The sequence below is a fragment of the Rhinopithecus roxellana genome, chromosome 1 (assembly GCF_007565055.1).
Source record: "Rhinopithecus roxellana isolate Shanxi Qingling chromosome 1, ASM756505v1, whole genome shotgun sequence".
NCBI classification, from domain to species: Eukaryota; Metazoa; Chordata; class Mammalia; order Primates; family Cercopithecidae; genus Rhinopithecus; species Rhinopithecus roxellana.
In genome coordinates, this window is record NC_044549.1 from 191,744,435 (window position 1) to 191,816,523 (window position 72,089).

At 46.4% G+C, this 72,089-nt stretch overlaps 1 long non-coding RNA gene across 1 annotated transcript; it reads right to left on the bottom strand.

Moving 5' to 3' along the window:
- Positions 1-7,696: 7,696 nt before the first annotated feature.
- Positions 7,697-57,528, bottom strand: LOC115898992. The gene is made up of 3 exons (XR_004058609.1): positions 57,417-57,528; positions 8,559-8,670; positions 7,697-7,841 (listed from the first exon to the last, which is right to left on the bottom strand). It is a non-coding gene; the product is annotated as an uncharacterized LOC115898992 (long non-coding RNA).
- Between the last annotated feature and the right edge of the window lie 14,561 nt (positions 57,529-72,089).

Genomic DNA, 72,089 nt, shown 5'->3' on the forward strand with positions numbered 1-72,089 from the left:
ACATGTATTTTCACTCAAGTAAGGGCATTCTACTTGAGGAGCCAGATTAAGACCAAAAGGTTGCTTTTCGAGCCTAAAGTCAGATCACCCATCTGGGTGGCCCAGAGATGAAAAGTCACCTTCCACTGTGAAGACTGTCCCTGACAAGTGGACCTGAGCACTTGTATCACTTGGTCAGGACACCTTCTGCCTTGAACTGTGGTGGTGATAAACCCCACGAGGCTGTATGTTCAAAGCCTTCCGTTCTGTGCTTGACATGCCATTATATATTTACTACTGGGCAAGGCGGATGTCAGCTTCTTCACGGTAACATGGTGGGTTTTTCTGAGAAGCAGAGGGAAGCAGAGACATCTGCTGAGAAGGGGGAGGAGACAACACCATAGAATCAGAATGTGCGGAGAGACAGGAGGCGAGGGGCAAATGTCAGCATCGAGATGCAGCCGAGGACAGGAGATACACTACCATGCTGTTTAAATGAATGATACAGGAAGTTTACGAACTTGAAACATCAAGCTACCCGCCCAGCTCTGCCTTGTCACCTGGCCGCCGCCATGACTACGGAGATCGGGCTACTTCAGGCACGCTCTGGAGACAGCTGGAACTGCATAGTCTATGAACATCCCTTCCTAATCTGGATTCAGTGACTTCGACTGGTGGCTTTAGTCACATGGAGAGTCTTTACACCATGGAAATGGGTAAATGCTACAGATCAGGACCTTTTCTTCCTCCCAACGCCTCCCCAAGAGCCCACTGTTAAACACTTACCAGCACACCACTGGGCTGTTTCTCTACCGCTTGATTGAAATGATCCTTATGGAAGCACAAATGACTTCACTGTCACTAAATCCAAGGGACATTTTTTATTTTTCTTAAACTCTCCAGGAGGTTTGAGAGCTGATCCTTCTCTCCCTCTTGAACCTCCTCTCCTGCCTGGCTTTTAGGGCTTTCTGCTGACTTTTCTTCATTTCTAAGCACAGGTTCTCAGGAGTCCTCAGCCTGCGGGCCATGCACTAGTAACCACTCTGTGGCCTGTTTGAAACCAGGTTGCACAGCAGGATGGAAGCGGCAAGTGAGCAACGCTTCATCTGTATTTACAGCCGCTCCCCATCACTCGCATCGCCGCCTGAGCTCCACCTTCCATCAGATCAGTGGTGGCATTAGAGTCTCATAGGAGCGTGAACAGTATTGAAAACTGCACATGCCAGGGATCCGGGTTCCATGCTCCTTATGAGAATCTCATGCCTGATGATCTGTCACTGTCTCCCATCACCCCCAGATGGGACTGTCTAGTTGCAGGGAAACAAGCTCAGGGCTCGCACTGGCTCTACACTATAAGTGGTAGAATTATTTTATTATGTATACCAATGTAATTATAATAGAAATAAAATGCACAATAAATATAATGCGCTAGAATCATCTTGAAACCATTTCCCCACACCCCATCTATGGAAAAATTGTCATCCATGAATCTGGTCCTGGTGCCCAAAAGATTGGGGAGCACTGCTCTACACAGTCCCCTTACCCCAACAGGCCCTGAAATGTTCGTGCTCCCCAGAGCTCTCTTTAGTCACTGAATGTGTCCTTTGAGACAAGGCTGGGTCATCACTTCCTCCAGGAAGCCCTCCCTGACCACGTGGTCTGGGTAGTGCCCGTTTTTACAGGACCCTTTATACCCATCACATGTGTATCTATGCACATGCATGGCCCCTTGGCAGGAAGACCAGAACCTGGAAGGCAAGAACTTGGAATTACAGCAACAATAAGCAAAACAATAGTGAGAAACAGCTGCTACCAGCACGCACCATCTGTCCGGCACCATTCCAAGAGCTTTACATAGATTATTCTATTTACTCCTACACCACCCCTGTGATTTCTCCCACGAGACTCCTGACACTGGCAGGGCTGAAATAACCCACCCATGTTTACACAGACCAACATGCATGCCAAAGTGCCAACGTACTTAACCATTTCCTACAATGCCCTTTCTAGTTTGTGTATCTCCAGAACTCAATCTAACATGTCTGAAGCAAAAAGCAAAGAGAGGAGAGACGGGGGATTTTATAAAACCTGATATCCTTCAGATTCAATACAAGTCCTTGTTGATTATATTCAGTGAAGAAATAAGATAGTTCCTAATTCCAGCTCACGTTAAACATCTTGCTCACCTGTAGCGGCGGTTCTCTGCAGAGGCCATTTTTCAGGACCATGGGGCTAGATTTTGTATTATAGAACACAGCCTCTGGTTCCCTCCTGCTACTGTTTGAGGGACAAATATTAATGCATCATGGAAGAAGAAAAGCTGCTACTTAAAACTTGACAGTCTGAAATCTCTCCACACACAGCTGAACACTTCAAACCACGTAAATATGGTTGGTTTTTTTTGTTGTTGTTTTTTGTTTTTTGTTTTTTTTGAGACAGAGTTTCACTCTTTTTGCCTAGACTGGAGTACAATGGCACAGTCTCGGCTCACTGTAACCTCCACCTCCCAGGTTCAAGTGATTCTCTTGCCTCAGCCTCCCGAGTAGCAGAGATTACAGGTGTGCACTACCATGCCTGCTAATTTTTGTATTTTTAATAGAGATGGGGTTCCGCCATGTTGGCCAGGCTGGTCTCAAACTCATGACCTCAAGTGATCCACTCGCCTCGGCCTCCCAAACTGCTAGGATTACGGGTGTGAGCCACCACGCCTGGCCTAAACCATGTAAACAGGTTAATAGTTCCCTTCATGTCTGTACATTTTCTTTGATGAATCTATTTTTATTAAATCTCACTTTTGGCCGGGCACAGTGGCTCATGCCTGTAATCCCAGCACTCTGGGAGGCCAAGGTGGGCAGATCACAAGGTCAGGAAATGGAGACCATCCTGGCTAATGCGGTGGAACCCCATCTCTACTAAAATACAAAAAAATTAGCTGGGCATTGTGGTGGGCACCTATAGTCCCAGCTACTCGGGAGGCTGAGGCAGGAGAATGGCGTGAACTCAGGAGATGGAGCTTGCAGTGAGCCAAGTTCGCACCACTGCACTCCAGCCTGGGCAACAGAGCGAGACTCCGTCTCAAAATAAATAAATAAATCTCACTTTCCCAAAAATATAAAAACAGTAAGTACCCTCTGGATTTGGGCTTCTGTTTTCTTTTCTTTCTTTTATTTTATTTACTTACTTATTATTTGAGAGACAGGGTCTCTCTCTGTCACCTAGGGTGGAGTGCAGTAGCATGATCATGGCTCACTGTGGCCTCCACCTCCCAGGCTCAAGTGATCCTCTAGCCTCAGCCTCTCAAGTAGCTGGGACTACAGGCACTTGCCATCACAGTTGGCTAATTTTTGTATGTTTTGTAGAGATAAGGTTTCACCATGTTGCTCAGGCTGGTCTGGAACTCCTAAACTCAAGTGATCCTCCCACGGGAGCCTCCCAGAGTGCTGGGATTACAAGTGTGATCCACTGCACCAAGTGCCTTATTAGTTTTAAAGGCAAAAGCATCTTGGCGTCTGGGTAGGAAAGTTCCAGGATACATTTGAACCATCTTCGAAGTTGTTACTTGTTTTAGATCCTCCAGGCAATTAAAGGTTGCAGGAACTCCCAGAAGGTTTATGCTTCTGCCTCTTCAGCAGACAGACACGGAACCCGCTCAGGGATGTGAACACTGCAGGGGAGATGTTACTGGAAAATTAACAGCTCACTAAATGGCCTAGGTGGTTTTCTGATTATCTCTCCCTAGAACCCACAATACCCTTCATGACCAATTTATCCTTTACAGCGATGCTGTCAGATACTTTACTAGGAGGTTCTCATACAGTAAACCCTGGATTAGCCTCCCTAATGCACAGAATGAGACAGGCAGATGACAGATTTCTACTTGGCTTTAAAGCCCAGTTGGAAAGGAAGGAAAGAAGAAAGGGAGGAAGGCAGGAAGGGAAAGAAGCATAAATGCGCATTTTCTCCACTGGCAAGGCGCTGCACATGTGGACGAGAGAGATGGAACTGGGCTTAAATTATCTGTCACTTCTGGGCCAGGCGCAGCGGCTCGTGCCTGTAATCCCAGCACTATGGGAGGCCAAGGCAGGTGGACCACGAGGTCAAGAGCTCAAGACCATCCTGGCCAACATGGTAAAACCCCATCTCTACTAAAAATACAAAAATTAGCTGAGTATGGTAGCGGACGCCTGTAGTCCCAGCTACTCAGGAGACTGAGGCAGGAGAATCACTTGAACCCAGGAGGCGGAGGTTTTGGTGGGCCAACACTATGCCACTGCACTCCAGCCTGGTGACACAGCGAGACTCCATCTCCAAAAAACAAAAAAATTATCTGTCACTTCCTTGCTGGAGAACACAGGCAAGACAAGCCTCAGGTTTCTCATCTACACCTTGTGAATGATAATATCCAATCCCCAGCATCCTCCGAGTGATTACAGGGCACATACAGACTTCAGAGTTGGGCGTGGTGCCTGAGACGCCACAGGGATCAACGCATGGGAGCCCTGATTAGACATACGGCAGGAGGGAAATGTGCACCCCCTGGTTCTAGGGGTGGGGCAAAGGGAGACTCCACAGAGGAGGATGTTTCACCGTCCTTCCCAAACCATCAGGAAACCACGAGTTAAAATCCCGGCCGTCCATTCTGAGCCCTGCCCTGGGAGGGCCGTCTGTGGTTCCCACAAATATTAGGCAGATCTCAGAGCCCAAGCCCCACTGACTGATTTTTGCTGTCTTAAGAACATCAGTACCAGCTCAGCCAAATGGGTTAGGAGGAAGTGGGCAGGTCAGGACAGTGGAGGAAACGTGCGTGACCGACTCCGTGCTGGGGTCGCCTGGCATCCCCGTCTCTGACTCCTGAACCATCTGTCCCTAGGTGCTGTGTGTGAAGGGCCCATGGGGCAGAGCAGAAAGTGATGCCTGATCCCCGCGGTCCCTCCCCTGTGGTCCCCTGAGCAGCCGCGGCTCACAGGAGGATGACGGCACCTGCGTTAACTCAAAGGAAGTGGCCACTCTGGCTGCTTTCAACTCCAAGCTGCATGGCTGTGAAGCAAGCATGAGGAAGGGGCTTGCAGTTTTGCCTTTTCCCCGACCTCGATCTGACGATGTGCCCCTAGAAGTCAGGCCTACGATGACCTTTGCAGTGCTTCTCTCACTGCCAAATTCTGCCCCGTGGCTCCCAGCCCCCGCTACCCCAGAATGTGCCCGACAGATCATCTGAGCAGCTGCTGGCACCAACCCCTTCCATCCGGGGCAACAGGCTCCACAGGCCTTGGGGAGAGGCTGGGCTGTTTACTTTTGGTTTCCTAATAACTCCTGTTTCCGAGGGCTCTTTGCCAAAGAGAAAGAGAGGCAACTGGCATCCAATGGCCCTCTGGAAGGGCAGCCCAGGGCCGAGGCAGAGCTGCGCAATGCAGGCAGTGTTATCTGGGGCTGCCAGTGGCACCACAACCCCCAGGGCTCCCATCCTTCCTCCCCAACTGTCACCTGCTCACTCCTGAGAACTGTTTTGTGTCGTCTCTCTGAAGTGACTGGGCAGACACTGTACTGCAGAACTTCTGCTTGGATCACAGAGAAGAGGGTGGGAAGAGCCACCGAGGGTCAGAGTGGGCCCCTGAGTGGCCTGGAATCACCAGGTGCTGGGCAGGGGTGGGCAGCCGGGGCCGAATGCTTCTGGAAGATGGCACGGATGCAAATACTACCTGCCACAGCAGTGAAGTTCTGGCCAAGGGGTGTATATATGAGTGTCTGTCTCTCTCTTTGACACACACACACACTTGAATGGTTTCTATCCACCATCACATGATACATTAGAAGCCATATGGTTCACAAGGAGGTGCCCTGACCTAGGAGCCAGACCTTCCTAGCCTCGTGGCCTTCACTGGGCTAGGCCTGTTATTCTCTCCGTAAAATTAAAGTATTGCACTGGTACCCGGCACAGTGGCTCACACCTGTAATCCCAGCACTTTGGGAGGCCGAGGTGGGCAGATTGCGAGGTCAGGAGATCGAGACCGTCCTATATAACGTGGTGAAACCCTGTCTCTATTAAAAATACAAAAAATTAGCCAGGAGTGGTGGCAGGTGCCTGTAGTCCCAGCTACTTGGGAGGCTGAGGCAGGAGAATCACTTGAACCCAGGAGGCAAAGGTTGCAGTGAGCAGAGATTGCGACACTGCATTCCAGCCTCAGCGACAGAGTGAGACTCCGTCTCAAAAAAAAAAAAAAAAAAAAAAAAAAAGATTGCACTGGATCTGCATTTCCCAAAGTGAGGTTCCATGGCACACTAGTCTCCAGGAAAAGGGTGCTTTGGTCAACTAAGTTTAAAGATGCCTCATACTACGCAGGTAGTCACTCCTTCCTCCTATTTTGGGAGATCCCAGAAACTACAGGGATTTGTATGCCCTAGACACACAACATGATGGATATACGTTCCAAAGTCAACTGCAACCTGGAACATTTGAAGCAGCTCCCTACAAATGCTCAAAATATCACTTGCAGGTGGTAGATTACTACTGTTCTCGGGAATGAGTCCATTGGAGATCATTAAAAGTAGCCCTCAAGTTTCTGAAACTCTGAATAGCATCAAATAAGTACTTCTGGAAAGTTCTCCAGAGAAGCCACGCACCCTGATGGCACCTCCGGTGCCGCAAAAGTTCTGCTTCCCGCGGGCCAACATGGCCAAACACTTTTGCTAAGAAGTCAGATTCACTGCATTTTTTTCTCTGTTTATCTGATTCCTTATTAACACCTGTCAGCTTCAAAGACGCTGGCACTTGTACCACTCCCTGTGCCCAACTTCCACCATCCTTGGAATTTGTACCTGAATTGTTTGTGCACCCCCCATCTCCCTGCCTTGCTGTGTTCTATGACATTCATTCACAATAAGCGATGATTCTGTACCAAGCACAGGCTTGGCTGGGTGCTAAGAATTCTAGAGATACGTAAGAACGGATCCCAGGCCTCCAGAGGCTCACTTCTGTCTGAGGCACAGACGGATAAATAAGTATCTATGACGGGAGGTGACAGAAGCGATCACAGTGTGACAGGGGCACTTAACTACTATTGGAGTCCAGAGAAGGAGCAGGCCAGCCCTGCCTAGGGATATGGCGACTGGCACAGTGGCTGGCTGCGAAGCAGGCATGGATTTTTCAGGTGGACAAGAGCCTCCTCAGCTCAGGCAGGTGCTGCAAAGTCCCAGAGACCTCCGGGCGCACTGCGTTTCTAAGGAATGGTAAGTTGTAGTAAGTCACAGCTGGAGTGTGACAGGTGTGTTTCAGGGCTGGAGATGGGGAACGATGAAACGGCAAAGACCGCCTCAGGCCCCTTGGCGACTGCTTTGAGGTGTAACGTTAAGGAGCTCGTTCCTTATCCTGAGAGAAAGCAAGGGAAGAAAGAGTCGCACCAAGGGAGGCGCGTGCTTGGAGGAACGGGCCAAGCGGGGAGAGGGGAGAACGATCCCCAGCGGGTGCTGATCCAGCCGCGGGCTGACCGCCTCTGCACCCTTCTCATGGCTGTCCTGGAGCCGTGTTCTCACCCCGAGGTTCCATTCCGTCCAACAGCGCAGGATGGACTGGACAAAGGCAGGTGAGGCCAGGTAAGGACCTACTACAATAGCAGAAGTAAAAGGTGACAGTGCTCATAGGTTCTGGAGAGGTAATGACACACAAGTCACATTTCAGAGGCTGGAGTCATATGATATAATGATCAAGGGCAGGCGTGCACGGGTCAGGGTGGGGGGCGGGGGGGGTGACCTGGAAGGAGGCCCAGGTTCCTGGCTTTAGGCACTGCGCAACTGGTGTCTCAGCAGGACGCAGCAGGCAGAGCCAGTCTGGTCGGGGAGGAGGAATCCAGAACGCGGACTTGAGGTCACTGCAGGAAACGTATCAGGAAACATTAACAAGCAGCGAGAGGCCAGGCACGGGGGCTCACGCCTGTAATCCCAGCACTGTGGGAGGTGGATCAACTGAGCTCATAAGTTCGAGACCAGCCTGGCCAACATGGCGAAACCCCCATCTCTACTAAAAATATAAAAATTAGCCAGGCACAGTGACATGTGCCTGTAATCCCAGCTACTCAGGAGGCTGAGGCAGAAGAATCACTTGAACTCGGGAGGCAGAGGTTGCCGTGAGCCAAGATCGCACCACTGCACTCCAGCTGGGGGGCAACAGAGCGAGACTGTCTAAAAAAATAAAATCATAATCATAATCATAAGCAGTTAGAAAGACATGTGATGCTTATGGGAGTCACTGTGGGTCCAGATCCACCACTAGTCTTTGCTCAGACGTCCTCATCTGCCACTTCCCACACAGAGGCGGAGTGTGCAGGCAGAGGAGCCTCCACGCGTCTCTGCAGGCCCAGTCCCATTACAGACCCGAAACGACGCAGGTCCTCCCCAGGCAAACATTTCCTAAGTGCTCAAAGAATAGCCATCGCCTTTTATGCTGACTTCTATCTAGAGGTACTTCTGGTGTGTCAGGAATTGACAGCAGATAAAATGGACCTGCTCCCCAGGAGGGGTGAAGCTGCCCACTCTTCTCTAATTCACAATGTTCCCACGCCCTGTGCTCCGTCCCAAATGGCACCCACTCCTACAAATAGAGCTCCTGTCGCTCAGGAATCTTTCTTTCTTCAGGTCGTTCGCATCTTCTCAGGGTTGGAAAAGTCATCGGTGAGGGACTTCCTGCTATCTGTAGACCACCTATGAATGTGAAATGAGAGGCTGTGAGTGGAGATCGGGCGCTGTGGCTCATCCTTGTCATCCCAGCACTTTGGGAGGCCAAAGTGGGAGGATCACTTGAGGCCAGGAGTTTGAGACCAGCCTGGGCAACATAGTGAGACCCTGTCTCTACAAAAATGAATACACAGATAAAATACAATAAAAGATTGTGAGTGGAGATATAAAATGGGTTTATACAGGGCTTTCCTGAATTACTTTCTGGTAATCAAACTTGGCCTCAGATAGGCTCAGTAGTGGTCTTATAAGACCATAGTTCTTCAGGGAGTATAAGGAAGGCAGACAGAACCATCGGGGGAGATGTTTCAAATCATAAGACAGGCATTCCCCTTGTTCTGGAAGATTCTGAAGTCCCACCTCCTCACCTCCTATGAGTGGTTCCAGAATGGGCCCCCTGCCTGCCACAGGATCCCTTTCCCTGGGCAGGACACACAGGTAGAGGGGGCTTCTTCCTGTTTCCTCCTAAGAGCTCGGCTGCCTTGTCCACAGGTACCTAATGCACACCAGCTGAGCTGAAATGAGCTACTGAGGCTAAGATGATTCTGTGGGCGAGAAGAAAGCCCTGCTGAGGACTTGCCACTGTGTTCAGAATTTGTCTCTTTGAGAAATGAACTGAGGCTGGGCACGATGGCTCATGTCTGTAATCCCAGAACTTTGGAAGGCTGAGGCGGGTGGATCATGAAGTCAGGAGTTCAAGACCAGCTTGGCCAACAAGACCCTCCTGACAACAAGATGAAGTCAGGAGTTCAAGACCCCATCTCTACTAAAAAATACAAAAATCAGCTGGGCGTGGTGGCAGGTGCCTATAATCCCAGCTACTCAGGAGACTGAGATGGGAGAATCACTTGAACCTGGGAGGTGGAGGTTGCAGTGAGCCGAAATCGTGCCATTGCACTCCAGCCTAGACAATAGAGCAAGACTCCATCTCAAAAAAGAAAAATAAGAAATGAGTTGAGACTCTCATATAAGTCTATGACAGACTTATACCAGGTGCTGTGGCAGGCCACACACCTGCCAGGTCACGGGAACTAGAGAGCTCAGGTCACATGTTTTCATGTCATGCTTGTCCATCCTCACATAAGATACAGGCAAGACTGAGTGAAACCAAATTTACTGTGCAATGAAAACTTGCTCACATTATTTACAGGACATGGAATGCTTGTAAATAGAAGCTCACACCAAAAAGACTTAATCTCTGAGAGAAAAAAAACAAAACAAAACACTATAATTGTATCCAGCAATCTGACTACTGGGTGTCTACTCAAAGGAAAGAAATGATTATATCAAAAAGATACCTGCACTCATGTCTACCACAGCACCATCCACAACTGCAAAGACAGGGAGTCAACCTAAACATCCACCAAAAGAAGATTGGACAAAGAAAATGTGGTACATGCAGACCAAGGAATACTATTCAGCCATAAAAAAGAATGAAGTCATGTCGTTTGCAGCAACATGGGTGGAAGTGGAGGCCATTATGTTAAGTGAAATAACTCAGAAAGCTAAATACCACATGTTCTCACTCACAAGTGGGAGCTAAATAATGTGTACAGGTTAACATACAGAATGAAGTAACAGACATTAGAGGCTTAGAAAGGTAGAAGAATGGGAGGGGATGAGGGAGGAGAAATTACTTAATGGGTACAATGTACACTATTCGGGTGATGGTTACACTAAGAGCCCAGAATTCACCATCCGGCAATATATCCATGTAACAAAACTGTCCTTGTACTCCTTAAATTGATACAAAACAAACACACAAAAAATCTGAGCAAACATTTCGCAGGGTTAGGTAAATTAAAGAGAAAATTCTTTCATTATCAGACTTTTTGGTTGCTAAAAAGGAAAAGTGACATGTCACCAAATCAACATTTGCTAAACCAAGGCGCTTGGAATTTCCTTGGAATCAAAACACGCGTTCACTGACCCCTCTATATTTTGTGAAAACAAACCAAGTGTGAGTGGGTTACAGTGTAGGAACCCTTTCTAGGTTTTGCCTGGCAACAGAAAGCATGAGCTCTGAGTGAAAATGTAGGGTCCATTGTTTCGTTCCATTGTTTCTGAAGTCCCCCTTGAGTTGAGGAGGTCTCAAAGGGAATGTTGAACTAGAAATAGGGGGACCCACCCAGCTTCCCATGTAAGAAGCAGGGAACTGGAGTCAAACATCCTTGAGTATCTCTCCTGTTTTTTTCTTTCTTCTAGTTTGGGTATTTTTACAAACTTCTATTGTTCTACTACTTCTGTCTTCCCACCCTCCTTCCCTCTCTCTCTTTACTTTGAGCCAAGGTCCCACTCTGCTGCCCAGGCTGGAGTGCAGTGGCACAATCATAGCTCACTGCAGCCTCCAACTCCTGAGCTCAAGTGATCCTCCTGCCTCAGCCTCCTGAGTAGCCGGGAATACAGGAACACGCCACCACATCTTGCTTATTCTGCTGTATTTTCTTAAACAATAAAGCCAGTTGTTGATAACAGGCTTTTTTTGCCTTAATGTGTGCATTTAACAATCCTCTAGTTGATGATAAGGGATTTATATAATTCTGCAGTTCTTCTCATCCCCAGAAGCTGGCACTGGGGAGGTTGCAAGCCCTCCTCTGGGGCTCATGTGGGAAAGTCGTGAATACGGATGCGCAGGGGTACTATGACCCAAATGCCAGGAGCTCACGAATGCTCATAAAACACCAGCAGCTCTTCACGGAGGACACAAAGGCCAAAGTGGTAGGACTGCTCCTCCCCTTCTCCCGATCGTGTTCACGTTGCTGTCTTTCTACTGTGAATAGGTTTGTCTAAAAGGAGACAATCAGAAACCAACAAGAACGCATTGCTGAACCAAAGACTGGCTCTTTTCTTCTTACTTCATGTCTGTCTCAGCCCAGAGGGTTTCTCCTGTGAGGCACTGCACTGCCTACTCTGTGATGCCAGGTGGGCACGATGGGGTCACAAAACCTTCCAGGATCCAGTGAACCAGATGCTTCCTTCGTCCACCCCATCCCACCCCTCCAGCTCCAGGAGACACCTTATTCTACCAGAACCTACATGCAGCCGCACCCCACCTCAATGAATGGGCCAAATTTCTCCCCTCGACTCTCAAAATAAGACGCAGCAGGGAATCACTTCCATTACAACTCTTTGACCCAAAACCTTCACCGTAAGTTTACAACTCAAGAAAACAGAGTGACTGCTCCAAGTAACCCCAAAAAAGATACTAAGTCAGCATAACTGTTCAATAAATAATGATGATCATTATATGCTAGTTACTGGCTGTAGGAACACATGAACATACAATTCCCAGAAACACCTAAGGCCTTTCCTAAATCCTGGGCAGATCACACGCCCTCTCTGAATTCTATGAATACCTGAGCATTCTTGTGCATCATTACCCAGAAATTGTGTACATTCGTGCTAATTCCAAAGTAGTTTCCCTACTCACCTCCCACCCCAAATGCAGAGATTACATCACATCACACACATCGAGGTATTTTGGTCTTTGTAGGCCTCATAAAAATAGATTTGTTACATCCAGGCATTGCACATAGAGCCAGCAGCATGTTATTTGCAAGACACGCGTTAAAAGGTTGACCCGTGTTCATTTAATTTTGCTTCTACCCCTCCAGGTTAAACAAGCTCAATGGACAACCTCAAAGTAAAGGCTTTTCCAGGAACCCACCAGCACAGAGCCCTTTTCCTCCCTTCAGACCTTCGGTCCTTTCTGCATCCCTGTAGCCCAGACAGCGGTGCTCTATGACAAGCATCTTGTCAGACTGGCAAATTCGAAAAGAGCACCCAGCGTTTTTAAATATCTGTGTGGTGTCCTGAATCTGCAGGAACTGGTGTGACCTGAAACAGATTCCATTTTCCTTTGAAAATGAGACTGCTTCCTGAGATACAGAAAATGTTGCCCAGTACATAGTAAGTACTCAAGAAACAGTAGTTTAAACTACTCTAGATGGCACAAACTGATGTATCTTGAGAGCCCCTTAAGGGAAAATTATCGACATCGTCCGAATTTTACCCTGCTGGAGAACAGCTGTAGGAAATGAAACAATCCCAGGCTGAAGTGGGAACCCACACGTAATCACCCGCTCTGAGCAGCTGCTCTGTCATGATGTCCTACCACGGATGTACATGAATAACAGAAAAGCAATTGAACATCCTTAAGTATTTTCATTTTCACAGCAGGGACCCAGGTTCCGTATTGCTTTCCTGTGGCAACACTGAAAATCAAGGCATGAATGAGTTCTTTCTGAAGCGAATAAGTGATTATTCTTTACCAAACAACCGTGACTAGAGTGCTTGCATAGGAGGATGTCTGTAACTTACAAATGTGTGTGTTTCATGGCATCGTCCATTTTAATGTCAGCTCTTCAAAGACAGGACTGTGCATGTGTTTTTTCCTTATCTCATCTAGCACAGGGATAGATGCACTTGGTGCTGATGTGTTTTCTGTTATTATTTGATAACAATGCCAGCACCAACACGTTATGTCCAGATAACTGTCTCCGAGTGTTCTGATGGTAGAGTACACCTCCCAGAGATCCGGTGAGAGCATAAATAAAGGAAGCAGCTCACATCAGCAAATACAGGGCTGCTTCATCTTTGGATAGAGTGAACTGCTGATAGTAGGAAGTGAAGACAGCCCTATGGGTGGCCCAGGAGACCAGTACAGAAGACCTGGCCAAGGATCTGAATAAAGCAAGGAGTTTAAAAGTCTGGAAGGCTACACTCCACAGGAAGGAACCAGCTTCCCCCATCGCCCTCAATGAGGGAACAACTGGGCCATGGATGTGCCCCTTCTACGAAAAGGCATGTGCCTCTGCATAGGGTCTAATCCCAACCATTCCCTTCCATGGTAGGGGCCTCAGAGCCCCAACATGAGGGACCTCCTAGGAAGAAAGATCCTTTAGCCTCCAGATGGTCAGTGTGTCTGTGGGAGTCAGTGAGGAGACGGTCAGCCCAGAAGGCCAATGACTCCGGGCAGGCAGAACTGAACCACAAGACAGTGCCTCAAGAATGTCCTGGCCTCAGTTCCTGGAAGTTCAATGTCAAGTTTCCGTTCCCAAGGGGGTGATGGATGCTTCCCCAACCATGGAGGGCATCGTGTGTTCGGCTCAACACCTTGCATTCAGGAAATCAAAGAGCAGCCACCGTACAGACCAAGTGCACTTTTCAAAAGCGTTTTTCTTCTTTCCAAATAGATGCTGCTCCTCCAACTGCTTAAACCTAGTGAGGCAGAAGTGCTAAGCTTCCCCACAAGGCCACAAGCTCCTACAGGGCAGGGGCTGTGTATTTTTCATTTTCCATCCCCAATGATGGGTGCTTTGAAGGGGCTCAATAAACGTTGGATGAATTAGACCCTGAGCTCCAGAGATAACTGAACGGCCTCATCTTAGCATTTACCTTGAGTATCCTAGGTTTCACTAGAGTGTTCAAAGCAAAGAGAAGAACTCTGCTTTCAATCTCTAAACCAGTGGGAATGTTGATAAAGACACCTGAAACAACCACAAGAAAAATGCAGAAAAGGGGAAAAAAAATGACCAGGTCTAAAAAAAAAATGTGGGTGGCAAAGGGGGACTGGAGGCCAGGAGGAGTAACACTAGTGATCAGAAGCACAGTGAACACAGTGTCTCCAGAGGAACCTATCCATTTAAATTCTAGACCCCACCATGGGATTTCAGCATCCAGATCTTTAAGGGTAGGGATCCAGAAACCTTGATTTTAGATGAGCTCCTCCAGTGCTCCCTAAGTTTGAGCACCTCTCATCTACAGGTTTCAGATGGACTCTCTACCTAGAAAACAGTACCTAGGAGTAGCTCAAACTAACAGATTTGGGGTGTTAAAAATATTTAACTGGGAAGCCACTAGGCTGAGATGACTCCAGCACCTTGGGTTCCTAGGTAAGCCAACTGAAGCCCAATGTAAACTGTAAAGTGAAATGTAAGCCTAACCAATCAGAAACTGCCAATTAACCTCTAACTGGTGACCTCCCACCAGATCATACCCAAATAAGGTAAACCATTAGCTGGAGCCAATCAAGTAAATGCTTTACTTTGCTTCCAAGTTCAGCCTATAGAAGCCCACTGCTCATGCTGTTAAAGCCTAGATCTCTGAACCTCTTCTGGTCGTGAGTGCTGCCCAACTCATGAATCCTTTAATGCTCAAATAAATTCTATTACATTTATTTTGTCTACAGTTTTTCTTTTAAAGGCAGATCAACTCAACCCCTCCTCCAAACACCCACACTCTCCTCACTTCCTGCTTCCCCTTCTTGGGTCTTCCTGGGCTGTGTCCCTTTGTAGGACTGATGAGCTCTCTCATCTCCACCCCTTTTAGTGTGTCTTACTGCTTGCCAGGAGACAAAACCCAAACAATTCCATTCCCAGACTCCCCTGTAGCTGGGTTCCACGTGTGGCCGGACTCTCCCTTAAGCAAAGACTTAGCCATGGAAAGGAGGGAAGGCAGAAGCTGCTACCCACAGTAGGAAGCCATGAGATGCGTTCAGAGTTGGCTACACAGCTTACACAGCCCAGTGCAAAACAAAAATGCCAGGCACCTTGTTCAAAAACCAGGAGGAAATACTGTCCCCTTTCTTCTGTGGTCTCTTTATTTGCCTGTCATGGTATTTTTAAAATTTGCTATCTAATGTCACGCTTCCTCAGGTGGCAGTGGTCTCTGGATGGGACCAGAAAGTGGGCAGCTGAACACTCACCCTGGAAACATGGTCAAGGGGTAGGGGACGGAACCACCTATGGACAGAAGAGCCATGGACCAGAGCACGTGCATTGGACTTGACTTACAAAATGCAAATACAAAGGTACAATCAACACATTCAAGATGGGCCTGGACCAATCACCCCATCTCAGATGCAAAGGTCCCAGGGACCAGACCCGAGTTCGTGAGTCTAGAATCGGGGGAAGGTGTATTCCACAAGCCAGCAGCATCTTAGTGACTGCCCACATTCTGATAATTCCTCAAGTTCCTAGCTTTAGCAAAAGGAACATCTCTCCTAAAACCATCTTTTTTTTTAGATGGAGTTTCACTCTTGTCACCCAGGCTGGAGTGCAACGGTGTGATCTTGGCTCACCACAACCTCCACCTCCCAGGTGCAAGCAATTCTCCTCCCTCAATCTCCAGAGTAGCTGGGATTGAAGGCACGTGCCACCATGCCTGGCTAATTTTTGTATTTTTAGTAGAGACGGAGTTTCACCATGTCGGCCAGGATGGTCTTGAACTCCTGACCCCAGATGATCTGCCCTCTTCGGCTTCCCAGAGTGTTGGGATTACAGGCGTGAGGCACCACACCCGGTCTCCCCCAGAATCACCTTGAAGATCATTCCTGGAACTTCAGCATGGAGTGAGTCTCCTTCCCAGGCTTTCATTGTCTGTGTCAGCACTTGAAATTCTCATCACCCTGTGCTTAAACAAGCTGGAATCATTTCTGCTTTCCTCAAGCAGATGCTGACCTATATACTCCATTCCTTCCTGCAGCCTGGGCCTGGCTGCAACGTGGCTGCCCCGCCTAAGTCAACCACTTCCTGGGACTTGAACACCGGAGGAGGCCAAGCGGATGAGAACCACACGTTCAATCTCCCGGAAACAGGTTCTTGATTTTGTTTTTGTTTATTACCACATAAGGAAGTGTATGAAAACTACGCATTTTCCAGCAGACAAACTGCCTGTAACCTAAACTAGCCTTTAACTTTCCAACCATAGGAAATGTTTCTATATCTGACAGAAACGCTTGAGTTCACTGACTCCCTGAAAGTTTACAGCAGGAAATGAGAAGGGACAGAAACACAGAGCCCATTGTCATTGGCCCACTTGGTGGGTGGTTCCACATTCTGTCTGACTCTTGGCTCTGGTGGAGGCCAAGCGCTGACAGCCTCAACTGCAAGGCATTCAAAAAGCAAGAAAAATACAAGTGAAATTAACCCGTCCCAAAATGTCACTTCAAAATTAGCTGCCTATAAAAACAAGGATCACACCTATAGGCTTAAACGTGATTGAACAAAACAAACTTGTTTTGTACAAGAGAAATTACCACATCTTGAGATACGGTAGGGTTGCTAGGTGGTGGCTGTTATTTTTTCTTTCCCCAAATCACAGCAATGAGAATTTGACATGTCCAGTGTTCCTCCCTGTAATGTGAATGTCATTATGCTCTTAAGCTGAGCTCACCTCTTATAATGACAGAATTTCACTCCCATGATTGTGTCTTTAAGATGGAGTCTCGCCTTGTTGTCCAGGCTAGAGTGCAACGGCACGATCTTGGCTCACTGCAACCTCAGTCTCCAAGGCTCAAGTGATTCTCCTGCCTCGGCCGCCCAAGTAGCTGGGATTACAGGCAGGTGCCACCACACCAGGCTAATTTTTTATATTTAGTAGAGACGGGGTTTCACCACTTTGGTCAGGCTGGTCTCAAACTCCTGACCTCAAGTGATCCACCACCTCGGCCTCCCAAAGTGCTGAGATTACAGGCGTGAGCCACCGCACCTGGCCACGTTTTAATTAGAGAAGAAGGCAACACAACTTCCAATCCAGCACAAAAACTGCCTGACCAAGGGCAGATGTTACAAGTTGAGTGGCCCACGCTTGGGAGGACAGGTAAGTCCAGAAAGAGCTAGATTTAGGAGAGAGGAGAGGAAAAATAAAGGCCACAGGTCACAGGGGATGGTATTTTGTTTATTCATAATTTATTAATTTAAAAAAATTCCAATCGATTTTGGGGTACAAGTGGTTTTTGGTTAAACAGGATGAAGTTTATAGTGGTGAATTCTGATTTTTGTTTGTTTGTTTGTTTTTTGAGATGGAGTTTCGCTCTTGTTGCCCAGGCCCGAGTGCAATGGCGCGATCTCGGCTCATCCGTAACCTCCGCCTCCCAGGTTCAACAGATTCTCGTGCCTCAGCCTCCCGAGTAGCTGGGATTACAGGCACCCACCACCATGCCTGGCTAATTTTTGTATTTTCAGTAGAGACAGGGTTTCACCATGTTGACCAGACTGGTCTTGAACTCCTGACCTCAAGTGGCCTCCCAAAGTGCTGGGATTACAGGCGTGAGCCAGTGCACACGGCCTTGGGTCTTATCTTTAAGAAGCTTCAGTCCAGAGGGAGATTGATCATCACGTAATCACATAATCACACTGTGCAGAAAAAGTAAAGAGTGCTCTAAAACAGGTTCGTTAAATTACAACTGGTATAAAATTTTATTGGAACTCAGCCCACACATTCATTTACATATCATCTCTGGCTGCTTTTAGATTACATCAGAGTTGAGTAGTCGCGTATATGGCCTGCAAAGTCTAAAACATTTACTATTGGATTCCTTATAGAAAACATTCACTGGCCCCTGGTCTGCAAGAGGAAAATAGGAACCCTAATTCCGACTAGAGTTTAGGAAGACTTCCCCGAGAAAGTGACATTTAAGAGGTATCTGAAAGATGAAGAGGAGGGAGCCAGCAAAAGGAGAGAACAAGAGAGATTTTAAGCAGAGGACTCTTAGAAAGGAAACTGGCATATTAAAGGATTCTAAGGACTAAGGCAAACACGACTGAGAGAAAGCAGCCGCTACAGGATTTCTGCCTAATGATGAGTAGTGTTAGTATTAGTAGCCACGGGAGAAACAGTAGCAGTGGGCCGGCATTGAACAATTACTATGGACCAGGCTGTGTTCGGAGCACTTCACATACATTAATTATTTTATACCAAAGGGACTTGTGATTTCAGTATGTTTGGAAATAAGGGGCATGAGACTGCATCTGCAGCGCCTTCACCTAAAATTGAGAAAACATCAGTTGGGGACATCAGAGAATGGGGGGTTGGGTGGGCCGACAGACACTTGGGGAGGCCTAAATCCCTGTCCCCTACCCCTCTAAATATCATGCTGGCCATGTCATTTCTTACTGACACATAAAACAGTCTCTAAAACAAGACAATGTCATCACTTTAATTAAAGTTCATTATTGACATTTAAAAGAAAAACACCCTTGGCTGGCAAATCATGAAACTTAGTTGTGATTTCAGACTTTCTACCTATATTGAGAAATACTGGAAAATAAGAAAAATCCTCATCTTCAAAATAAGAAAAAAGAATGGATTCCAGAAAGGAGAAAGATAGAAGGTGCCTGACTTCCTCCTTCTTGGGAGATTGCAGGGAGATAATGAAATGAAAGTTTTACGAGCATTTAGAAAACGCTCAGGCGCGGACTCCAAGCCGGCCCAACCTCCTTTCCTGTCTCGGGTGACCAGGTCTGGAGAACGCCACCAACAGAGCGCAGGTCAATTTCAGCCAAGCAATCGACGGGGGCATTTTCATATTTCCTTTTAAAATTAAGAAAAGACAAATTGGCACACACCAAAAAAAATGGCCAGGTGCGGTGGCTCGCACCTGTAATCCTAATACTTTGGGAGGCCAAGGAGGGGTGGATCACGAGGTCAGGAGTTCAAGATGATCCTGGCCAACATGGTGAAACCCCGTCTCCACTAAAAATATAAAAAATTAGCCGGGCAGGGTGGCACGCACCTGTATTCCTCGCTACTAGGGAGGCTGAGGCAGGAGAATCACTTGAACCTGGGAGGCAGAGGTTGCAGTGAGCCGAGATCCCGCCACTAAACTCCAGCCTGGGTGACAGGGTGAGACTCCATCTCAAAACAAACAAACAAACAAACAAAAATCCAGTATTTAGATGTAGAGCTGTCTACATGAACATAAACAGAGAGAACAGTAAAGTGAGCAGGGCTGGCCTTCTTCCTGGGTCTTTCCCTACATGGAAATAAGTGAAGCCCACCAAAATGAGAGAAGCCAAAGCTATTTATTCAGAGCTCAGTCACCTGCGTTCGGTAGAGACTCAGAGGCAGGCAGAGAAGTGTGATACTTTGTAGTAGAAAGAAGGGAAGGCTCTGGGTGGTGGTGGCTGTTGGCGGGTGCCGTAGGGGGACAGCGAAAGCAGCCCATCCGGGTGATCAGTTAGGGGAGAGTATTTGGCCTTCTCTGTTTGGTCCTAAGTTGGAAGTCACGACAAAAATTAGGGCAGCTGCCAGTAATTGATCAGATCCTGGGCATGCCGGGCCAATTGCTACAGGGGTTACTGGTTGGTTTCCTGGACTGGCGGCTGCAGATGGGAAGTCAGAACTCCACTTTTATGTAAGATCTGGCCATTGCCCACTAGAACCATCGATCTCTGTCCCCGACCCCCCTGTGTCTAACACAGGGAGAACAGACTGTTCCAGTCAGCTTTCTTGAAAGTGGCATAAAGAAATTTTAGAAAGCAGACAGAGGAAAAACAAAGAAACGAATGAGCCACAAAATCAGAGAAGATAAAATTAAAAATCAGTTACCTATATTCCCCAAGAAAATCGGAAGCATAAAGACTGACGAAATTGAAATGTGCCACAGTAGGTAGCTACAACAACTGTCAGCAATGTCAGCTCTCACGGAAGCAGTCATTGTCTAAGTAAGTGGACGGCTGGTCCATGTGTCACCAGCTCTTCGACCTTGGGCAAGTCACTTGATCTCCGTGAACTCTAATTGTTCATCTCCAAAACAAATAGACTGAATTAAAATCTCAAGTCCTTTGTAGTTCTAAAATTTTCTGCTTCTATGATTCTAATCATGGATGGTTCCTTTATTCTACAGGCGGCAGCTTTATGTCTGCCCAGTTAGACACATAGAATTCATTATAAGCTGATCTGGAAAACGAAACAAATCACATCGTGTTTTGTTCAAGTGCATTCATTCAATAGTAATTATGGAACAGTAACTACGAATAAAGTACTCTCCTAGGTGCTAAGGGGAAAAGCAGAAAAACTGAGACCCAGGGCCAGGCACAGTGGCTCACGCCTGTAATACCAATGTTTTGTGAGGCTGAGGCGGGAGGATCACTTGAGGCCAGGAGTTCAAGATCAGCCTGGGCAACATAGCTAGATTGTTGTAGACTCATCTCTGCAAACACTTAAAAAGTAGCCAGGCATGGTGACATGCACCTGCTGTCCGAGCTACTGGGAAGGCTGAGGTAGGAGGATCGCTTGAGCCCAGGAGGTCGAGGCTGCAGTGAGCTGTGATGGTACAACTGCACTCCAGCCTGGGAGACAGAGTGAGATGCTGCCTCTAAAAATGAAAAATAAAAGTCTGAGACCCAGCCCTAAAGAACTCCAGTTGAGAAGTAAAGATATGTACATAATTAACTCCGCAGCAAGAAATAAAGTATTCAGTGACCTAAAATGAGACAGAAAGTGCTGGAGAAAATGGCAAATGGTCTGTACAGGCTGCACGGCCTCCCTACAGGCTCTAGAGAACGATCAGCTTGCGGTTCTGCTTTTTAGCATATTATAATTGGCAAAGAACTTGAGCTTGCTTTCAGTGTCATTTGCTCCTGTTCCTTCCCCCTGGCTCTGAGGTTTGGCACACCAGAGTTACCCTAGCAGGTCTCTACTGCAAAGGGCATTTAAAAGGAGGGTTTATGTCAGAATACCAGCAACTCTGTATTTTATAAGATGTTCTGTTCAGAAAAATCCCAGACTCAGAAATTACTAAAGAACTGCAATGAAGGAGGACAAATGTTCCAAGGAAGCTGATTTTCTTTAAAGTCTCTGTTCCTAGGAAGTGGTAAATGCTGAAAATTACTACTTCCTGCTGCCCCCTGCCCACCCCTATCTGAAGCTACTCCCAGTGCTGGAGGAGCTGATTTTTAAGAGAAGCAGTCTCTGAAGATGAGACATTTTCACTGGCAAGCAAAGGGCCAGGGAAGACTTGTTACTTGCTCATTCCTGGCTGGGGAGCTGCTCTTTCATTTCTGCAGCTCTGCTGGTATCATCCAAAAATGCTTACATTTGCTCTCATTTAAGAGAAATGTATGCAAATCACAAAAGGCAAAGCACTCATGGTCAGTGAAGCTCAACCATGGCCCGCGGGCTTGGTTTTGAGACCACCTCCAGCCACATCGAGGTGGCCAGCCTCTTTTAGACACCAAACCATTCTGGGTCACATGTTGTATGTTTGCACAATCTGTTCCCTATTTTAAAAATTATATAGGCTGCGCACGGTGGCTCACGCCTGTAATCCCAGCACTTCGGGAGGCCAAAGTGGGAAGGTCGTTTGGGCCCAGCCTGGGCAACATGGTGAAACCTCGTCTCTACAAAAAAAAAAAAAAAAAAAAAAAATTATCCAGGCATTGTGCTGTGCACCTGTGGTCCCAGCTACTCGGATGGATTGAGCCTGGGAGACAGGAAGATGGCTTGAGCCTGGGAGATGGAGGTTGCAGTGAGCTGAGAGAGCACCACTGCACTCCAGCCTGGGAGACCGGGCAAGACCCTGCCTCAAATATATATACACACACACACATACACATGTGTGTATTCCCGTTTATATATATGTATGTATATATGTATGTAACGTGTGTATTTTTATATAATATATATGTTTGTGTATACATGTATACATAGGGGCACGTTTTATATATATATACATACATATATACATATATGTGTATATATACAAGCACATATATATGTGCTTATACGTGTGTGCGCGTATGTGTGTGTGTGCATATACACTTTAAATTGACACAACTCTCTCGAGTTTGATGCAGTCACTTCTTGAAAAGAAGCTGAGAAGAGCAACATGGGTTGTGGTTTTCTTGGATGTCGGGTACAACACAGGCTTCCGCCCTCTACTCCTTCCTCTGCAGGATGGGGGAGAGCGCTGAGCACGTGCAGGTGCTGGGGCAGGAGATCTGCCTGCCAGAAACACAAAGTTCCTGGAGACCAAGGCTCCAGGTCAGTTCGCAAAAACAAAAAAGAAAGAAAAGAAATCACCCGAGTACCGACTCAATATTTGCTTCCTATTTGTCACAAATCCCCAAACAATGAGCAAGCACTTACTGAGAGCAGGGTTTCTCTTTGTTTTCAGCAAACTCTCATGGGTGTGTCTCTTATTTAAATTCTGTGACTAAAAGCCCTTAGGGATGAAGCTAGTTTGCAAATTTGCTAAGCATGCAGTCAGCGAATATGCAGGGTGTCCGATCATTATTCTTAACCAGCTCGTCATCTTCCTGTGGCCAAGCCAGCTACGAAATTCTCTCCACCCAACCACTATCGCAAACATCTGGCAGAGCTCCGTGCCTTGCAAACTGTCACCCATTTATGGGACAAAGGGACAAAGAGCAGCTGGGGTCCCCAAATGCCCTGCCAATTTCCATAATTACTGAGCCATCCAAATTTTTCCAGTCCCTTGGAAATATTCACTTATATTATCTACGACGTACCAACTCATTTCAATACAACTTAGCTAGGCCCTACTTCACTTAATATTCATGTGCTCCCACAAAGCTGCATGTAAATATATCCTTAAATTTTTAAATCCAAATCACCGAGAGAAAGGCACCATTTAAAAGAGCTTGAAGGCAGAATCCTTAATATATCAGTAAGTGCTTTCCATAGCACAACCATTCCCTAATTTATCTCTCTGGGTTTACTGGTGACAGGTCATACATTTAAAAAAACAAATCTACAGAGATGCTAAGGCAAACTCAATTATTCTCTCTTGAGCATCAAATAAGAGAAGGGGGAAAATATTTTTCTAAAATGATATGTAAATAGGAGTTGTTTTATTACAAGAAGAAAAGGAATTCCACTGCAGCCTAAACGAGCCACTCCATCTGCACATCCTAAGGAGTCCTCTCTGCCCTCTTCGTCCAGCTGTGTTTGTTAGTCTGGTCCAATAAATCTCAGCTCCGGCTGCATGGGAAGCCACCTGGGGAGACTTTTTTTTTTAATGATGTCCGCACCCCAGTCCCAGAGCGTCTGATTTAATCCAGTCTCCAGAAGCCCCGGCTGTCATCAAAGTTGCTAAGTCACTGTGGATCCATCACGTAACCCAGAACAAATGGAGACAAGTAAGAAGTCAATGAGTCTTGAGCTCCAAGTCTCCCCGAATTTTGTATGCAGGATATGATGAGAGGGGCTCCACACCGTTGTTTGTGCCTGCTTAGTTTGGGAGTCAGAGCATATTTTAGGGAAGCGATCGTGGGCTGGCTACTCCTCAGTCACTGCTTATTAATTTTCGGCTATTTACCATCACAACCTCTCTTAACATTGCAGAGAAGTTTGTTTTCCTTTAAAAAGAAAGGAACCCGTGGAACCCATAAAACCAGAGCCTGGGACTCAGAGATCATTTCCAATCATCCAACTTACCAAGGAGGAGCCTCAAGCCCAGAGTGAATCAAGTCAAAACCGCTAATGGGAAGACGCCCCAAGTGAGAGGTAACCAAGAAAACAAAACCATGGTCCCCATTCTCCTGTAAGGGGTTTCAGAGCAGCCTTCCCTTGAGTCATGGTCCTTATCAGCAGGAGAAGCAACCTAGAAAAGCACTTCTCCAAAGCCACTCCCAGGCCAGACAAGTTCTCACCTGTCAGTGATGAAATAAAAAAAAATAAGTATGGGAACATGAGGGATCTGGAGGTTTGTTTTCATTTATTTACTTAAAAGATTGCTCTTTTTTATGAGATTATTACATCCATCCAGCATTTTTTATGATGTTAATTTTTTTTTTTCTTTCATGAAATGATTTTAACAACAGACAAAAGAGTTGAGCAACAGCCTGGGTCTGGTGAGGGGGCAGCAGGAGGGTAGTGATTGTCTGCAGCACAGGACATAGCAACTTACTCTCAGGGCTGCAGGTGGGCTGTGGGTCAGGCTAAGCCTGGGTCTTCTCTCGGTACTAGTTTTGGAGAATGGGTATTGTTTTAACAAGGGAGTAGATTTCCTAATCAGATGAAGCAAACCTTTCATGTATGCATCCATCTCCCTTCTTCAATTTTTTTTTTTGAGATGAAGTCTCGCTCTGTCGCCCAGGCTGGAGTGCAGTGGTGTGATCTTGGCTCACTGCAACCTCTGCCTCCCAGGTTCCAGTGATTCTCCTGCCTCAGCCTCCCAAGTATCTGGGATTACAGCTGAGGAGGCCAGATGTGTTCAGCTTCAGTGGACTGGAATCGACTTTCTTTAGCAATGACAGAAATGCTATAGTTTTGTATTAGACTGCTATTACTAAGAAACAGAATAGGAACAATTTTAAAAATATTTAAAATAGTTTCCAAAAATATCTGGAAGACTTTCTCCAGGTTTGGTGGGAGAAAGCCATCATGCTATTGATTCACAGTGGGGCTTCCATAAATGTTTGGATCTATAAATACCCGCGCTCGGAAGGGCTCCATCCAAGCAACCCTTTGTCATAGCAGTGACCTTGGCCAATTTCACTCTTGTTCCAAAAGGCTGAAAGAAGCTGATGATGTTGGTGGCTTACTTGCCACTGCTGACCTTCAATTAAAACTTGTGACAGATGCCACAGAGCACATCAGCCAATGAGAAGAGGAACGGCCCTGAGCAGCACAGATGCTGCGTCCAGAAGCCTCCATGGAGCGTCCGAAGGATGGAGATGGCAGGTCACTTAAGACTGGCTTCAGTGATTGATATGGTTTGCCTGTGTCCCCACCCAATCTCATCTTGAATTGTAGCTCCCATAATTCCCGTGTGTTGTGGGAGGGACCCGGTGGGACATAACTGAATCATGGGAGCGGTTTCCTCCATACTGTTCTCATGGTAGTGAGTAAGTCTCACGAGATCTAATGGTTTTATAGGGGAAATCCCCTTTTGCTTGGTTCTCATTCTCTCTCGTCTACCGCCATGTAAGATGTGCCATTCGCCTTCTGCCATGATTGTGAGGCCTCTCCAGCCACGTGGAACTGTAAGTCCATTAAACCTCTTTTTCTTTATAAATTATCCAGTCTCAGGTGTATTTTTATCAGCAGTATGAAAATGGACAAATACACAGGTCCATGAGCCCTCATAGAAACTGTACTTGGTCATTGCATTTGAGAAACAGCTGCAGGGTCAGAATGGAGACCCCAGGTGGAGGCAGCTTAAATCCGTATTTTTCAATGTGTGGCCTCCAGACCAGTAGCCTGGCATCACTGAGTGCCAGAAATGCAGAGTCTCAGGCCCCAGCATCTGGGGACGGGGCACAGCACTCTGCATTTTCACAAGCCCTCTGGGTGGTTCTGATGACCTTAAATTTCAGGAACCACCAACTTAAATCTCCAGTTAGTTCCAAGAAGCCTGGCTGAGTTGTGAAGAATTTATCAGTGGGGGCTTATACTCAACGGACCTCTTTGTAGGGGAGGGAACACATTGGATCTGAATATCAGCTCCCAGCCTAATGACTGATGTGAACAGGACAAAACCTAGCTGCCCAGCAGTCTAAATGTTCCTGGTAGTCTTTTAAATGTATGTGTGATTTAAATCTATGCTGGTTAGCTTTTTTAAATGCAGGAATTGTAAAGCATGTTTGTATTAGGAAGCAATGTGATATTCCAAAACAAGGTTTCAATTCAAGAAACCTCGATTTTAATTTCAGTTTTGGCAAGCTACTGGGCCTTTCTTTTTCTTTCTTTCTTTTTTTTCTTTTCTCTTTGAGACAAGGTCTTGCTCTGTCACCCAGGCTGGAGTGCAGTAGCATGATCACTGCTCACTGCAGCTTTGACCTCCCGGGCTCAAGCTATCCTCCCACCTCAGCCTCCCTAATAGTTGGGACCACAAACGCATGCCACCACGCCTGGCTAATTTTTGTATTTTTTGTAGAGCTGTGGTTTTGCCATGTTGCCCAGGCTGGTCTCAAACTTCAGGACCCAAGTCATCTGCCTGCCTTGGCCTCCCAAAGTGCTGGGATTACAGGCGAGAGCCACCACACCCGGCCTACTGGCCCTTTCTGAGTCTCAGATCCCTCTTCAGTAAACTGGAGACTCGATACCCACCTCTTTGAGTTATTATAAAGTCTGGGAATAAATATGCACAGCAACAGAAACATGTGTAGTCAACAAGCAGAACATGCTATGACCATTATCACCATCATCACCAGCATGGTCATTCTCTCTCCTCCTCTGAGTCATCACACATTTATGGCCTACTTCTTAGACAATGGCCTCAATGGCTTTAGTGAGGAAATCCAATTGTCTCTTTCTGGAGAATCACATTTTACTTATCCTTAATTATCACTTAAAATGTATTGCTACTTTTCCAAATAGAATTAATATACCCTTGTTAGCTTGTCAGTTACGCACTTACATAAGTCTTAGGGTTCAGGCATCACTTCAAGAATCTGCACTCACAAGACACTAACCAGAACCTGGGATAATCAACTTCAACTTCCTGCTCTCTAAGCATGCAACGACGAAAAGAAATATAGGTGCTCCCAGGGTAAAGAAACTGCTTATACTGAAGACACATAAAAACCATCCTAGAGAGCTGACAGACAACGTGGCTATAATCATGTCCTGATTATCCTAAATCCGGCTAGTACAATTACACTCACACAGGCCTCAGAAAGATTAAAACAGCCGGGCACAGTGGCTCACACCTATAATCCCAGCACTTTGGGAGGCCGAGGCAGGGGGATCACGAGGCCAGGAGATTGAGACCATCCTGGCCAACAGGGTGAAGCTCTGTCTCTACTAAAAATACAAAATTAGCCAGACAAGGTGGTGTACACCTGTAATCCCAACTACTCGGGAGGCTGAGGCAGGAGAATGGCTTGAACCCAGGAGGTGGAGGTTGCAGTGAGCTGAGATTGTGCCACATGCTCTCCAGCCTGGCAACAGAGTGAGACTCCATCTCAAAGAAACAAAAAAAAAAACAAAACAACAATAACAACAACAACAACAAAACACACACAAAACCGAAGAAACCTCAAAGGGGAAATGCTACCTGCATGCGCAAGGCCAAAGCACAATGTGGCAGAAACACACGGGGACACTCAACCCTATTCACTCATTGACAACGTCTGATCAAATTTAAGGGATTTTCCTATCAGGAAAAAAGCATCATCTTTGCTGTTTATCCTAAAACATAGTTGACTAAAAATGGGGTATGCTATTTTAACAATGACGAGTATCAAACCATATGTTTGCCAGGACAATTTCTTTTACATCACACACTAAGGAAAAACCCAACTCATATCACTGGAACCATCCCAGCAGAAGAGCTTGAGAAATCAGCCCATCCATTGCCTTCTCTAGAGAGAGCTACAACTGTCCCTGTACAGACGTATTTTCCAAGTTCTCCAGACAAGACACTATAGCTCCTCATTCCAATACTAGATAATTTTCCCCTGATAACAAATTGTTGGGTTTTTTCGTTTTTGTTTTGTTTTGTTTTGTTTTTGAGACAAGGTCTCGCTCTTTCACAGATGGGAGTTTTGCCATGTTGCCTAGGCTGGTCTTGAACTCCTGGGCTCAAGTGATCCTCCAGCCTTGGCCTCTCAAAGTGCTGGGATTACAGGTGTGAGCCACTGTGCCCAGCAAAAAAATTGTTTCTATCCAACTTAAATTTTCATCTAGGACTTCTGTGTCCTGGAGTACCATGTGCTGATCCCAGCTCAGCCAATGACTTTGTGGTCAATAGTGGGTGTTTAATTTCCCTGGGACTCACTGTCTTCACTATAAAATAAAAGAGATGGATTATGGTTCGAATTCTTCCAGGACTTAAAATTAAAAAGCATACTTCTGATAAATGAATTCAGCAAAGTTTCAGGATACGAAATTAATGTACACAAATCAGTAGCTCTGCTATACACCAACAGCGACCAAGCTGAGAATCAAATCAAGAATTCAACCCCTTTTACAATAGCTGCAAAAAGTAAAATAGTTGGGAATATACCTAACCAAGGAGGTAAAAGACCTCTACAAGAAAAACTACAAAACACTGCTGAAAGAAATCGTAGATGACACAAACAAATGGAAACATCCCCATGCTCATGGATAGGTAGAATCAATATTATGAAAACGATCATACTGCCAAAAGCATGCAATTCCCATCAAAATACCACCACCATTATTCACAGAACTAGAAAAACAATCCTAAAATTCATATGGCACCAAAAAAGAGTCCACATAGCCAAAGCAAGACTAAGAAAAAGGAATAAATCTGGAAGTAACATTTTACCTGACTTCAAACTATACTATAAGGCCAGAGTCACCAAAACAGCATGGTACTGGTATAAAAATAGGCACACAGACCAATGAAACAGAATAGAGAACCCAGAAATAAAGCCAAATACTTATAGCCACTGATATTCGACAAAGCAAACAAAAACATAAAGTAGGGAAAGGACAGCCTATTCAACAAATGAACAAATGTGCTAGGATAACTGGTTAGCCACATGGAGAAGAGTGAAACTAGATCCTCATCATTCGCTTTATACAAAAAGCAACTCAAGATGGATCAAGAACTTACATCTAAGACCTGAAACCATAAAAATTCTAGAAAATAACATCAAAAAAACCATTCTAGACATTGGTTTATGCAAAGACTTCATGACCAAGAACCCAAAAGCAAATGCGAACAAAAACAAAGACAAATAGATGGGACTTAATTAAACTAAAAAGCTTCTGCTTAGTAAAAGAAATAATCAGCAGAGTAAACAGACAACCCTCAGAGGGGGAGAAAATCTTCACCATCCATACATCTGACAAAGGACTAACATCCAGAATCTACGAGGAACTCAAACAAATCAGCAAGAAAAACAAACAAACAAAAAATCCCATCAAAAAGTGGGCTAAGGACGTGAACAGACAATTCTCAAAAGAAGGTATACAAATGGCCAAAAAACATAGGAAAAAGATGCTCAACATCATTAATGATCAAGGAAATGTAAATCAAAACCACAGTGTGACACCACTTCACTGCTGCAAGAATAGCCATCATCTCGGGAGGCTGAGGCAGGAGAATGGCGTAAACCCGGGAGGCGGAGCTTGCAGTGAGCTGAGATCCGGCCACTGCACTCCAGTCTGGGCGACAGAGCGAGACTCTGTCTCAAAAAAAAAAAAAAAAAAAAAATAGCCATAATCAAAAAATCGAAAAACAATAGATGTTGGTGGGGATGTGGTGAAAAGGGAGCACTTCTACACCACTGGTGGAAATGTAAACCTAGTACAACCACTATGGAAAACAGTGTGGAGATTCCTTGAAGAACTAAAAGTAGATTTACTGTTTGATCCAGCAATCCCACTACTGGATATCTACCCAGAGGAAAAGAAGTTATTATAAAAAAAAAAAAAAAGACACTTGCACATGCATATTTATAGCAGCACAATTCACAATTGGAAAAATAGGGAACCAGCCCAAATGCCCATCAATCAACAAGTGGATAAAGAAATTGTGGTATATATATACCATGGAATACTACTCAACCACAAAAAGGAATGAAATAATGGCATTTGCAGCAACCTGGATGGAACTGGAGACCATCACACTAAGTGAAGTAACTCAGGAATGGAAAACCAAACATCATATGTTCTCACTCATAAGTGGGAGCTAAGCTATGAGGATGCAAAGGCATAAGAATGACACAATGGACTTTGGGGACTTGGGGGAAAGGGTGGGGATGGGTAAGGGATAAAAGACTGCACAGTGAGTACAGTGTACACTGCTCAGATGATGAGTGCACCAAAAAAGATGTCAGAAATCACCACTAAAGAACTTATTCATGTAGCCAAATACCACCTGTTCCCCCAAACCTATGAAAATAAAAAATAAAGAAAAAAAAGCACAATGCCCCCACGAATGCTGGCCATGCAATACAATAATAAATATATGTTAGCTAATGTCAGTTGTTCAATTTCTCCAGATAAAATAATACTTTTCAAAACAATACACAAATTTCCCAGAACCTAATTTCCCACCATTGGCCATTACTGGGGTTCCCCATAGGACTCTCTCCACACACTCCCACATTCCTCTTAGGCTGGTGTTCATATGAATAGGATGTGGCTCTCCATGACTTTTGTTTTTCTCTTTCTAGTGGGGCTTAAATGGTACAATCTTTTATGATTTACATTGCATTTTTCAAGTACAAAGTGAAGCTTGTTCTAGTTAATAAGTCCTGTTTGAATAGTAAGACTTCTGCATACAAAGTACATGTTCTACTCTCATCTGAAACCAAGTTCTCAGAGGAGTTAATCTGTAGCTAATTCAACAATTGCAGAGTCACTAGCTTTGTACACCAAATACTGTCACCTGGGAGACCAGGGGCCAGAAACAGCAGGCTCCAGTCTCCCCTTAAAGCTACATTTTTAAAAAAAGGAAGGAAGGAAAGGAGGGAGGGAGGGAGGGAAAGGAAGGAAGGGAGGGAGGGAGGGAGGGGGGAGGGAAAGGGAGGGAGGGAGGGAGGGGGGAGGGAAAGGAAGGGAGGGAGGGAGGGAGGGAGGGAGGGGAAGGAAGGAAAGAAGGAAAGAAGGAAGGAAGGAAGGAAGGAAGGAAGGAAGGAAGGAAGGAAGGAAGGAGGAAGGGAGGGAGGGAGGGAGGGAGGGAGGGAGGGAGGGGAAGGAAGGAAAGCAGGGAGGAAGGAAGGGAGAAAGGGGAAGGAAGGAAGGAAGGAAGGAGGGAGGGAGGGAGGGAGGGAAGGAAGGAAGGAAGGAAGGGAGGGAGGGAGGGAGGGAGGGAGGGAGGGAGGGAGGGGAATGAGGGAGGGAGGTAAGGCAGGGAAGGAGGGAGGGAGGGGAAGGGAGGGGAAGGGAGGGAGGGAGGGAGGAAAAGGGAGGGAGGGGAAGGAAGGAAGGAAGGAAGGAAGGAAGGAAGGAAGGAAGGAAGGGAGGGAGGGAGGGGAATGAGGGAGGGAGGTAAGGTAGGGGGAGGGGAATGAGGGAGGGACGTAAGGTAGGGAAGGAGGGAGGGAAGGAGGGAGGTAAGGTAGGGAAGGAGGGAGGGAAGGAGGGAGGGAGGGGAAGGGAGGGAAAGAGGGAGGGGAAGGAAGGAAAGAAGGAAGGAAGGAAGGAAGGAAGGAAGGAAGAGATGGAGGGAAGGGAAGGAAGGAAGGCAGGGAGGGAGGGAGACAGGGGAAGGAAGGAAGGAAGGAAGGAAGGAAGGAAGGAAGGAAGGAAGGAAGGAAGGAAGGAAGGAAGGAAGGAAGGAAGGAAGGAAGGGGAATGAGGGAGGGAGGTAAGGCAGGGAAGGAGGGAGGGAAGGAGGGAGGGAGGGAGGGAGGAGCATATTTTAGTCCAAATACATTGGCACAGCCTAGATGCCCAATTCCTAAACATCTGTTAGTAAAACTAGTTACAGATGATGTTGACAAGCAAATCATAGCCTTAAGAATTATCTCGAGACAGGAAAGATCTGGCCCACACAGCCAGGTCTGAATGACTAAACCTTTAGGAAACCCCTCACCAGGGAATTCTGGCTGTGCCCAAAGACCCTGAGAGGTTCCACAAAGCAATATTTTCCTCCCCAGAGGAGATGGCATCACTGGGTTTTCTGCTGAAGGGAAAACGCCCAAGGGGAGGCCAAGGAAAAAAGCTTAGAGCAGACATTTTTCTAAAGGATTCCACCCTGGCTCAGAGGGGACACTTTTCTAAAGGATTTCACCCTGGCTCAGAGGGGACACTTTTCTAAAGGATTCCACCCTGGCTCAGAGGGGACACTTTTCTAAAGGATTCCACCTGAGCCAGGGCAACCAGGAGGTTTACAGGCCCTTCTGAAACTCAGAGCCACTCCGTGAATCTCCAACCCATCTTGGTGGGAACTCATGGAGACGGATCGAGAGAAGAGACCCGACTTCTCGCTTTAAGGAGTGTGAACCATGACAAGGGTGGTGCAGCCCTCGGTCCCCCATGACAGTGAAGGCATCTAAGAGCACGAAGAGACAACTGTGACTGGTCTGGTCCGGAAGGCTTCATGTTTGGGTAACACTGGGGTGAGCCTGAGAGATGGGTCAAGATTTTTGACACGTAGGGAAAGAAAAGGGTGCAGGGAAAAAAGGTAGTAGATGGAGAGAGGATAAAGTTCTTTTTGTTTGTTCCAGTGGGAAGAGACAGACATGTCATGAAAGATCCAGCAGGAAACACAGACTGACCCCCAAATACAGAAGGCCTGGAGCGCCGGACTCAATGGTCTGACCACATTCCATAGGCAATGGAGAGCCACTCTTTCATGGAGAGAACAAGATGATCAAAGAAAGTTACACAATTAAATTGGCTTGAGTAATACATGATGGATGAGAAGAAGTGGAGAGAAAAGGCTGCTGTAATTGTCCAGAGATAAGGCCAGGGGGCCCGACACAGGACTCAGAAGAAGGAAAGGAAAGGAAGGGAAAGGCATGAGGTGTGCTATGCAGGACTCTGTAACTGCAGGCCCGGGAAGGGGAACCAGAAGCGGAGTGCTCCCCGCCTCCTGCATCAGCCACAGGCTGCTCCCTGCTCACCACGCCGTTCCACCCCCACAGCCTCACTCAGGCTCCTGCCGAGGACACCTCACTCTCCCACACCCACCCAGCCAATTGTTTCTTGTCTTTGAGGATCCGTTTAAAAGAGTGTCTCGGTGAAAGCCCCTTCCCTGGGGCGGGCACACTTCTGTGTCCCGCCCACCCGGCGGGGACGCTCGCTCACCCAGGACCAGGCGGCCCGACCCGCGCCACGCAAACGCCAGCACCGCTCGCGGGAGCCTCCCAGCCGCTGGGACGCCGGCCCGGCCCGCGGGACCCTCCCCCAACTCGGAAGGGGGAGGCGCGGGCCGCAGGAGGCCACGAGCCGCGCGCTCGGCCCCCACCGCGGGGCCCTTGAACCCTATGGCGCTTCTCAAAGGGCTGCTGTCTTCTGCTCGTGCCTCTGGGCACCCCCCCCAGACTGCACATTCCCCAGCGCAGGGCTCATGTGCTATTCGTCTCTACCCACCGTGTTCACACAGCACCTGAAAACAGTCAACAAAGAGTAGAGCTTCAGCTTGTAGTCTCTAAAGTCAAACTGAACTGGTGCAAATCATCACAGAGGTAAGGTAACTTCCACTAGGTCACTTACTCCCTGGGTGGCCCTGTGGAAGTTACTTCACCTCTGCAATGGTCAGGCTTCTCATCTGTTAAAAGTGGGTCATCAGTCTCGGTGCAGTGGCTCATACTCGTAATCCCAGCACTTTGGGAAAGGGAGACAGGAGTATGGCTGGAGCCCAGAAGTTCAAGACCAGACTGGGCAACATAGGGAGACTACGACTCATCTCTACAAAACATGTTTTTTTTTTTTTTTTTTTTGAGATGGAGTTTCACTCTTGTTGCCCAGGCTGGAGTGCCATGGCATGATCTTGGCTCACAGCAACCTCTACCTCCCGGGTTCAAGCAATTCTCCTGCCTCAGCCTCCCGAGTAGCTGGGATTACAGGCATGCACCATCACATCCAGCTAATGTTGTATTTTTAGTAGAGACAGGGTTTCTCCATGTTGGTTAGGCTGGTCTCGAACTCCTGACCTCAGGTGATCGCCTGCTTAAGCCTCCCAAAGTGCTGGGATTACAGGCATGAGCCACTGCGCCTGGTCCTACAAAGCATTTTTTTAAAAATTCGCCACGCAAGTTGGAGCATGCCTGTAGTCTCAGCTACTTGGAAGGCTGAGGTGGGAGGATCGCTTGGGCCCAGGAGGTCGAGGTTGCAGTGAGACATGATGGTGCCACTACACTCCAGCCTGGGCAACAGTGCAAGACCCTGTCTAAAAATAAATAAATAAAAAGTAGACTATCACGATACCTTCCTTGCAGAGTTGCTGTGAGGATGTAAGATAATGCAAATATAAAAGCTGGCAGCTGTGCTTGCCTAGTAAATGTTAGCCAATATTACTGTTAGCATTGAATACCAATTTGTTGACTGGATGGATGATTGGATGAATAGGTGAAGATTCCATCTGATTTTTTTATGTAGATAACTGGGATCCTGGTAATGATATTTGCAAAGGTAACAAGGAGGATACCACGTGGGTGGGGAAGGAGGAAAATGGGCATAATCTTTGAGGCGCTGAGTTAATGATGTCAGCCAAGCATCATTCCCTGTTATAGGGCATTGGCCAGGATAGGAGTTAGGTCTCCAGAAGTCTCATGAATAGAACCCCTAAGATAAGCTGTAGCAGGAAGAGGGAATGGACCAATCGAGAACTGGTGGCTTAGCAGCAAAATAGGGACAACAAAAGAGAGAGACTTTTTGGGAAAAAAAAAAAAAAATCTCCTATTTGATCATTCTGAAATAGCCATGATATAGTAATAATGGCAGAAACAGAACTTTGTTGGATCTCTTTACACTTATTATGTGGTTTAAAATGTTTAATTTAGTTCTTTAAATAAAGAAGAAAGGCAATGTGCTCTGCAATGTTTCAGTGCTTTGTGCCTCTTAACGATCTGAATCCAGAACTGGGTAGATCCAGGCTGGAAGCCTAGAGGGAGAGGTCAGATTCAGAACTGGAGGTGGCAGATGTTGATCCACCAAAGGGCTGGAGGTGTGGTTCCTAGTGAAAGACCTGCAAGCCTAGAGCTGGAACTGGGCTGGGAACCCAGCACGGGCATATACAGAACCAGCCAGGAATTCTGGCAGTGTGTCCAGGGACCTCCCCTGGGCTTGTCCTGGCTTATGTTATGGGCCGGGGGACCACAGCATACACGGGTGAGTGACAGGAGGGCTTCAGCATGCAGAGTCAAGGTGGCCGTCACCTCCTGCAAGTGCCCCAGCCTGGCACATATTAACAAAGGCATCCCCAGTCTGTGTAAGAAACCAAGATGCATGTAAAAGTGTTCTGGAGCTGGTTGCATGGCCTCTCTCGGCCCCTTTCCCCAGACTGGGTTTTGGGGCTCTGTGTCACTCACAGAGATGTGGTTCCTTTTCTGCCAGACACCCCAGCTCTCCATTCTGAGATAGACGGCATGTAGGTGTGCTCACTGGCTGACATGCACAGGACCAAGCCAGACGCTAGCATGGATTTGTCTACAAAGCTCTAGAAATACAGAGCCGAGTCTCTAGAACAGGGGTACCAGGCCGTGGAACTGGGCCACACACCAGGAAGGTGAGTGGTAGGCAAGTGAGCATTCCTGCCTCAGCTCCACCTCTTGTCAGATCATTGGTGGCAACAGATTCTCATAGGAGCGTGAACCCTATTGTGAACTGTGTATGCAAGGAACCTAGGTTGTGTGCTCCTTAAGAAAATCTAATGCCTGATGATCTGTCACCATCTCCCATCACCCCCAAGTAGGACTATCTAGTTACAGGAAAACAAGCTCAGGGCTCCCACTGATGCTACATTATGGTGAGTAGTAGTAGAATTATTTCATTATATATTATAACGTAATAATAATAAAAATAAAGTACACAATAAATGTAATGCACATGAATCATCCTGATATTATCATCCTCCCCCCTCCCAGTCAGTGGAAAAACTGTCATTGATGTAGCCAATCCCTGGTGCCAGGAGGGTTGGGGACCACTGCTCTAGAATAAGAGTCTCCAAACTGTGTTAATTATGTGCCCCCTTCAGTACAAAACACTCAGGTACAAAACCCCCAACATGGATACATTGACTTATAAATTATCACAGAGATACCACTGCACTCATATCTTATGTAAATGTAAAACTTACACAGCCTTAAAACTTTAAATAACTCGATCAAAGAAACAACATAAATAAACTGTATTTTACTTAGGAACAATGCAATTCACATTTTTGCTTTCACTAGAAAAATGTTATGAATAAGAGAGTACTTTAAGTGAGATCAATGAAATTGAATATTTCACTTGTATTTGTATTGTTACTAAATTGTTTTATCCTTGTAACATGACTGACAAAGAACTCCCAGGAGTAGAAATCTGAGCTCTTTCATTATCCTGTTGTGTGCTTGCGCTTGCATTTTCAATATTATCTTCAAGCCATGGTTTCCTTCCAGGAATCTTCTTAAATTCCTGCTCTATTTTGTGAAGGTGGGTTTAGGTAACACCAGGGCATATAACCCACAAATCCACTTAACCAGCCACATGCAAACCACCACTGTCTTCTTAAGCTCAAGGCAGAGGAGCAAGAATTCTGGGGGAGTTCATGGGCCCCTGGGAATGACTCACAGGCTTGTGACTGTCTGCCTGACAAACTGTCAATCCAAAACAATACTCATGATTCTTAACTTCATCCTCATTCTAAAAGATCAAATTATAAGTGGAAGTGTTAACATTTTTTTTCTGCATCCCAATGGACCATCTTGTCTACCCACTTTGGAGATCACTGCTTTAGAGAGACATGAAGGCTGGAGATTTTGCCCTGGACATCCTCCAAATTAAAGTGAGAGACAAATCAAGGTGGATTCCACAGATGGACATTTGGAAAGCAAAGGAGACAGGGTATCAAATTGTTTTAAATGTCCCCAGCTAAGAAACAGGAGTGATGGCTGGGTGCGGTGGCTCACGCCTGTAATCCCAGCACTTCAGGAGGCCGAGACAGGTGGATCACAAGGTCAGGAGCTCAAGACCAACCTGGCCAAGATAGTGAAACCCCATCTCTACCAAAAATACAAAATTTAGCCAGGCACCGTGGCAGGCACCTGTAATCCCAGCTACTCGGGAGACTGAGGCAGGAGAATCGCTTGAACCTGGGCAGCAGAGGTTGCAGTGAGCCAAGATTGTGCCACTACACTCTAGCCTGGGCAACAGAGTGAGACACCATCTCAAAAAAAGAAAAGAAAAGAGAAAGAGAAAAGAGAAGGAAAGAAGAAAGAAATAGGAGTGATATGGTTTGGCTCTGTGTCCCCACCAAATCTCATGTTGGACTGTGGTCCCCAGTGCTGGAGGTGGGGGCTGGCGGGAGGTGACTGGCTCATGGGGGGCAGTTTCTCAAGAATGGTTTCGCACCCTGCCACTGGTGCTGGTCTCCTGATAGTGAGTTCTCGTGAGATCTGGTTGTTAGAAGTGTGCAGCACCCCCGTCACTCGCCCTCTTGCTCTTGAGGGGCAGGTGAGACGCTTTGCTCCCCCTTCCACCATGACTGGAAGCATCCTGAGGCGGCCCCAGAAGCAGAAGCCGCTATGCTTCCAGTACAGCCTGCAGAACCATGAGCCAATTAAACCTCTTTTCTTATAAGTTACCCAGTCTCAGGTAGTTCTTCATAGCAGTGTGAGAACAGACTAATACAAGGAGGAAGACGTCAGCAAAGGAGGTAAGAAAGAATCCCAGGCCAGGTGCAGTGGCTCACACCTGTAATCCCAGCACTTTAGGAGGCCAAGGCAGGTGGATCACTTGAGGCCAGGAGTTCGAGACCAGCCTGGGCAACACAGCGAAACCCCATCTCTACTAAAAAATACAAAAATTAGCCAGGCATGGTGGTCTGCGCCTGTAATCTCAGCTACGTGGGAGGCTGAGGCATGGGCATCGCTTGAACCTAGGAAGCAGAGGTTGCAGTAAGCTGAGATTACACCACTGCACTCCAGCCCAGGCGACAGAACAAGACTCTGTTTCAAAAAAAAACAAACAAAAAAAAGATTAAATGAGACTTTAAACACTTGCCTCCCTCCTGTTGACCTCCTATGACTCGCAGGGCTCTGCTGATTCTTCCTTCTCAATGTATCCAGCAGGGTCAACCTGCTTGGGTTGGGCATGGTGGTTCACACCTGTAATCCAGCATTTTGGGAAGAAAAGCGGGAAGATGGCTTGAGCCCAAGAGTTCAAGATCAGCCTGGGCAACATACTGAGACCCCGCCTCTACAAAAAAATTTTAAAATTAGCCATGCATGGTGGCATGCCTGCAGTCCCAACTATTCCAGAGGCTGAGACAGGAGGATCACTTAAGCCCAGGAGTTTGAGGCTACAGTGAGCTGTGATCTCGCCCCTGCACTCCAGCCTGGGCGAGAGAGCAAGATGCTATCTCTAAAACTTAAGCCTTTAAAAAAAAGATCAGTTGGCTTGCCTAGGGCCCCTCCCCTCCAGCCAGGACTCTCACAATCATATGCCAGGTGGCCAGCTGGTCTCTATTCTGAAACTGCCTAGTCCATCCTCATCCCACACACCACCACAGGAATCATCCCTCATCTTCCCAGCATTCCTCCGCAATCCTTTGCTATGCAAAAATATTTTCAATGGTTACCCCTTGGCCTAGCAAATGAAGTGCAAACCCCTAGGTTGTGATGATTTCAGGATGAAGTACAAAGGGAAGCAAGGCACGTCTTACATGGTAGCAGGAGAGAGAGCGAGAGAGAGCTAAGGAGGAAGTGCCACCTTTAAACCATCAGATCTCTTGAGAACCCCATCACTGTCATCACAGGTGTGAACCACCATGCCCAGCCCAAGAATAGGCACCTCCGTGCTTTGCCCTCGGTTCCCTGCACTCCATCCTTCCTGTCGCAGCTTCTCAAACACTTTTCATCTTTATCTCTGTACCTGTTCTAGCTGTTCCACCGACTGAGCTGTTGCCCTTTTCTCCTGCCTCCACCCAGGAAAAGCCCACTCGGTCTTCGAGTTCCTCCAATGCCACCTTCTTCTGATTTGCCAGATGGCTATGATGGGTACCTCTTCTGAACCCCCTGCAAGCACCTACTCCCCTCCTACAGAGTCCTAAGGCTGCTTTCTTGCACAGTTGCTGGGTATACTTGGAACCCCCACCCCCCAATATCAATTCTCAGCTCCTTGAGGCGTGGATGGGGTTTGACTCATTTTTAAAAGTGTGTCTAAGTCATCAATAAGGCTTAAGAAGTGAAATCTGTTCATTCAGCTCAAAACAGTGCCAGCTTCTTTCCAGAAGGTAGTTTACTCATGGCAACTTTGGAGCCATTAATAGTGTCTTCTTATGTTTAAAACTCTGGAGAAGCTGTGAAGACAAATTCCAGCCAGAACATTTTCAACAATAGGAGTAGGTCTCTGGTTACCATTCACACATCTTGCTCTGCTATGATTTGTATTTTAAAAGGGTTGTATTAGTCCCTTCTCACACTGTTATAAAGATACTACTTGAGGCTGGGCATGGTAGCTCACACCTGTAATCCCAGCACTTTGCAAGGCCAAGGCAGGTAGATCACCTGAGGTCAGGAGTTCAAGACCAGCCTAGCCAGCATGGCAAAACCCTGTCTCTACTAAAAATACAAAAATTATCCGGGCATGGTGGTGCACGCCTGCAGTCCCAGCTCCTTGGGAGGCTGAGGCAGGAGAATCACTTGAACCCAGAAGGCAGAGGCTGCAGTGAGCTGAGATCACACCACTGCGCTCCAGCCTGGGTGGCAGAGCATGACTCCATTCCAGGAAGAAAAAAAAAACCTACCTGAGACTGGGTTATTTATAAACAAAAGGGGTTTAATTGACTCAGTTCCACATGGCTGAAAAGGCCTCAGGAACCTTATAATCATGATGGAAGGTGAAAGGGAAGAAGGCATCTTACATGGTGGCAGGAGAGAGTGAGAGTTAAGGAGGAAGTACCACCTTTAAACCATCAGATCTTGTGAGAACTCCCTCCCTATTGTGAGAACTCCCTCCCTATTGTGAGAACAGCACAGGGGAACCACCCCCATGATCCAATCATCTCCCGACAGGTCACTCCCTTGACACGTGGGGATTATAATTCGAGATGAGATTTGGGTGGGGACACAGAGTCAGACCATATCAAGAATCTTACACTTCCCATATAAGAAGAGGCGACAACAAAATTGAAAATTTGACACCAATTCTGCTTGGGATTTCATGTATTCTATCAGAACGCTTTTTGTTTTGTTTCTGGGTGCTGGTTTCTATCTTTGAAATAAATACATATTTACTACTCACAGAAGCTTTTTGTTAGGATACACGTACTTATGTTAACTATCCAAAGTACTTGGCAATTCTATAAAATAAAGCATTTTTATTTTTTTAGAGAGAAGGGAATACCTGTTGTTTTCCTAAATCTTTCCTCTTGTGAAAATAGTACAATCTGACTCCTCCCAAAAGATACCAAACACCCACAACGTAGCAAGGACTTTGCCAGACACTAGAAACCCATCGGGAGCTCAGGCAGCTTCCGGACCTTCATGGAGCTTTAAGTTTGCTAGGAAAGAAAGACAAGTAAACGGACCGTTACTTGTTATGGGGACAGTGTTACAATGGAGGCAACACTGATGCTACTGGGGAACAGAAGGGGTAGCAAGGTTACCCTGGATTTCTGAAGCAAGGATTCCTAGACCAGTGCCTTTCACAGGTAAATATGCAAATGCATCACTGGGAGATCCAGCTTCCACATACATTCTGATTCAGTGGGTTTGCAGCGAGGCCTGTGAGCATTTCTAATCTGCTCCCAGGTGATGCTGCTGCTGCTGGTCTAAGGACCACACTCGGAGTAGCAAGGGGCCCAAAAAACCTAGACCCCAACACTGAGGCCACATCAGTGGGGAACAGCTGCGTTTTGGGGAAGGAGGTAATGGAAAAACAGCCAGATGCAAGACCTACAACAGTGACCACTCCTGTCCTCAAGGATCTTCTTTTTTTTTTTTTAATTGACATGAAGCCTCGCTTTGTCACCCAGGCTGGAGTAGAGTGGTGCAATCTCGGCTCACTGCAACCTCCAGCTCTGGGTTCAAGCTATTCTCCTGCCTCAGCCTCCTGAGTAGCTGGAACCACAGGCGTGCTCCACCATGCCTGGCTAATTTTTTTTTTTTTTTTTAGTAGAGACAGGGCTTTGGCATGTTGGCCAGGCTGGTGTTGAACTCCTGGCCTCAAGTGATCTGCCCTCCTCAGCCTCCCAAAGTGTCACTGTCCTCATGGATTTTGCTTTGTTTTTGTTTGTTTGTTTGTTTTTGTTTTTTTGAGATGCAGTTGTGCTGTTGTCGCCCAGGCTGGAGTGCGATGGTGCGATCTCAGCTCACTGCAACTTCCACTTCCTGGGTTTAAACGATTCTCCTGCCTCAGCCTCCTGAGTAGCTGGGATTACAGGCGCCCGCCACCTCGCCCAGGCTAGTTTTTTGTATTTTTTAGTAGAGACAGGGTTTCACCGCGTTAGCCAGGATGGTCTCGATCTCCTGACCTCGTGATCCGCCCACCTCGGCCTCCCAAAGTGCTGGGATTACAGGCTTGAGCCACCGCGCCCGGCCTCAAGGGTATTTCTTGAGTAAGTAGTTTCTTCAGAACAGTTTCCATTTGGAAGTTTATATTACGCTCCTCGACACAGTGATATTTATAAAGAAGAAAAAACCGTCCCACTCTAAATCGCCTTTTAAAGAGGTATATTACCTTTTTGAAAAGTTATATTAACTGAATAACAATAATAATGGGCTTAACAATAATAACGGCGATTATTCCCAAAACACACCGCCTACAGGAGGGAAAGCACCCACATCCGTGTAAGGAAACACTGTATCACTTACTTGGCCGACTGTTTCAGAAAGTCCACACTACTGGACATACATCCTTAGGAAATTATTTCAAGAAGCAGCTCATTCATAGATACTGCTTGTGGTTCAAAAGGAGCTTGCTGATCTGTTCCCACAATCTTCTCCAAAGTTTTAAGAAAAGAAGCACTCAAAACAAAACAAAAAAAGATGAATTTGAAAAAAAGAAAGAAAATTGGAAAAGAAAGAGGCTGACCTGGGCGCACTGCCTAGACGTTAGCCCTGCTCCACAACCAGGAAGAAAGATGAGGGGAGGGAGGGAACGAAGGAGGAGGAGAGAAAGAGAGAAAATGAAAGAAAAGTAGAGGGAAAGAGGAAGGGGGGGGAGGGAGGGAGAGAGGAAAGGAAAGAAGGAAGGAAGGGAGGGAGGGAGGGGATGGAAGGAAGGAAGGGAGGAAGGAAGGCAAGAAGGGAAGAAGGGAGAGGAGGGAAGGAAGGAAGGGAGGGAGGGAGGGAGGGAGGGAGGAAGGGGGCAAGGGGGGAAGGGAGAGGAGGGAAGGAAGGAAGGGAGGGAGGGAGGGAGGGAGGAAGGGGGCAAGGGGGGAAGGGAGAGGAGGGAGGGAGGGAGGGAGGAGGGAGGGAGGGAGGGAGGGAGGAAGGAAGGAAGGCAGGCAGGCAGGCAGGCAGGCAGGCAGGCAAGGTGGGAGGGCGGGCAGGCCTAGCTATGGTGGGTCCCAGAACAAATCAAACTTGTAACCACTCTATAGACATATTTAAAGGAAAACTCAGTAAAAGTGGCCCCCACCTACAATGTGCCATGTTCTGAATCCAACAGAACATGGAACCCGTCAAAAATGGGGCCCACAGACAGATTTGCCTCCTAAGTTTTAACATAATCCCAGGTATACTGACCACGCCGATTCAAGCTCGAAATTCAAGGCACTCTCTGAAATGTGCACTCTGCCATGCTTTAGGGCTGCCCACCCTGTTGCTGTATCAAGTGGCTTTGTCCTGGAAAAGGTCCTACCAGGATTAAACAAACAACCACAACATCAACAAAAAGAAACCACACACTCACAGAGAATCAGGTGCGGATTTGTGAATACACACTTCAAACTGTTTTAAAGAAAATAGCTGCATTATCACTTGGCTCTAAAACCCAGCGAGAACTCGTTAGAAAGAACACCAACCACCCGAGGAAAAACTTCTTTCTGCAAGTTTACTTTTCTACCTAGAAAAATGTGCGTACAAATGTAGAGAAATGAGTCATGGAGTAAGAAGCCACGGCTTCTTGGACAGGTTGGCTTATCCCCCAAACCATGAACATCTCTAGATGGTTTTTCAGCTCATCGGCTGCCCCATCCCTGCCTTCCCTACTCTATGCCATCCCGCGGGATGATGCCCTCCAAACTCACTCTGTTGTCCATGATGGTACATGGGAAAGCTTCCTCCCTTTGTTTCTAGAACATCTTGGAAAACTACAGAGAGAGCAAAGGATCAAACAGGACAGAGAAGGAACAGCACAGCTCTCAGGCCTGCAGCTAACGGAGAGGATGAAAAAGGTCTTTCTGGATTATGAACTCATGCCAGAGTAGCATTTTCCATATTTTCTAGATCATTCCACAATCTGTAACCGGCTTCTTCCCACTGCACTTCTGAGAAGTAATATCTGCACTGTATTCACAAGACACTGGCACACTGGGCCAGAATCATTAGATACACCTGAAATGAGAGCAAAGCCTCTCCAGCGTTCAACCTGTATTGCAGGCTTGGAGGCAGGCCTCTGAGCTCCGTTCTAGTGAATACCGAGCACCAGAGACAGCCTGGAGCAGAATACGACTGCAATTCCAGCAGCTCGAAGAAACACTGCACCGCTGCTAGGGAGGGGAAGTCAGAAAGACTGGCACATCTAATTGAAATCACCAGGGGAATTTCTGACACCAGATTCAATATCCCATTGTGGAATCTGGCCAACCTACTGGAGTAGATACTTCAGTCCTGTAAAACATACCAAGGACCTCTACAAGATAAGGAAGAGTTACTTTCCTGCATTCTCCTGGAAGACGCTGTACACGTATGGTTATGTGGAAAGAGTTCTGAATTTGGAGGCCAGAAACCATCCTTCCGACTCCACGTCTGCCTGGCTTAGCTCCATGACCTCAGGCAATCACTTTACCTCTCTGCACCTCTTTCCTCATCTGAAACTCAAGAGAACTGGACCAAGATGTCTAAGTTCCTTTTCTAGTTCTAATGCTCTGGTGACTCTAACATTAAGAGAAGCAGACGGTAAGAGAACCAAGGAAAGCAAGAGTTTTCACAGGAATTTTGTCAGCAAGAAAAATGGTGAAACTGATGTATCCTTGGCAACTCTGCAGCAGCGTTGGGTCTATGACAGCAGCAGCCTCGCCCCTGGAAGAAGGCCGGCCACCTCAGCGCTGCTGCCTCTGTTTCCTATTTCAAGAACGACTCCCTTAGGCTTCAACAGGGAGCCTTAGGGAGGCGACACTTGTGTGATGCGGCTTCTGGGAAGGAACCTTCCCCCTATTCCCACTGTCTAGCAAGATGTCCCTTACACATAATAATAATGTACACAGCAAACATTTGGAGAGCCCACACTATGTGCATTGACTGTTTGATCCCTACAACGACTACTGAAGGCAGATATTATCATCATCCCCATTATCCTGCAAATGGGGGCTCAGAGTTCAAACAACTTGCCCAAGGTCAAGTAGCTTCTAAGAGCAGAAGTCTGACGCAAACTCAGACGAGCTGATTTTCATGACTTCACCACACTGTATCCTGCCTTCCTATTAGCTGAGAAGTCACAGTTACGGATTTATTCTTTCACCATTAATGAACACCTCCTACATAGAGTGGGCTATTGCCTATATTAAGGAGAAGTGGCCCCTTTCTTCACAAGAGAACACAGAGACAGCAGATGGGTCAAATCATAGTGGAAAGAGACACACAGACCTGGGTAACTTCCTCTCCGCATATTACTAGTTATGTGGCCCCTAAAAATGTCTTAAATAAGTCCAAGTTCTTTATCTGTGAAATGTCAATCATAATATCCACTTTATAGGTTTATGGTGACGATTAAATAAAACAATGCTTGTAGAAGTCACTAGTTTCTAAATAATGACACAGGAAGAAGGCTGTTTTTAAAACCCTTGAAGGTACATTTACTAAATGAAGCAAAAGTACATTTTGTTCTTCAATACAAAGATATAAAAACCTGAGATGTGGCCAGGCGTGGTGGCTCATGCCTATAATTCCAGCACTTTGGGAGGCCGAGGAGGGCGGATCACCTGAGGTCAGGAGTTCAAAACCAGTCTGGCCAACATGGTGAAACCCCGTCTCTACTAAAAGTACAAAAACTAGCCAGGCCTGGTGGCAGGCACCTGTAAACCCAGCTACTTGGGAGGCTGAGGCAGGAGAATCACTTGAACCTGGGAGGCAAGAGGTTGCAATGAGCCAAGATTGCACCACTGCACTCCAGCCTGAGCAACAGGGTGAGACGCCGTCTCAAAATAAAATTTAAAAAAATTTTAAAAATCTGAGATGTATGTATTTATTCATTTTCAGAGACAGGGTCTTGCTCTGTCACCCAGGCTGATGTGCAGTGGCACAGTCAGAGCTCACTAAAGCCTCAAACTCTTGGACTCAAGGGATCCTCCTGCCTCAGCCTCCTGAGTAGCTGGGACTACAGGCACATGCCACCACACCAGGCTAATTTTCTTTGATTTTTCGTAGAGACAGGGTCTTGCTATATTGTCCAGGCTGGTCTTAAACTCATTGCCTCAAATGGTTCTTCTATCTCAGCCTCCCAAAGTTTTGGGACTACAGGCATGAGACACTATGATTGGCCTCCAAGACATTTACAATGTGTGTATCTGCATATTTATTTACACACCTACATACAGTACACTTACATGTGTGTATACTTAGTTCATCAGTTCTACAGCTTTCAACAAGAACCAAAAACACCCCATCTATTACAGCACTGTATTTCTTAAAAGATACCCTTGTATGTGTTTGTATCCCAAGGGATACCTCCTACTTCCCCATATCATATAGTCAAAACTATTTTTTAAATATTCATAAAAGAAAAAATGCAAATAGCTAAAAAATGGATATTAATCCATTTACCAAATTCTATCCAACTATTACTTTAGAAAAGATTTCTTTCCCCAAACCTGCCTTCAGACCAATCATCAGAGCCTCAGACCTCAATTTTAAGCTTTGAGAAAAAGCGTTATATAGCTTTAAAACAGTAAACAACTCTTCAAACTACTCAAACGATAGCCCTGGACTTCACATATGTGAAATGAAATTTGTTAATCAAATTACATATAATTTAAAATACACAGTAAGTCATAAATAAAGCTTCACTAAAATAATTCATTTGCCATATGAATCATGCCAAAACCACACAGAAGACAGAATGGACACAACCTAAAGCTTAACAGAAAAAAAAAAGGAATCTTTGGCGTCTATTTCTTTTTCTATATCTGCCATCCTAGTCTATCTCAGGCCTGGTTCTCCAATGTAAGCTATTCTGACTTTTTGAAAATATTAGCCTATGAGAGAAAGAGAGACATCTATATAGATAGATCTATATATCTAGATAGATACCTAGATAGACTGCTCTTGAAATCATTTAAGTGGAATTTGTATAAATCATTAGCTAAATAAGTTTACAGAAGAAAGGGAAAAGAATTGCCAAGATATATTATTCGAGGAATTTAAGCCACCAGGTAGTCCACATATAAGCTGAACTCCCATGTAAATATCCAGATTAGATGACAGAGATGGCACAAGGAAAGAAACATGCAAAGATGCAACACTGGTTTTAAAAGTGTGATAAAACACATTGTTTTTTCAACTACTCTAAATATCTACAGAGTAATATACATAGTACACAAGGTGGCAAGAGAGGTCAGACCAGATTTAAGTACACTCTGTTGCCATAAAAGAATTCTCTCTCTCTCTCAAACCTTTCGCCTCTTCTAGAATGCCCCATATTGATTGAGGAACCTGTCATCCGCTTGGTCAATGTAACAGATAATTTTATGTCTCAACTTGACTGGCCTAAAGGATATCCAGACAGTAAGTAAAAGAGTATTTCTGGTGTGTCTGTGAGGGAATTTCTGGAAGAGATTAGCATCTGAATCAGCCGACTGAGTAAAAAGATTATCCTCACCCAGTGTAAGTGGGTATGTTCAAATCCACTGAGAGCCAGAATAGAACAAAAAGGCAAAGGAAGAATCAATTTGTTCTTCTTCTTTTTTTTTTTTTTTTTCTTTTTTTTCAGAGACAGTCTTACTCTGTTGCCCAGACTGGAGTGCAGTGGTATGATCACGGCTCACTGAAGCCTCGATTCCTGGACTCAAGTGATCCTCCCACCTCAGCCTCCCAGGTAGCTGCGGCTACAGGCGCATGCCACTACACCTGGTTTTTCTCTCTCCTGGAGCCAGGACATCCATCTCCTGCCCTTGGAGGTCAGCTCACCTGGTTCCCAGGTCTTTGGTCTTGGACCAAATCATTGCTTTCCTGGGTCTCCAGTTTGCAGATGGCAGACTGTGGAACTTCTCAGCCTCCAGAATGACATGAGTCAATCCCTCACAATAAATCTTTCTATGTATCTCTATATATCCTATTGCTTCTGTTTCTTTGGAGGACTAATACAGTCACCAAAGCCAGAGGGAACTGGAAGTCAGCATAGATTCCTCTCTTCCACCAAACCTTCTTTGCCTAATCAGCACCCAGTTCCAGGGTTTCTAACCTCCTTAATTTTACCTGAGTTCCCCTAATCCTTGCCTCCATTCCCACCCTGTTGCCTTTAGTTCAGGGCTAGATTCAGGAAGTCCACAGTCTGGAGCAGCAGAGATCCCACGGCACAGTCAGGAGCGATAGAAGCAAACCTTGGTGCTGTGGAATCTCAGAGGGAAGGACCCGTCCAGACAGGAAATCAAGGGAGGTGTCCCAAAGGAGGTGTGTGTCAAACTGCAGCAGGAAGGATGCAGGGCGGGGGGCGGTAGGAAGAGGCAATTATCTGCTCTTTTCAGGACAACTCAACTGAAACATGGGGTGAAGGGTGGGAAGATGAAAACTAAAGAGGTAGATCATGAAGTGGGGGGCTCGTTTGCAAAAGAGTTTGGATGCTATCAAGCAGGGGACTTTTTGGAATTAAGGTAGTGAGGGTGATTATCAGACACGCATTTAAATACTCATTTGCACAGTGCTGTGGGAGAAGGAACTAAAGAAAGGGAAACTGCCATGCTTTGAGCGTGTCCTCCGACACTTCATGTGTTGGAAACGTAAATCCTCAATCCAGCAATGCTGGGAATTGTTTCGGTCATGAGGCATCTGCCGTCATGAAGGAGTGAATGCAGCTCTCATGGGACTAGGTTAGCGCTAACAGGAGCAGGTTGTTACAAGGCGGGGTGTTCTCGTCACCTCCCCTCTCTTGCCACACACTCACTTGCCCTCCTGCTTTTCTGCCATATGCCATAAAGCAGCACAAAATCCTCACCAGAGGCAGCCACCCGATCTTAGACTTCTCAGCCTGCAGAACTGTGAGCTAAAGAACTCTGTTTCCTTTGTAAATTACCTAGTATCAAAGTATTATGTTATAGCAACAGAAAATGGAATAAGACACTAACTTCCATAAGAGCCACACGTAGTGCACTATTTGGGAAGTAGAAACCCTAGGCAGGAAGAGGCCCCAGAGATACCTGGACCCTGGAGAGACAACAACATGCCTACTCAAAATAGGTTCAATTCCTTGTTTTGTAGTATGGGATATGGCCAGTTGTATTTTCCTTCAATTCAGGGAGTACTATAAGCAATGTCTAAGAAATTAACAGAAATGCATTGATCCTGGATCTCACATCAAATGTAAAATGTCCTTGATTTTTGCAACGGACAAAACACCATGAGAAAGTCACTGGAAGGACCAAATATATTATCTCTTGTCTAGAAAGTTGCACTAGCATTAGACCACTTCTATTTCCTCTTACAGACATGCACAGTTACGATGAAATAAACAACGATCACCAAATGGTGGTCAGAAACAAAGGTGAGTTTACTGCCAACCAGGCAGGGGAAGCCTCCAGACTTAGGAGGAAGCTGAGCATGGCTCCCAGGATAAGAAAGCACAGGTATGGAGCAAAAAGGAGGGAGTACACTAAATAAGGCAGGATTCTGAACTGCTAAGGAAGAGCCATCATTATGGAAGACCTGCCAATGTCAACTCTTCTCAATCATTAATGGCTTTCACAGAGCCTGGTTTTCACAGGTCCGGGGTGCATTGTTTAAGAGTCCAGAAGGCCTTAGCTCATTCAGCAGACAGGCTCACATATGCATGCCCAAAGCTTGGCGAGATTTTGGCTTTAACCACACACAACACCACCACCACCACCATCACTAAATAACTTACTGCATCCCTCAAAGCCTGTTTTATGGGGATTGCCTGGTTTTATTTGAAATCAAGGTAACGGCCTGGCGTGGTGGCTTACGCCTGTAATCCCAGCACTTTGGGAGGCCGAAGAAGGCGGATCACAAGATCAGGAGCTCAAGACCATCCTGGCTAACACGGTGAAACCCTGTCTATATACTAACAAAATACAAAACAATTAGCTGGACGTGGTGGTGGGAACCTGCAGTTTCAGCTGCTCCGGAGGCTGAGGCAGGAGAATGGCGTGAACCCAGGAGGCGGAGCTTACAGTGAGCCAAGATCGCGCCACTCTACTCCAGCCTGGGCGACAGAGCGAGACTCCGACTCAAAAGAAAAAAAAAGAAGAAGAAATCAAGGTCACTTTCAATACGGTTTCCCAAGGTATCCAAGAGTCTAGAATCGTAAGATACACACCTGCCCCTCTATGTGTCATCATAAGTAAGGCTTTCAACCATCACTTTTCACATTTCCTGCTTGTGTCCTCCATTCCAATGCGAGCTCTCCAGAGAGGAGCTCTCTGTCTTTTAGAACATCGCCTTCTAAGCAGGTCAGATTGATCCTTAAAAAGCTGTATTGGTGCCTGAGAAATTCAAGTACTAGCTTTACCAGCTGAGCCATTTTCAGTCATTGGAAAAGTGGTTATCTTCAGCCCCAATCAATGAATTTCTTTTCTTTTTTTTGAGATGGAGTTTCCCTCTTGTCACACAGGCTGGAGTGCAGTGGTGCGATCTTGGCTCACTGCAACTTCCGACTCCTGCATTCAAGCGATTCTCCTGTCAGCCTCCCGAGTAGCTGGGATTACAGGTGCCCACCACCATGCCCGGCTAATTTTTGTATTTTTAGTAGAGACAGGGTTTTACCACTTTGGCCAGGCTGGTCTTGAACTCCTGACCTCAAGTGATCTGCCCGCCTTGGCCTCCCAAAGTGCTGGGATTACAGGCGTGATGCACCGCGCCTGGCCCCCAATCAATGAATTTCTATTCAAGTGTCAGTTTCTCTAACACACACAGACTGGCACTTGGCAGTGATTTAAACAAGTAAACAGGGCCAGCCTTCCTTCAGAACAAAGCCGCAGGAGCAGGGGCAGGCTAGATTTCCAGAGTTCATCAATGTCAAAGCCTTTCTCCGGAGGCTGTTCCTTAATCCCAAAGCAGTTGTTTCCTTGGTTGCAGAAGCTGCCCTCCCTCTGGTCCACACTGAGAGGAAGGTGTCTGCCTTAAGGTAACTGGAGGAGGAGGCTCTGCCCTTCCCACGACAGAGGTGCCAACTCACTCTCCTGCCACACATCCCGCCATCCATCCTGACCTTCACCCGAGGGATTTCAGGGATTCCAGCCCAGCATCCTGGGCTTTGGCATCTGCTGCCTTTAGCAGTCCTGACCCTCTTCTGATGTGCTTGGCACTGTAGTGTGCTGACTCGACCACACCCTACCCCAGCCTCTCAAGGCCTGACACTGCCACTACTGCCCATACTTCTTCAGCCACCTTTGAAAAGTGAGGTTCTCGCTCCTGAGCCCAGTCAGTGGCTGGTGTCTGCTCCTCAACGATGGGATGACGGACTCAAGTCAATTCACCAATCTCATAACAAAACTAGGCTCTTCCAAGGGAGCACATCTGAGTTTGCTCCTCTCAATGAAGCTTCTCCCCTGAAGGAAACATTGCCTGGCATGTGTTTCTGCCTGTGGACACATCTGGACATATCCGCCCACACTCCTGGGCATCACACAGAGCAGCCCCACCCTAGCAGGTGAAACCAGGCGGCAAGGGCTGGAGAGGGGTGGCTCTGACATCGCACTGATTATGTGTTGGGATCAGTGGGTGGGGTTTGCCGGAGATGCTTTTTCAATTTTCCAGCACCTGCCATTACCTCCACTTCTGACTCAATTGGTCTTGGATGGGGCCTGGGCATCAGTATAATTTTTTTCTTTTTTTTTTTTCTTTTTTTTTTAAGAGATGGTGTCTCAGTCTGTCACCCAAACTGGAGTATAGCCTCAAACTTCCGGGCTCAAGCAATCCTCCCACCTCAGCCTCCAGAGTAGCCGGGACTACTGGCAACCACCACATCGGACTAGTTTTTTAATTTTTTTTGTAGAGACAGAGTCTCACTATGTTGCCCAGGCTGGTCTCGAACTCCTGTCCTCAGACAATCCTCCTGCCTCAGCCTCCTAAAATGCTGCAATTACAAGCACGAGCCACTCACTGTGCCCGGCCCATCAGTATGATCTTAAGAGCTTCCTAGGTGATTTTAAAGTGCAGCCAGGGCTCAGAAACACTGACTGGGAGAGAAAGAGGCAGAGACCATCATCTGAGACTCCCCAGTGTACCCAGATAGACGAAAACATGCCAATTCAAATCAGTTCCTGCCAGGGTTGCTCCCCCAAGGCAAGATAATCTCTGCAGTCTACAAAGAAGCCATCAGAACAGCGTGTTGAATTCTGGTGCCATGTTTCATTGAGACAGTATCCCTTCCACCAAACTGAGCCTGAGTTTTCCCAACTATTAGTAAATGGGCTGCTCTAGACACAGCTGCTTTGCTTCTCTCAGCCCCCACTTTCCAATCTATGCATGCCCCTCTCTCTTCATCGCTCATTTAAATGCAGATTGTTGATATATTTGCCTTTCTACTCCCGCAAAAGTACTTTAAGTGCTGCCTTGAAATTATTATTATTATTTTTTTTTTTTTTGAGACAGAGTTTTGCTCTTGTTGCCCAGGCTGGAGTGCAATGGCGCAATCTCAGCTCACTGCAACCTCCACCTCCCGGGTTCAAGCAACTCTCCTGCCTCAGCCTCCCGAGTAGCTGGGATTATAGATGTGTGCCACCACATTTGGCTAATTTTTGTAGTTTGAATAGAGATGGGGTTTCACCACGTTGGCCAGGCTGGTCTCAAGCTCTTGACCTCAAGTGATCCATCCACAGCAGCCTCCCAAAGTGCCGGTTTCCAGGTGTGAGCCACCGCACCGGTCAAGTTTTGAAATTAGATTTGGGCAGTGCCTGCCCTTGAAATAAATAATGCCACAGAAATCATAAACTCTGTAATCCAGCCCAAGGAGAATAACACCAATGATGTTCTATTCCATACAGCATAAAATACTCTGTTGTGGGATCACAGCTAACTGTTCTGTCTGGAGCAGATTGTGCTGGATTTTCTAGATGAAGCCGCTGATGCCAGAGCGAGGCTGCCGGTCCTCACACCTGCATAGCAACAGCCTACCTCCATGTTTATCTCAGTGTTTCCCTCTGAGCTTCACTGAGTATCTACTAATCAAGTAGAAAATTCATTTTGGAACAATTTCCAGAGCAAGTACAAAGACATCCTTAAGGACATGTTAGCTACATTATTTCAGTCCAATGAAATAAATAAATTTCTCAGCCTACAATAAGCTCAGCATAAAGTGGGGGCAGGCAGTCTTTCCAATGTGCCGGCTTAGCAGTTCCCTGGTGGTCCAGCAGCTAGGATTCAAATGGGCCTACTTCCAAGGAAAATAGTGTGGAAATAAACAAATGGCCAGGAAACAAACACAAATAGTGTGGAAATAAACAAACGCTCAGGAAATCAGCAAAAACAGTGTGGAAATCAACAAAGACGGTGGAATTTAAGGCAGTCTATTTGGGATCCCGTCTACAATGACTTAGTCATGAAAATCATCAAAAGACTTTTTTCTGTTTTCTTTTTTCTTTTTTTGAGATGGCATCTCGCTCTGTCGCCCAGGCTGGAGTGCAGTGGTGCGATCTGGGCTCACAGCAAGCTCCGCCTCCCAGGTTCACACCATTCTCCTGCCTCAGTCTCCTGAGTAGCTGGGACTACAGGCGCCCACCACCACACCCGGCTCTTTTTTTTTTTTTTTTTTTTGTATTTTTAGTAGAGACGGAGTTTCACCGTATTAGCCAGGATGATCTTGATCTCCTGACCTCGTGATCCGCCTGCCTCGGCCTCCCAAAGTGCTAGGATTACAGGCATGAGCCACCGTGCCTGGCCAGGACTGTTTTCTTATATGCTGTGTCTGAAAAACTTTACCATTCAGCAAGCCCAGATGACAGCTGAGTTCCAGACCTGGACAGTTAACTGGACTTCTCTACTGGGACATCTCCCCAGCCCCCAAGTTCAGCATGTCTAGATCAGGACTCTTCACTTGCCCTCCTGCTCTGGTATTTCTGATCTCAGTGAATGGGGCCATCACTCACCCAGGCATCCATGTCAGAAACTTGGCAGCCCTCCTGGAATCCTCCTTCTCCATCTCCTGCTCTCCCCATTCCTTCCAAATTCCTAAGTCCTACAGATTCCACTGTGTTCACACCCTCATACCTGTTTCTTCCATCCCAAGTCCAGAGCTTCTGCATTATGTGTTATGTCCTCATTTCTCCACCAGATTCTTCCAATGGCCTCCTCACTATTCTCCCTACATACATTGAGTCCTGGCCCCCAGTCCATTCTTCTCAGTCCTGCCACAATAATCTCCAAAAATTAATCTTAATCATGTTGCTCCTTTCATTAAAACCCTCCAATGGTTCTCCAGTGTCTAGAGGATGAAGTTCAAAGTGGGTACACAAGGCCCTCCACAATCCCACCTCTCCAACCTTAGGTGTCTCCAGGCCTCCCCCTGAACCCTTTGCCCTGGAGAGTTCCCCAGCACACCAGCCTTTCTGTCTCCTATCTCCTGACCTCTGTCTGGGCTGCCACTTCTGGATGGAATGTCCATCTGCGTTTCCTCCCCTGCAAACCATGCCCATTGTCCGGGCCCTCCTTCTCCCTGAACCCTCTCCTCCCATCCCACCCCAAAGGAAGAAGAGGGCACCCCTACCCTCCAGGCCCTGGCCACACTCCTATGCAGCACCTGCAATGCCACTGCACGTACTTAGTGACAAAACTATGAGCTCCCAGAGGGCAAGGAGAGCACCTTATCTTTTAAACTCAGCGCCCAGCAGTGCTGCCTGCTGCACACTGAGAATTTAACAAATATTTGTTAAATGAATGAATGTCTCCATGACAACATTCGGAGTGGTTTCAAACTGTTTTCTTTCTAGCTCGTTGACTTTGCTTTCAGCTGCTCATGATGTGGATCTGCCTCTTATTCCACAGGTAAATCATTTGCAGAGGACCAAAAAAAAAAAAAAAAAAAGTCAGTGCGGGAGATATTATAGATCACCTTCTTATCCCTGGAGAAATCACTTCTTTGTTCTTGACTCCTGAAAGAGGGGCCAGGCTTCCGGGCACTCCAGCAGCGGATACTGAGAAACTATCAAAACAAGTTATTCCGGCCCTCTGGCCCTCCTCGGTTTTTAAATGCCCTTTCCCTGGAAGTGATTATTTGAGTGAGGTACAGGGTGAGGACAATTAAAACAGACCATCCACAGCATCAACAGGACTGGCTTATAAAGCCTACATCCATGGTCTCTGCTCATGCAAATGAAAAATAAAGCTAAAAAATGAAACTGACTTCCTCCGCTTTTGGACTTCTCAGCCCTAAGGGAGTCACACAAAAATACAGTGACCATTCTCAATCCGTCAGCAGACAGCTCCTGTGCCCAACGTAAAACCTTTGGAAGGCTCTGGGCCCACCCAGAATTCCATCTACAATGTCAAATATCTGTAATATGCCTGCAACTTAATGTCACCAGCAAACAACTTCTCCAAGTACTGATTTCATATTGGAAAATGAGCAATTTAAATAAAGGTCTCATTAACATCATGTTTTCCTGCTAGATGCTAATGTACTTAATTTGTTTTCCCAGATTCTCTTCCATACAATTATTTCCTGCAATCCTCCTCAGGACAACCTGAAACTCATTGGGTTCCTAATAGACAATCCAGAGCACCTAGAAACAGTCAAACTACCAAACAAATAAGCAAACCCCTTAGGCTACAATGTTATAGAGACCTGTTGGTTCTCAAACACTTATCACGCATGCTGTAGCTTCTTCTGGGAGGTTCACAAAGGTCAGAAGACTACAGATCGACTGTCCTGGCCCTCTCAGCAGTGCCGGGTTTGTACAAATAATGGCCCATTATTTGTTCGGCGGACACTGCTGGTCCCAGTAAGAGAGGAGCGGGCAAGATGTTTATTCAGAAAGAATGTGAGGAGCGTGATATTTTGTGTTGAGGCCTTAGAAGACTTGTTCTCATTCTGCTTTGCTTATCGGTACAGAGATTCTTGCTATGTGGTGATTCCAAACCCCAAAAATTTTAAGGATATTTCGAACATCTTTTATTCATAGCAACTCTTAAAAATTTCCGTAGCACACTGCTCAGACACACTCCAAACACGCAAAATCAGGTACTACATAAGGGCTTATTCCCCCAAACCTTTTGAGATTACAGGGCAATGGCTTAATCATGACAGTGTGAGGAATGGTGTGGACACCACACCCATGAAAGAACATCGTTGGGGTGGATCCAGACACATCAGAATGGTTCTGGGAGCCAGGCGCCATGGCTGATGCCTGTAATCCCAGCAATCTGGGAGGCTGCGGTGGGAGGACCACTTGAGGCCAGGAGTTCAAGACCAGCCTGAGCAACACAGTGAGCCCTCCATCTCTAAAACAAACAAACAAAAAATGTTTTTCAATTAGCCAGGCATGATAGCATGTGCCTACAGTCCCAGCTAGGAGCCAGAGGTGGGAAAATCACTTGAGCCCAGGAGTTGAGGTTGCAGTGAGCCAAGATTATGCCACTGCACTCCAGACGGGGCAACAGAGCAAGATCCTGCCTGGAGAAAACAAGAAAAAATGAATGGTTCTATGTGTGCCATTATATAAGAGGGGACTTTCTTATATTTTCGCTCCCCATGTGTAATAGAAATAAATGAAAATCTTGGCCAGGCACAGTGGCTCATGCCTGTTATCTCAGCACTTTGGGAGGCCGAGGCGGGCAGATCACCTGAGGTCAGGAGTTCAAGACCAGCCTGGCCAACATGGTGAAACCTCGTCTCTACAAAAATACAAAAATCAGCTGGGCATGATGGCAGATGCCTGTAATCCCAGCTACTTGGGAGGCTGAGGTGGGAGAATCACTTGAACCCAGGAGGTAGAAGTTGCAGTGAGCTAAGATTGCGCCATTGTACTCCATCCTGGGCAACAGAGCGAGACTCTGTCAACAAGTACGGAAGGAGGGAAGGAGGGAAGGAGGGAGGGAAGGAGGGAGGGAGGAGGGGAAGGGAGGAAGGGAGGAAGGGAGGAAGGGAGGGAGGGAGGGAGGGAGGGAGGGAGGGAGGGGAAGGGAGGAAGCAAAGAAAGAAAGGAAAGGAAAGGAAGAAAGAAAAGGAAAAGGAAAGGAAAGGTAAGAAAGGAAAGGAAAGAAGGAGGGAGGGAGGAAGGGAAAGAAAGGAAATAAAGAAAGAAAAATCTATTTTATTTCTATTACACACAAAACTCAAAATAAAACTCAATGAAGAGGTAAGCACTGAAACAGTGACTCCATGCAGCCTGCTGGGTGCCAGGTGCCACGTCTGCGGCAGAGAATGGGAGAAACCATCAGAGCGTGTGGAAGTAGCACTGGCCGGGTTGGTATTCCAGGCTCTGCCACCCTGGAGCTGCAAGGCTTTGGACGCATGACTGTATTTTATGAGCTTCATGACCTTATCATAAATCAAACAGTAACAACAACAACAGCAGTACTCATAGCGGTGGCAACAGCACAGACCTTTACTGAGCACTTACTACGTGGTGAGTGCTGCAGTGAGCCCTTCACAAAAATGTCGTAAGGAGCATCTTACCAAATCCCTACAACACCCTGCCAAGGAGATGCCAGTAACTCCATTTTACAGAGGAGACTCAGGGCCCCGTAGCCGGCCCACGGTCACTCGGATATCGTGAGTGGCAGGGTCTCGGTTCACAAGCAAGTCTGCCTGACAGCTGTGCTCTTTGGAATTGAGAACTACTTCCAGCCATGGCCGTGAATGTTATAAGACACGAGAGATCTATGGGAAAAGTGCTTTGAAAGTTGGTTATCATTTGCAGAGTCCTCTGGGGGCCCCTCTGCCCCCGAGGAAAGTCTGCCTCCCGGGCAGGCATCCTGCAGGACACGGGGGCCAGGAGGTGGGGAAGGGAGGAGGGGAGGTGTTGGGGAGGGGAGGAGGGGAGGAGGGGAGGAGGTGAGGAGGGGAGGAGGGGAGGAGAGGAGGAGGGGAGGAGGGGAGGAGGGCTGCCCTCCAGCACTTACTTTCTCAGGACAGCTATCTCATTCTCTATGCTGCTTTCCTTGCCCTTCAGCGCCTTCTTAGGGATACACTTCACCGCAAAGAGCTTGCCAGTTGCCTTCTCTTCAGCTAAAACCACTTCCGAAAAGGCCCCGCTGTGAACAAAGAGGGAAAAAAGAACACTTAGATGCAGGAGTCTGGTTTTGCAATAGTTCTATCCACCCTACCACCAAAGTTTGAGTAAACAATAACGACGGCTTAATTGTAAGCATTACTGTTACTTTTATCCACCATGGCTCCTTGCCAAACATCTTTGTGCAAACAAATACACAGGGGCGGCCAGGCACAGTGGCTCACGCCTGTAATCCCAGCACTTTGGGAGGCTGAGGCAGGAGGATCACCTGAGGTCAGGAGTTCAAGACGAGTTTGGCCAACATGGTGACACTCCGTCTCTACTAACAATACAAAAAATTAGCCAGGCGGGGTGGCACACACCTGTCATCCCAGCTACCTGGGAGGCTGAGGCAGGAGAATCGCTTGAACTCGGGAGGCAGAGGTTGCAGTAAGCCGAGACCGCGCCACTGCACTCCAGCCTGGGCGACAGAGCAAGGCTCTGTCTCAAAAAATAATAACAATAATAATAATAATAATAATTTTTTTAAAAAAGAAGTACACAGGGGCAGGCATGCTTTCCTGCAAAGGGACATGTGGATGTGGAGGTCAACATGGTGAGGCCACCTCCCGGTACCACCTGCTGCACAGCACAGTGGCGTCACTTTGGAGCCCACAAGACGTTTCTTTTACAGAAAAGGACTGGATCCTTCTGCTGGTGTCAGCTCTCCCCACCTCCACACAGACCAGAAAGTCACACTAAAACCCCCAGGTCCTCACAGGCTTTTTCATCTAGAGGAAATTTCAGCGCACTCTGCAACACTGGACTCCTTCTCCCAGCTGGGTAAGGACATGACACGGTGTGAGCAGTGTTGTAGGTGGTCCAGACACAGGGTCATTAATCGGTCCGAGGGTACAAGTGCTCACCAAGCAGCTTGAATCCTTTTTAAACCAAAGAAACTAACAAACAAGGGCCATGGAGTGGGGAAGACTGTCCTGCCTGAAAATACACATTTCACTCTGCAACGGCATCTGGGGCTGGAGAGCCCATTTCTCTGGAGGAGCCCCTTGTGATCAGGGAGCCCCAGAGCCAGCATCAGGACCACCTCCTTTACTGACGGCAAGCAAGCCCTGCATGCAGAACTCCACTAATAACCCCGGCAGGGAACAGGCTCCTCCGTCATCCCCAGATCCTCCAGGTCCCAGCTCTATGCACAGGGAGGTACCAGAGCCCACCGAGTCGTTCTCTGTCCTGAGACTTTCAACTCCTGCTTCAAGAAACCAACGTTCCTGTGTCCAGAGAAACCACTGGAAGCCCCAGTGTTATGGTAATGCCAGGGCTTCAGGCATTACCTTCTTCAGTCCAATGGTCCCCAACCTTTTTGGTATCAGGGACCAGCTTCATGGAAACCAATTTTTCCATGGACCTGGGCGAGGAGGGTGATTTTGGGATGACTCAAGTGCATTACATTTCTTGTGCACTTTATTTCATTTTTTTGAGACGGAGTCTGGCTCTATTGCCCAGGCTGGAGTGCAGTGGCACAATCTTGGCTCACTGCAACCTCTGCCTCCCAGGTTCAAACGATTCTCCTGCTTCAGCTTCCTAAGGAGCTGGGATTACAGGTGTCCACTACCACTCCTGGCTAATTTTTGTATTTTTAGTAGAGATGGGGTTTCACCATGTTGCCCAGGATGCTCTCGAAGTCCCGACCTCAAGTGATTCACTCACCTCGAACTCCCAAAGTGCTGGGATTATATGTGTGAACCACCATGCCCAGCCACTCTATTTCTATTATTATTACACACTAATGTATAATGAAATAATTCTACAACTCGCCATAACGCAGAATCCGTGGGAGTCTGAGCTTGTTTTCCTGCAACTAGATGGTCCCATCTGGGGGCGATGGGAGACAGTGACAGATCATCAGGCATTAGATTCTCATAAGGAGCGTGGAACCTGGATCCCTCGTGTGCACAGTTCACAACAGGGTTTGTGCTCCTATGAGAATCCAATGCCGCTGCTGATCTGACGGGAGGCGGAACTCAGGCGGTAACGGGAACAACAGGGAGTGGCTGTTAAGTACAGTGAAGCTGTGCTTGCTTGCCTGCTGCTCACCTCTTGCTGTGCGGCAAAGTTCCTAACAGGCCACATACCCTACCGGTATTGGTCTGCGGCCTAGGGGTTGGGAACCCCTACTTTAGTCACTGTCAAAGAGATTCCTGAACAGAGGGAACACCCTTCCTCCTCCTCTCCTTGGCCTCTTTAGAGCAATGCACACTCTGTCACAATCCAAGGGAAGGTAAATGCATGTTTAAAAATCCTTTCCAGCGAGAGGAATTCACTTCCACTCAGTGCAATTAACTTCAGGACAGCGTTCCCACCGGCCCATGAATGCTCATGAGACAAGCTTGTCTATAGCTTCAAGGTCTGTTTTAAATTATACAAACCCAAGGGGCAGAACACAGTCCTTCCACAAAATATCCCAGATGAAAAAGATCAGAAGCAGGATCTTCTGCCCAAATCCACAAATTATTCATCTGTAGGATTCTCCCCTCAAACACTACATCCCAGAAGCCAAACCTTCTAGAACCTGCCAGAACAATCATCATTAAATATAAACACATAAAGACCCACCACAGGTTTATCAGAGAGGATACACGGAGTCAGGCATTCCCAGTGACACCGGCCATGGCCAATGGCTTTTGTCCAGGAAACTCAAATCATAACAATTCCAGAGACGGCCCCTGAGCCCATGGCCCATCCGTCCTCACACATCTCTAAGCCAGGGGGAGACAGGTGGCTGCACCTCACAGAGTTCTCAGGTGGGCCAAGACCCTGAATGAGGAGGTACGTGTTCTCCCTCACTACCCTCCAGGAGGTAGAACAAGAACTATGTCAGAGTATGAGAAAAATCACTGGGGAAAGACCAAGGTTCAAGCACCTCGGGTGGTTTTATACCAGATACTTCATTCATTCATTCATTCAGTCAGTCATTCATTCATTCAGTCATTCATTCAGTCATTCATTCATTCATTCAGTCAGTCATTCATTCATTCAGTCATTCATTCATTCAGTCAGTCATTCATTCATTCATTCAGTCATTCAGTCATTCATTCATTCAGTCATTCATTCATTCATTCAGTCAGTCAGTCAGTCAGTTTCCCTGTTGGCCACTTGAGTCCCTAACGCTGATGACACCCCAATGTTCCTGAGTTTGTTGGATTTACTAAGTCCATTTTCCAGAAGGTGAAAAGCCCTTTGGCAGCAGTGATCACAGACAAGGGCTCGGGCTGGGAACCGTGATCAGGCCCCTCTCCTCCTGGGCTGCCCCTCGCTCCACTCTCCATCCGCAGGTGCTCCTTCCTCTATGGAATCCTTGTGATCAGAAATGACCACGGCCAACGCAGAGGGGACACCCTGCTCAATCGGACCCTTGGGAGCCTATAAGAGAAGAGCATTTCCTTGCTTGGAGGAAATGGAGTGAGATGTGAGGTTGCTGCAGGACTCAGCCCGAGGGACAGAGATTGAGGAAGGGACCGAGGGGTCTCCTCAGAGCCAGCACTGCCACGGCAGGAAGCTGACAACACGGCGAGGCAGTAGTGCCCGTGGAGCTCGGGTTTTTCTGCCTTTGTCCCTGGTTAGGTGGGGATGGGCTATGTGGCCCCCTATGGAGAAGGCAGGACAACGGCACAGAGGTATGTCAAGAGAGTCACATGCTAAACGGCCCAGGCTTGACAACACATGACCAAGGAGTCTCCATCAGAAGATCCTGAGTAGAGTCACGGAGCCAAGGTTCCAGTCGCATTCTCTGGGAATGCAAGTCAGCACGCAACTCCACGCCTAGGTCTATACCCAGAAGTGAAAGTGGGGAATGAACAGGTGCGTGGACAGCCACAGTCACAGCAGCATTATTCACAACAGCCACGAGGTGGCAACAACCCTTGCATCCACTGGGGGACAAATGGATAAAATCTGGTCTACACATATAACAGTAAATAGCCACAAATAGCAATGGAATTCTGACCCATGCTGGAACACGGATGAACTCTGAGGACATTATGCTAAAGGAAATAAACCAGATACAAAAAGCCAAATACTGTATGATTCTACTTACAGGAGGTGTCCAAAGTCATCAAATTCATAGAGGAAGAAAGTAGAACTGTGGTTGCTAGGGACTAGGGAGAGAAGGCAATGGGGAGTTCTGTTTAATGGGGACAGAGTTTCCGTTTGGGAAGACGAAAAGGATCTGGAGGCCAGGCACCGTGGCTCATGCCTGTAATCCCAGCACTTTGGGAGGCCAAGGCAGGCAGATCACTTGAGGTGAAGAGTTTGAGACCAGGCTGGCCAATACAGTGAAACTCCATCTCTACTAAAACTATAAAAATTAGCAGTGTGTGGTGGCACATGTCTGTAGTCCCAGCTACTCGGGAGGCTGAGGTGGGAGAATCACTTGGGTCCAGGAGGCGGAGGCTGCAGTGAGCTGAGATCACGCCTATGCACTCCAGCCTCGATGACAGAGTGAGACTCCGTCTCAAAAAAAAAAAAAAAAAGAAAAGGTCTGGAGATGGATAGGGTTGATGGTTGCACAACAACGTGAATGTACTTGATGTCACCAAACTGTACTCTGTCAAACGGTTAAAATAGGCCGGGCGCGGAAGCTCATGCCTATAATCCCGGCACTTTGGGAGGCTGAGGTGGGAGGATCACTTGAGTCCAGGAGTTCGAGACCAGCCTGGGCAGCACAGTGAAACCCTGTATCTACAAAAAATTAAAAAATTAGCCAGGTACGGTGGTATACACCTGTCATACCAGCTACTTGGGAGGCTAAGGTAGGAGGATCACTTGGGCCCAGGAGGTCAAGGCTGCAGTGAGCCATAATCACGGCACTGTACTTCAGCCTGGGCCATAGAGCAAGACCTTGTCCCCACCCCCGCACCCGCACCCAACCCCACAAAAAGGTTAAAGTGGTAAAGTTTATGTTATGTATATTTCACTGCAATAAAAAGATAAATATAAAAGGTCTGCTTACTTCTAATCAATGATGTTGCCTGAGGACGGATACATTGGAAAAACTAGATAGACCTTTTCACTAAATACCTCCCTAAAGGAGAAAAAAATTATATCAACTGTAGGGTGCCAGCTGGTGTGAGCAACTTGATATTTACAAAGGACTCTGGCATATATCAGTGAATCCACGGTCCTTACAGCAACCCCATGAAGCAGACAAGAAGTTACTGCCATCTCCATTTTACAGATGAGGATACTGAGTCCCATCACACAAGTGGTAAAGGGCAGAAAATAGAACTCAGTTTCCTATTGCCTCCGAGGTCCTTTCTCCATGAGTCTGATACCTAGACTCATTGAGAGTCATGGGCAGTCATGGGCTGATACCCATGGCTACCAGGGCGTGTGCTTGGCAAGCACTGCAGGTGACAGGAATGGAGGGGTTAGAAGACGCTGTCGTCAGATGAGCTGCCATCGCTCCACGCCCGCAAATCCACCTGCTTTATCATTTAGCCAAACAATGTGCATTTACCTGCTTTAAGCTTTCGAAAGACAAAGTTCTCTGGCCTTCTTAAGGGATATAAGATTACCATAAACTGTTATTGTTCCCACAATAAACAGAAATCACTTGAAGACACTTCCCCTCTTCCAGGAAATTTAATTAGAAACAACAAACACAAAGCTCATGAATGAACAGTTTGAGCACTTTCTATGTAATTATATAACACAGTGGTGTGTGTGTGTGTGTGAGAGAGAGAGAGAGAGAGGAGGGGGTGTCCTTGTGACAAGAAAGCCTATAGCAAGGAAAATGCTCTGAAAACCTATAAAGACTTCCCGCAACCCAAGAACATAAATTCCAAGGAACAAAAGCAGGGACAGAGTGACAAAGTTTTAAAAAATACAAAGAGGTCAAAGCAGGTTGCACTCTATAGGCTACAAAACACAAGCATTGTGCATTTAAAGCTGAATGATGGAGCACTCCAGCCAGACTGAATCATGCTGGCAACTTGAAATTGTCGTCTGGGCACAGCTTGCACTGGCCTGGAGCCCGTGCCCCACTCTTCTCTCTGTAGTTCGCCTTCTTCCTCCACCACCACTTGACTGGACCCTCGTGGGCTGGGCCCCCCAGGGGCCTCCCAGTTGCTAAACCCAATGGCTTCTTCTCACTGCTCATCCTACTGGTTTTTGCCTTGACCTTCTTCCTAAAATTCTTTGCTTCTTGGTTCTACCGCATAGTTCTCTCCTTCTGCCTCTAAGTCCATTTCCTCTCCACCTCCATCTCCTCTTCCTCCCTTCAAACATCAATGGGCCCCCAAGGGTTCATCTGCAACCCTTCCTTCTTCCTAGTCTGTATCCTCCCCATGGAAATCTCAGCTGTTTCCACAGTCTCAGCCCTCTCTGTCCTTTGATGGTCTCCTAAGCTTCATCCACATTTTAATCTCTCTCATGTACCTTCTCCACCCACAAAGGCCCTTCCCAGCCTCTCAAGAGCACGATAACCAAAGTGAAACACAGTTATCTTTACCCCAAAACTTCTCTCTTTCATTTCTACTAATCAGTAATGCGGCCTAGAAACCTGTCTACTTTACTGCTCTCTGTCTCTGTCATTTCCATCGCCAAGTATGTTCAGGTCTTCCACTTGAGACAAGAGTCTCAAACGCCCACCTGCTCCTCCATCCCTTCACTGTTCCTCTGGTTCATATCCTCCTCTCGATTCTGCAATACCTCCACCTACTCCTTCCTGGTCCCGTAGCCCCCAGCAAGCCCACTGCTACCTGCTACCTCCTGTTACTGAAATTACTCTTCTGGAAATAAGATTTGATTATGTCATTACCCTACTTAAATCATTGAGGTTTCATGTCTATGGGATCAAGTTCAAATCCCTTTGCAAGTTACCCATGCCACTCAAAGCTTTTCTAAACCTGACCACAACTTTGCAGGCTCATCTGCCACTACAGCCACTGTCCCCAACACAAACACTCCCAACCATATACAAGTCACCTCAACCCAACCACACCACTCAACAGGCAGTTTCCCGAACACACAATGGCCTTTCACACCACTGGCCTTGGTTCAAGTTCTGCCCGTCCCCTCCTTTCCTGAATGTCATTCATTCCTTTTTCATTCTGCTTGGCAAAATTCCATGTCTTTTTCTTTCTTTTTTATTTTTATATTTTTGAGACAGAGTCTCGCTCTGTCACCCAGGCTAGAGTACAGTGGTGCTATAATGGCTCACTGCAACCTCCGAATCCCTGGTTCAAGCAATTCTCCTGCCTCAGCCTCCCGAGTAGCTGGGATTACAGGTGCTCACCACCACGCCAGGCTAATTTTTGTATTTTTAGTAGAAACGGGGTTTCACCATGTTGGCCAGGATGGTCTCGATCTCCTGACCTCGTGATCTGCCCGCCTCAGCCTCCCAAAGTGCTGGGATTACAGGTGTGAGCCACTGCGCCCAGCTAATTCCAAGTATTTTTCAAAGGCCCAGATGGTATATTTCCTCCTTTTTCCTTTTTTGCTTTTTTACTGTGAGATAGAGTCTCACTCTGTCACCCAGGCTGGAGTGCTGTGGCGTCATCTCAGCTCACTGCAATCCCCGCCTCTGGGGTTCAAGCCATTCTCCTGCCTCAGTCTCCTCAATAGCTAAGACTACAGGCACACACCACCATGCCCAGCTAGCTTTTTTTTTTTTTAGTAGAGATGAGTTTTTACCATGTTGGTCAGGCTGGTCTCGAACTCCTGACCTCAAGTGATCCGCCCACCTTGACCTCTTATTTCCTCCTCTTTTAAGGTTTTCTCAATTGCTTCTTACCCAGGCAGAATGATGCTCTCCTTCTGAAAAACGTGGCTTAAACGTACATTATCTATCCCATGTGCACATTCCATTACAGTCCTTAACGTGCTTCCTATATGAGAATAGGAGGTGCATGTATTCTGTTTCTGTGTCTCTAGACCTAAAAACACTTGTGCCAACTGGTGCTCAAGACACTTGTGATAATCACCATTATTGGGGGCTCTCCTCTGATTCCCCATCAGGCTCTTCACTCTTCTCCTGTGCTGTAGATCTGCAAAGTAAGTAATGTATCCTAATGACCTTCTACTCAACACCAGTACTATCCACTCAACACTAGTACCATCCACTCAACACTAGCACTATCCACTTAACACTAGTACTAGAAAACAGTACTATCTCTTTTCGCCTCCATAATATGTTTTCTAAGTTTCTATGCAAGCCTGTGTAGAAAGAACCTCAAAGGTTTCTCTTGAGGCATAAAAATGATTTGAGTCCCTCCTGATTTATTTTAAAACATGCACTTACGTGCCTGAATGCTTAAGTAATATTATACAGTTGAATAATCCAGAGAGCACTGTTTGTTTTGACTGGAAAAAGTCTTAAATTTGTTAATTTATGATATTTTCTCCCTATAAACCTTCATCCTTGTTGAATAAGTAAAATTTGGCAAAAAGAGACAGCAGATTTTTATACACATGAAAGGACTTTAGAAAATGCGTAACTGTGGGAGAAATAAAAATTCCAGTGTTTCAAAAGCTGCATTTTTTCAAGTTGTGACAAGACATTTATTTGAATGATAAAGAAAGCCATTATTCTATTTAAAAAACACCAACTTTCCATCAAAAAGGAATCTCTGTGATAAATTACTGGAAAGGTCAAATAAAAATTTCATCTTGAAATGCTACATGTTTTCTTCACCTGATGACAGGCCGTACAAATTGCAAAAGTTGAATCCTTCCTCCTTTTCCCCACATTTCAAAGAAAATCAAATCATCACCCACAGGCAGCTCATCCCGATTATAAGCCAGGTGCCTGCAAGGAAATAATCTTTTGAGAACCAAATTTCCAAGACTAAAGGAAACCATCCCATCTTCCATAGTGATGAAAGAACTCTAAATGACTACTTAGACTTCTAACTTCATAAATGCTGGCTCTGGAAAATAAAAGCTGTTTTGCTTGGCTTTCTCTAGTCAGTTTCAGTGGACTGTGGTGTTACGATGGTTGGCTCTCCATGCTGTTAAATGTATACCCAGTCCTCTCTGAGTGAAATGGTCTGAGGTCCAAGCGACCAGTGAGTGACAGGGCAAAGAAAAGAAGCGGACCTGGGCTCTGGGAATGTTCTTCCTGAGTTCCCTGAAAAAGCAACACAAAATGCATGTGCCCTAAGGATGCCTTGGCTAAAAACAGACATTTAAGGGCTTGTGAACTGGTTTTTTACCCTTCTCCTGTGCTATATTTAGGCATGTGCTTACCTGTAGTTAAAAAATTATCATAGAGTCATTCTGACTCCAGCCATCTTAACTCTAGACCTTTAGCTTATGCTGGGCCCAGAACTCAGAACCAAGCCAAGCCCAGAGATACGCTGGCTAACTCCCTCCTCACTACCAATTATTATTGTAAAAAATGGAAACAAGAAATCTGTTTCTATCCCAGTTTCTCTTAATCTTTTCCAGTTTCTAATACCTTTCATCTTTAACCTAAGGTTGTTAAGAATAATCAGGCAACAGCCAGGCCTACGTAGAGGCTAACACCTGTAATCCTAGCACTTTGGGAGGCCAAGGCGGGTAGATCACATGAGATCAGGAGTTTGAGATCAGCCTGGCCACCATGGTGAAACCCGTCTTTACTGAAAAAATACAAAAATTAGCCGGGCGTGGTGGTGGGCGCCTGTAATCCCCGCCAACTCGGGAGGCTGAGACAGGAGAATCACTTGAACCCAGGAGGCAGAGGTTGCAGTGAGCCAAGATCGTGCCACTGCACTCCAGCCTGGGTGGCAGAGCAAGACTCTGTCTCAAAAAAAAGCAAAAAAAAACAAACAAAAAAAAACAATAATAGCTGGGCATGGTGGTTCACACCTGTAATCCCAACACTTTGGAAGGCTGAGGAGGGTGGATCACCTGAGATGAGGAGTTCAAGAGCAGTCTGGCCAACATGGTGAAACCCTGTCTCTACCTAAAATACAAAAATGAGCCAGGAGTGGTGGTGGGCGCCTGTAGTCCCAGCTACTCGGGAGGCGAGGCAGAAGAACTGCTCGAATCCGGGAGGCGGAAGTTGTTGCAGTGAACCGAGGTCATGCTGCTGCACTCCAGCCTGGGCAACAGAGTGAGACTCAGTCTCATAAATAAATAAATAAATAAATAATAAATAAATAAATAAATGGACATTATTTTAAAATAAATTCTTTTCTCGGACAAGAGCAATTTAATCACAAAATGGTCAAAAATTGTAGCCTCCGAACAATCTGCTGTGACTTGCACATTTTAAGTGCTCCAAAACTGTTGGTCAAATGGAACTGTTGAAACCTGAAAAGGACTCCTCTGACTTTTAATGAGAATCAGGAATTCGGGAGCTGTCTTTCTGATTCATGACAGTTCACTAAACCAACCACTGGGTGAAATTATATCCATCCCAAATTAGACCAAGAAATAATCAGAGGATACTGAAATGACCCGTCCTATTAGCTTAGTGTAACTATTATTGACGCTTGGCCTTTCTATGCTTTTTAGTCATTCTACATACAAATCAGACTGACTGTGTTATTAACTTTATGAACAGCAACGCTTCCAGCCTATTGCCCCTACCAGACTGTGTAACTGGGTCTGCAGACGTTACCCCCTGGCCTCCGACCATAAATTAAAATGTTCTTTTCTACCAATCGTATTATTTTCCCCAGTGTCACGTCAGCACAATATTAAAGGCTGGTTTTAAAACACTGAAAAGCTGGGGTGCCACGGCTCATGCCTGTAATCTCAGCACTTTGGGAGGCCAAGGCAGGAGGATCACTTAAGACTAGGAGTTCCAGACCAGCCTGGACAACAGGATAAAACCCCATCTTTACCAAAAAAAAATTCAAAAATGATCCGGCCATGGTGATGCATGCCTATGGTCCCAGCTACTCATGAAGCTGAGGTAGGAGGATCACTTGGGCTGGGTGACTGAGACTGCAGTAAGCCATGACTGCACCACTGCACTCCAGCCAGGGTAACAAAGAGAGACCCTAAAAAAAAAAAAAAAAAAAAAAAAAGAAGAAGAAGAAGAAGAAGGAAGGAAGGGAGCAAAAAATGAAGTCGGTGGTACTTGGCTTGAGACCGTCTAGGAAATAGACAGGTGCCTTTTAGACCTATTGTTCCAGATCAGAATCAACTCTTAAAACGGAAAAACCTGTTTGCTAACCCTAACCCTTACAGACACCAGAGAATTCGAACGGATCGTAACAGTAGTGAAGTCGGCTGGGCGCAGTGGCTCACGCCTGTAATCCCAGCACTTTTCGGGTGCCGAGGCGGGTGAATCACAAGGTCAGGAGTTCGAGACCAGCCTGACCAACATGGTGAAACCCCATTTCCAAGAATACAAAAATTAGCCGGGCGTGGTGGCACACGCCTGTAATCCTAGCTACTCATGAGGCTGAGGCAGGAGAACTGCTTGAACCCGGGCAGTGGAGGTTGCAGTGAGCTGAGATCACATCATTGTACTCCAGCCTGGGTCACAGAGCGAGACTCCATCGAAAAGAAAAAGAGAGAAGGAAGGAGGGAAGGAGGGAAAGAGGGAAAGAGGGAAAGAGGGAGGGAGGGAAGGAGGGAGGGAGGGAGGGAGGGAAGGAGAGAGGGAGGGAGGGAGGGAAGGAGGGAGGGAGGGAAGGAGGGAGGGAGGGAGGGAAGGAGGGAAGGAAGGAATGACAGTAGTGAAGTAAATGGTCTCAATGTTCAATGTCTACGCAACTCTCCTGGCAGAAATTTGGCAATTTTAGAAGTGACTAACTCCTTCTGATAGAATCTTCAGCTAAAAATCTTCACTAAATCGCATACCACTAATGACATTTTGTAGTGCTAATTCAGCACATTGACCTAAGAAAAGCCAGGCCCAAACTGGAAAATAAAGTTCTGCCAAGCAAACACAGCAAAAAGACTTGCTTTCACATGCTTGAAGAACAAATGTGTCCAAGAAAATGGATATCCAACTTAGATACAATGTCTATTCATTAAAATGTATCTTTTAAAGCCCTCCACCTGACAATTACATAGTAAGCCTTACATTTGTTTATGCTAATGCTTAAGCTAAAAGTATTAAAATTCTATTTCTTAAAAAAAAAAAAAAAAAAAAAAAAAAACTGTAACTCGGGTTCTTATTAACTAGGACCGGTGCCTGACCAACCAGTTCAAATTAGAAACATATCCTTAACTTTAGCAAGTAGATGCTTAGGAACAGAGAGAATCCTTCAAAACAGTTATGCTTTCTCACTGAAAAATTCTCATCTTCCTCTTTAACTGGTAAATTCCTCAATGATAAGCAACCCTGCATAATAGCTTCAAGAACCATGATGAGACATTCTCAAATACCCACACGATTAGCTTAATTTTTGTCCAGATCAATTTTCATTCTGAGTACAATCCTATGTCTGAAACCGCCACCAGGGCAGGTCTAGGTTATGACAATACTTGTCACAGGGAGAAGGCATCAAAATGCTGACACAATCATTGCTTGTGACACTTTGGTTTCTGCAGGTGTTTCTGTGGCACTAAATCTTTACTGTTCACAGCCTCACTGATCCAAATGCAGAAGACAAATAAATTCCACATGAGAGCTTACTGCCACACTCTTAAAAACATGCTTCGTTTAATAGCACTCCTTGCTTTCCTCCTTCACTTCTCTGACAGGCTCCCACATTTTATCTCTGCTCTTTTCATGCCATTTGTTAAAGGTTGATATGGAACCGAAGTGAGTCAATCTTTTTTTTTTTCTTATACCAACAGGGAGCATCCATGGAAGCCTGGTTTTTGGAGGCGGAGGCAGAATAAAATATTCAGGCCAGGCACGGTGGCTCATGCCTATAATCCCAACAGTTTGAGAGGCCAAGGCAGGAGGATCACTTGAGGCCAGGAGTTGAAGACCAGCCTGGACAACATAGCGAGACCCCCAACTCTACCAAAAAAAGAAAAAGAAAAAATTAGCTAGGTGTAGTTGCACAGGCCTGTAGTCCTACCTCCTTGGGAGGCTGAAGTGGGTGGATCACTTGAGCCCAGGAGTTCAAAGTTACAATGAGCTATGATCACACCATTGCACTCCAGCCTACAGTGTGACAGAGTGAGACCCTGTCTCTTAAAAAAATATTCAGTTCTTTTTGAGATTACAAAATCTCCTTATAGCTACAGCGTAAAAAGCTGGCAACACTCAAGGGCAAATAAAGTGTCCATGTGGGCCATGCATGCATTTGTTGCCAGGGTACATTTTCCATGGATGACAAAGGTACTGACGTGGATGAAACTGCAACCCCCAGGATACTCTCTTTCTTCATCACCTGAGCGGACCTCTTCGACAGCACTTCTCACTGTGGTCTTCCCAGATCTCCTGCTGGAGACAGATTTCTCCCTGCAGAGGTGGCTCTTCAGAGGGGAACTCCCCTTTCTCACTCCCATCCCTGATGGTGGGGGAAACAGACCTAGCAAATGCTCATGTTCTGCTCTCTGGCTGCTACAAAAATCCAACATGCTCCTAATGCCAGCCGCATAGCCCCATTGTCACATGGTGGGCAAAACCTGAATGGTGAAGTGGCGATGGGACAGAATGTTCATGATTAATCCCAACAGCCCATCCCTCATCCAGCCATTCCCATTCGCCAGATCCTCTGACTTTAGGCACTCTTTTGAGCTTATTTTCATTCTCATTCAGGGCAGATGTCTCAATAAGTAACTTAAAGGAAAATTCTTTTAAGCTCCCTGCTAACTAAACACACATCAATACACTCTTTAAGTATGCTTCAAGCTATTCCATAAAAAAACACAGAGTCCTTATAGGTAAAATAATTACTACATTTAAGGGACATTTGGCTGTGTCTGTGTAAAAAAAATCAATATTCTGGCTTAAAACAATCAATAAAAGTTTGAAATAGCAGAACACTGGAAAAATTCTAAATATCCATTAATAGGGGACTGGTTAAGTAACTTACAATCTAAAAAAACAATGGAGGCCAGGCGTGGTGGCTCATGCCTGTAATCCCAGCACTTTGGGAGACCAAGGCAGGAGGACTGCTTGAGGCCCCAGGAGTTTGAGACCACCCTTAGCAGTGACCCTGTCTCTACAAAAAATAAATAAATAAAATAAAAACTTAGCTGAGCATGGTGGTGTGTGCTTATAGTCCCAGCTACTTGAGAGGCTGAGGCAGGAGGATCACTTGAGCCCAGAAGTTCAAGGCTGCAATGAGCTATGATTGCACCACTGCCCTCCAGCCTGGGCAATACAGTGAGATCCTATTTCTAAAATTAAATAAATAAATAGATAAATAAAAATACAATGGAGTACTATGCAGTCATGTAAAATAATTAAGTAGATTTACGTGTATAATACAGAATTATTCCCAAGACATACTGTTAAATGCAAAAACAAAGATGCAGAACATTGTGTATATTATATTCCCACTATTTATCCCTATTTTACAGATGTGGAAATTGAACTCATCAAGGTTCAAGAAGTTGTCTAAATCTCAAAGCTAGTGTCTGGAGGGATTTTGACTCCGGTGTGACGGGTTGATGAAATGCTGCTGTTGGCAAGGTACCCTGGGACATTTTGAACATC